Here is a 72089-nt window from a genome sequence, read left to right on the forward strand (position 1 = left end):
CCTCCAACCAGCTGTAAAGAATATATTTTAGTAATTCTCCTTTGGACATATAAGTCTTATGTTTCCTTTCCCTTGCCTGGTATGAACTTTGGATGTAAGGTTATCATATAATAATAGATTTGGAGAAGCATTTGCTGCAATGTAATTGCAATGAATGAGTAGAGAAATTGATCAATCTTATCCTTATTATCAAATCCTTTGAACCAGGAGCATACCCTCACTACTGAAGACCTCACTACACCTGCAGAAGCACAAAATATTATACTTGGAAGAGATCTCCAAATTGGATCACAGAATCCAATATCTGGATCTCCAGAGATTAGTGCCCACCCCTTAACCTCATGGAGTTCCAGATGTGAGTCTCCTAAGTCCTTCACAGAAAGATCCCCCAAGGGAAGGCAAAGAAAGCCTACTCTCAAATGCCACCTTGTCCATGAAGCATCCACTCACCAAGAGCTAAGAAATGCTTTTCAGCCTTGGATCTTCAGCTCACATTCTGTTTCCTCTTCCCTTGTGTCATACTGTGGCTGTTTGTAGATATGACCTTGTGGAATGAATGTTGGATGGAGAGCAAGGGGACCTGGGCTTGGATCATGGCTCAGCATTACAAGCACCATGACTTTGGACAAGTCACTCTACCTCTCATCCAATAAAAACTGTGCCAGTTCTTCCCCTCAGTGCCTTTCTCTGCTACAACTTTCTCTCCTCTCACAAGACCACCACCCTCGTGCTCACTGTCACTTCTTCTCCTCTAGACTATTTAATTAGCCTCCTCCTCAGACACCTAGCCTCCAGTCTCCCATCTCTGCAAGCCATTATATACAAAGCTTCAAAGGTGGTATTCCTAGAGGTCACTTCCCGGATCAAGAATCTTCAATGTTCACACCCCACATTCACTTACCTGGGTTTGTGTTGTATTTCCCCACAGATCATCAGCACCTTGAGAACAGTGACTGCTTCCCTATTGTCTTCATAATCTCAGTATCCAGTACACATGGTGTCTGGCCCCTCTTTGGTGTGTGACCAATGCTTGTTCAATTCAATTACCTTTCTGACCTTTACTGCACATACCCTATGGTCCAACCAATTTAGATAAACCCTGAATATACCCTGGGCTTTCCTCTATCAATCCTTTTGGTCACCCTCTTTTCCATGACTAGAACATATACAAACAAACTAATTACAATGAATCAATCAGCAGGCAAAAGTGCTGGGCATTATGGTAAATCTAAAGAAAGACAACAGTCCCTGCCCTCTAGGGCTCCACATCTTCAATGTTTTTAATAGAAAATATACAGATGTCACAACTTATTCAACTTTTCCCCAATTTAAGGATAAATAAAATTTAGTTCTATGTCTTGATTTAGTTTCATTTTTTGCACTTACAAATTACTACAAGAAATAGGAGAGATTTTGACTCATCATAAAGGAATTACTTGTGTTAACCAAAAGTGGAAGGAAATGCCTCAGCAGAGAATGAGCCTCCCCATGAGGCTGCATAACCACTTGTCATATGTGTTGTACAAGAGATTCCAGTTAGGGGAGAGCTCAAGAATACATGGCCTATGAGACCTTAGACAATGAGAAATGCTGCGACCCAGCTATGATTATTCTTTGGATGTGTCCTTCAGTTTAACTTAACGAGGAGCAGGGAAGCTAAGTACAGACCCACCTGGAACCAACTTAAACATAACTTTTTCTGAGACAAACTGGCATGGAGTAAGGATGAAAATTGAGGGTTGCAAGCCTGGTGACCAGCCCAGAAGGAGCCTGTTGGCCTAGCTCCTATAACCTAAGACTTGCTTATTGTAGATAGAAGAGAGGACTTCCTTCTGCTAAGGCTTCTTTAAGGAATTAGTCACAAAAAGGCAAGGAGACAACAGGGAAAGCAGTTTCCAATGCCTCCGAATATGAAGAGCTCCAAGGCAGAAGGAGGCAGGTACCAACTCCTGAAGGTGAGGTAAGTGGGATTTGGGGAGGGGGAAAGTTCAGCAATGCAGAAAGAGAAGAGATCTTTATCAAATTAAAGCCCTTCCTGGTTTGGAGGATTTACTTTGGGAAAGACCTCGTACTTTTCTCCCACAGTTAGATATTCTATTATACGCCTTTCCCTCTCTAGTCAGATAATAATATTTAACAATAATAGCCTCCATATAGCATTTGAGGCTTGCAAAGCACCTTACAAATATTATTTCATTTGGTCCTCACAACAACCCAAGGATGTAGATACTGTCATTTCCTCCATTTTATAGTTGAGAAAACTGAGGTAGACACTAGCACTCAGCGCAGAGCCTGGCAAATTGTGGATTGCTTAGTAAATGTTTATTGATTCAGAGTGGCTGGCAGAGTTTAAGTGACTTGACCATGTTCACACAGCTAGTTACTCTGCTCTTCCTGACTCGAGGACCAGCATTCCATCCACTGGGCCATTTGGCTGCCCCTATAATAAAGAGGGGGAGAAGGTCATCTCCACACCAAAGATAGAGGCTTATTTAAGTTTATTCTAAACAAGTCTAGTAATTCAACTTCAAGAGTTAAAAATTCATGAAGAGGCATTTGGGGATGATAAAATACAAGTAACAGCTTTACTTAGAAAATCAAAATAAACCACTCCCTTTCTTCTTCAAAAACAACAAAGCAAGATTAGGCAGGACTTCTGAGAAGGGCTACAACTGTCCTGACCTCAGTTCTCCTTTAGTTCCCAGACACAGGAAATCCAGTGATTCAAAGAAGAGGAAATTCAGACCCCTGGTCACTAGTCAGTTACTTAGGAAATAACAACAACCATAGAGAGGGCACTTGGAAGTTGCAGAGTGCTTTCTTTTAAGGTGAGTTGTACAGATGGCTGTTCCCATTTGAAGGGGTGGGAGTAAGAGTGCAGGAGCAGGTCTGAGAGTCTGGGTGACTTTATCCATGTCCACATAACTTATAAACATCTGAAGTAGGATGTGGACTTTGGTCTCCTGTCTGAGACAGCAGTACGTATGGGTCCTGGACAGTGCAGAAGTATGACAGAAGAGGAGTGGAAATGAGCATAGGTTGACCAGGACTTGACCTAAGGGCACCTACATGCAGAGGGTGACATGCTTCCTCCTCCTTAGGGGATGGTAGATAGATACACAGGCAATAAATAGAGCATGCCCTCAAGGAGCTAAAGGGATAGAACATATACCAAGTGATTTCAAAAGGTAGGCGTACTAACAACAGGGGGAATTAGGAAAACCTTCCTGTAGCAGGTGGCAGCTGAGCTGTGCTTTGCAGGGTTCTAAGAAATAGAAGTAGAGGAAATGCTTTCCAGACATGAGTGAATGTATACACATGGGAGATATAATGCTATTTACAGAAAGCCTCTAGTGGTAAGTTCAACAGGAATGAACAATGCATGAAAGGGAGTAATGAAAAATTAAGCCTGGAAAGATAGGTGGGTGCCAAATTGTAGAAGGCTGGAAATGGCAAATGGATTTTGTTATATTGTATCCTAGCGATTCTAGAGACCCACTGAAAATTTGGCAGCTATATAGAAGATGTATTACAAAGTCAGGATAAGGAGACGTGCAGCCAAGATGGTGACTGGAAAGCAGGGACTTGCTTAAGCTCTCCCCCAGGTCCCTCCAAACACCTGTAAAAAAAGGCTCTGAACAAATTATAGAGCTGCAGAACCCACAAAATAGCAGAGGGAAGCAGGGCTCCAGCCCAGGAAAGCCTGGAGGGTCACTGGGAAGGGTCTATTGAATGAAGCTGGGAGGGGAGCAGAGCACAGTCCAGTATGGGCCCCATCAAGACCAACCAGACTGAGAGTCAGGCGGAACAGGTGGTAGGGCCCTGAATCATTGAGCTCTGGCAGTTACCAGACTTCTCAACCCACAAATGCCAAAGACAACAGAGAAAGTTAGTGGAAAAATTCTGGATCAGAGTGAAAGGAGTGCGTGGTAGGCCCCAGCCCCAGTGGTGAGAAAGTGGTGCAGCTCTGCTCCCAGAGCTCCAGCTCCTGTTGTTTCCAGCCATAGGTGCACCTGGTGGGAGGAATTAAGCAGCGTATCAGATCAGGAGTGCAGAGCCTGCTTGGATCCGGGTCGCGGTCCGGGTCGGTGGTTCTTGGGGGAGGAGGAGAGCTGGTGTGGCTGAGCTTGCTATGTAGAAGTAGCTCTGAAAGCAGCAGCACACCCCTAAAGCTTGGGACAAAGTACTCTCTACCCTACAAGCAGTCATAGCCCAACGAAAAACTAAAGGGCCAAGTAGTTGGCTGGGAACATCAACAGGCAGCAAAAATGGTCTCAGATTCAGATTCAGACTTTGGAATCTTTTTTTGGTGACAAAGAATATCAAAATATACAGCCAGAAGAAGTCAACATGTCAAAGAGCCTGCATCAAAAGCCTCCAAGAAAAATATGAATTGGTCTCAGGCCATGGAAGAACTTAAAAAGGATTTGGAAAACCAAGTAAGAGAAGTAGAAGAAAAATTGGGAAGAGAAATGAGAGTGATGCAAGAAAATCATGAAAAACAAGACAATGACTTGCTAAAGGATACCCAGAAAAATACTGAAGAAAATAACACCTTAAAAAATAGGTTAACAGAAAAGGAAGTAAAATTTCTAAATAACCCCATCTCAGAAAAAGAAATTGAGCAAGCCATCAATGAACTCCCCAGGAAAAAATCTCCAGGGCCAGATGGTTTTACATGTGAATTCTATCAAACATTTAAAGAGCAATTAATTCTTATACTTTGTAGACTATTTGGGAAAATAGGTGAAGAAGGAGTTCTACCAAATTCGTTTTATGACACAAATATGGTACTAATACACAAACCAGGTAGAGTCAAAACAGAGAAAGAAAATTATAGACAATTTCCCTAATGAATATTGATGCAAAAATCTTAAATAAAATATTCCCAAAAAGATTGCAGCAACTTATCACCAGAATAATACACTATGACCAGGTAGGATTTATTCCAGGAATGCAAGGCTGGTTCAATATTAGGAAAATGATTAGCATAATTGACCATATCAACAACAAAACTAGCAGAAACCATATGATCATCTCAATAGATGCAGAAAAAGCCTTTGACAAAATACAACACCCATTCCTATTAAAAACACTAGAAAGCATAGGAATAAATGGAGCTTTCCTTAAAATTATAAATAGCATCTACCTAAAACCATCAACAAGCATTATTTGTAATGGGGATAAACTAGATGCATTCCCAATAAGATCAGGGGTGAAACAAGGATGTCCATTATCACCCCTACTATTCAATTTGGTACTAGAAACGTTAGCTGTAGCAATAAGAGAAGAAAAAGAAATTGAAGGAATTAGAATAGGCAAAGAAGAAGCTAAATTATCATTTTTTGCAGATGATATGATGATTTATTTAGGGAATCCTAGAGAATCAAGTAAAAAACTACTTGAAATAATAAACAACTTTAGCAAAGTTGCAGCATATAAAATGAACCCACATAAATCCTCAGCATTCCTATACATTACTAACAAAGCCCAACAGCAAGAGATAGAAAGAGAAATTCCATTCAAAGTTACTGTAGACACTATAAAATATTTGGGAGTCTATCTGCCAAGACAAACCCAGGGCCTATATGAACATAATTATGGAACACTTTTCACATGAATAAAGTCAGATCTAAATAAATGGAATAATATCATCATGCTGATCTAATATAATAAAATGACAATTTTACCTAAATTAATCTATCTATTCAGTGCCATACCAATTGAAGTAGCAAAAAATTATTTTACAGAGCTGGATAAAATAATAACAAAATTCATCTGGAAGAACAAGAGGTCTAGAATATCTAGGGTATTAATGAAAAGAAATGCTAGAGAAGGTGCACTAGCCATACCAGATATTAAACTGTACTATAGAGCAGCAGTCATCAAAACTATCTGGTACTGGCTAAGAAACAGAGTTGTGGATCAGTGGAATAGGATAGGTATACAAGATGGAGAAGTCAATGACTATAGCAATATGCTCTTTGATAAACCCAAAGAGGCCAGCTTCTGGGCTAAGAATTCACTATTTCACAAAAACTGCTGGGAAAATTAGAAAATGGTAGGGCAGAAACTGGGCATAGACCAATATCTTACACCATATAGCAAAATAAAGTCAAAATGGGTTCATGATTTAGAAATAAAGGTTGAAACTATAAGCAATTTGGGAGAGCAAGAAATAGTTTACCTATCAGATTTATGAAAAAGAAAAGAATTCATGACCCAACAAGAGATAGAGAGCATTACAAAATGCAAAATGGATAATTCTGATTATGTTAAATTGAAATGTTTTTGTACAAAAAAAGCCATTGCAACAAAGATTAGGAGGGAGGCAGAAAATTGGGAGAAAATCTTTACAAGTAGTGTCACTGATAAAGGCCTCATTTCCAAAATATACAGGGAACTGAACCAAATATATAGGCATACAAGTCATTCCCCAATTGAGAAGTGGTCGAAGGATATGAAGAGACAGTTTTCAGAGGAAGAAATTAAAGATATCTATAGGCATATGAAAAAAGGCTCGAAATCACTACTGATTAGAGAAATGCAAATCAAAACAACTCTTAGATACCATCTCTCTCCTGTCAGATTGACTAAAATAACAAAACAGGAAAATGATAAATGTTGGAGAGGATGTGGGAAAATTGGAACATTGTTACATTGATGGTGGAGTTGTGAACTGATCCGGCCATTTTGGAGAGCAATTTGGAACTATGCCCAAAGGGCTATAAAAAATGTGCATACCCTTTCACCCAGTAATACCACTTCTAGGGCTGTATCCCAAAGAGATTGCACAAGTGGGAAAAGGACCCATATGTACAAAAATATTTATAGCAGCTCTTTTTTAATAGCTAAGAATTGGAAATCAAAGGGATGCCCATCAATTGGGGAATGGCTGAACAAGCTGTGGTATATGAAGGCAATGGAATACTATTGTGCTATAAGGAATGGGGATGATACGGACTTCATAACAACCTGGAAAAACCTACATGACATAATGGTGAGTGAGTGGAGCAGAGCCAGAAGAACATTATACACAACCACAGATATATGGATTCTGTGATGACTAACCCTGACAGACTTTGCTCTTCTCAGCAACACAATATGCAGAGACAGCTCCAAAGGACTCATGATGGAGAGTGCTATCTACATCCAGAGAAAGAACTATGAAGTATGAATGCAGATCGAGGCACACTTCATGCTCACCTTTTTCTCCCCTGCTTTTTTTTCTCTTTTGTATTTGTTGTTTGGTTGTGTTTTTTTTTTTTTTGGTTCTGTTTCTTCTTTCTCATGATTCATTCAATTGGTCATAATTATTCTCCACAACTTGACTAGTGTGTAAATTAATTCAATGCAAAGTTATACATGGAAGTTATATGGGATTCCATGCCTTCTTGGGGAGGGAGGGGGGAGGGAAGGAAGAAAATCTGGAACTCAAAATTATGTAGAACCATGTGTTGCACACTAAAAAGAAAAAGAAAAAAATAAATGAAAAAAAAATAAAAAATAGACTAATCCAAAGGGCAAAAGATCTCCAAAAAGCCAATGAGGAGAAGAATGCCTTGAAAGGCAGAATTAGCCAAATGGAAAAGGAGGTCCAAAAGACCACTAAAGAAAATACCACCATAAAAATTAGACTGCAGCAAGTGGAAGCTGGTGACTGTATGAGAAATTAAGATATTATAAAACAGAACCAAAGGAATGAAAAAATGGAAAATGATGTGAAATATCTCATTGGAAAAACCACTGACTGGGAAAATAGATCCAGGAGAGATGACTTAAAAATTATTGGACTACCTGAAAGCCATGATCAAAAAAAGAGCCTAGACATCATCTTTCAAGAAATTATCAAGGAAAATTTCCCTGATATTCAAGATCCAGAGGATAAAATGGAAATTGAAAGAATCCACCAACTGCTTCCTGAAACAGATCCCAAAAAGAAAACTCCTAGGAATATTGTCACCAAATTCCAGAATTCCCAGGTCAAGGAGAAAATATTGCAAGCAGCCAGAAAGAAACAATTTGAGTATTGTGGAAACACAATTGGGATAACACAAGATCTAGCAGCTTCCACATTAAGGGATCAAAGGGCTTAGAATACAATATTCCAGAGGTCAATGGAGCTAGGATTAAAACCAAGAATCACCTACCCAGCAAAACTGAGTATAATGCTCCAAGGAAAAATATGGATTTTCAATAAAATAGAGGACTTTCAAGCTTTCTCAGGGAAAAGAGCAGAGATGAATAGAAAAGTTGACTTTCAAATACAAGAATCCAAACAAGCACAAAAAGGCAAACAAGAAAGAGAAATCATAAGGGACTTACTAAAGTTGAACTGTTTTGCTTGCATTCCTACATAGAAAGATGATGTGTGTAATACATGAGACCTTTCTCAGTATTAGGGTAGTTGAAGGAAATACACATATACATATAGACAGAGGGGACAGGTTGAGTTGAATATGAATGGACGATATCTAAAAAATAACAGAAAATTAAGGGATGAGAGAGGAATATGTTGAGAGAGGGAGAAAGGGAGAGATAGAATGGGGTAAATTATCTCACATAAAAGTGGCAAGAAAAAGCAGTTCATTGGAGGGGAAGGGGTGGGGGCAGATGAGGGGGAATGAGTGAATCTTGCTCTCATCAGATTTGACTTGAGGAGGGAATAACATACACACTCAATTGGATATCTTACCCCACATGAAAGTAGGGGGAAGGGCTTAAAAAGGGGGGATGATAGAAGGGAGGACAGATAGAGGGAAGAAGTAATCAAAAGTATACACATTTGAAAAGGGACAGGGTCTAGGGAGAAAATTGAATAAAGAGGGGCAGGATAAGATGGAGGGAAATATAGTTAGTCTTTCACAATATGACTATTTGTGGGAGTGTTTTGCATAATGATACATGTGTGGCCTATGTTAAATTGCATGTCTTCTTAGGGAGAGTGGGTCAGGAGTGAAGAGGGGAGAGGATATGGAACTCAAAGTGTTAAAAGCAGATGCTAAAAAAATGTTGTTTTTGCATGCAACTGGGAAATAAGATATACAGGCGATGGAACATGGAAATCTATCTTGCCGTACAAGAAAGTAAGGGGAAAAGGGATGGAAAGGGAGGGGAAGTGGGGTGACCAAAGGGAGGGCTGACTGGGGAATGGGGCAATCAGAATATATGCCATCTTGGAGTGGGGGGGAGGGTAGAAATGGGGAGAAAATTTGTAACTCAAAATCTGTGGAAATCAATACTGAAAACTAAAAAATATTAAATAATAAAAAAGAAAGTCAAAATAAGGAGATAGGGAGCACAGTTAGGAGCCACTGCAGCAATCTTTACTAGAGGTAACAATAATCTGAACTAGGGAAGAGGCTTTCTGAGGACAGAGAATCTCAAATATGGGAGAGAAGTAGATAGAATCAGAAGGACTTGGAAACTTATAAGATATGACATGGTAAAGGACAGAGAAAAGTCAAAGAGTACTCCCAGGTTGTGAATCTGGGTAACTAGAAAGAAGGCAGTACTCTCAAGAAAAATGAGGAAATCTGGAGGTGGGACGAGTTTTAGGAGGAATATGATGAGCTCCATTTCAGATAGATCAAATTTGAGATACCCTTGTGAAGATTTCCAGCAGATGGCTGGTAAATTGGGATAAGAGTCCAGAACATAAATTGAAGCTACATGTTAAGTTTAGATCCTAAACATGGATGTCATATTAATATATATGATCATTGAATCTGTGGGAGGTGAGGAGATCATGAAAGAGAGAGAAAGGGAAGAGAAGAAAACTTAGGACAGTACCTTAGAGGATGGCCACACTCAGAGGGTGGGAGGAGAATAACGATCCCCAAAGGAGACTGGGGAATGGTTAGAAAACTACAAAGAACACCCAGAGAAAGTAATATAATGTAAATAATGGCAAGTGAGAAAATCCTAAAGGAAGACTTGCTAGACAGTTTCTAAAGTGCAGAGAAGTCAAGAAGATGTTCTCAGAAGAGGCCAATGAACTTAGCCATTGAGCTCCCCTGGTAACCTTGAGAGCACAACTTCCATCAAGTGATAGAGTCAGAGATGAGATTGCAAGGACTTGAAAAGAAGAATTAGAAGAAAGGGGATATGGAATATATTTACCCCTTTCTAAGGTGCAGCCTATAAAAGGGAGAATAGTTAGATGAAATTTAAAGGTCAAATGAAGGTGCTTTAAAGATAAAGGAGAAATCTGGGCATATGCATAGAGGGTAGAGAAGGAATTAGTGAATGAGAAATTGAAGATTAGAGAAATAGAGGGAATGTTTGAATGGACCAAGGTCTTGGGGGAAGCAGGAATGAAAGAGATCAAAAGCACAAGGGAAAGTGTTAACCTTAGTAAGAAGGACAACCTCTTCATTAGATACAATGGAGGGAGAATGACAAGGAAATGTTTTGAGGTACAGAATGGGGTAGAAGAGGAACTTAAGATGGGTGGACTTCATTATCTACTTTTTGCTAAAGGGGAGATATAAGAACATTGAAACAGACAAAAAAAAGTTTGGCATTTTTAAAAAGGATTTCCTTAGAACTATGAGAACTTTATTGAAATGAAAGAAAATAAATGTGTAATATTGTGTGACTTCCCCCTGCAAGATGGCAAGATACGACTGGCAACAGGACAAGAGGCAGAAGGGTTAATCGTCACTGATTCATGGATTTCAACTTCGGTGATAAAGATGGACAAAGTAGATCTCAAAAGATCACCAGATCATAAGAGTTAAAGCTAAGAGGGAACTGGAGGCAGTGAAGTTCAACTCTCATTTTTAGACGAGGAAGCAGACACAAAGAAGTAAGGTGACTTGGTTAGGGTCACATGACTAGTTCAGTGTCTGAGATGGGATTTGAGCCACACCTTGATGCCAAGGCCAGTGCCCTAGCCATTATACCAAGTTGTGGTAAGAGGGCTAAAAACATGGCATTCAAAGTCTGGCTAAAGAGTTTGAGATGTTTAGCCAGGAGAAAAGAAAACATAGAGGGGCGATGGTAGCTGTGTGTGAGTCCTTGATGAGTGGTAGGTTACTGTTACAGTGACCTGGGATTTGAATCCAGGTCTTTCTGACTCCAGTTCTGGAATCCTGTCACCTCTAGATGCACTTGCTAAATGATGGTGGCAAAGAGACAGGCTGAGAGGAAGTTAGGAGCAAGCAATGTGCCTGCTCCTTCTGCAGATCCAGTGCTTCAGGACACATGAGAAAAGGGAGTATGCAGATCTATAGCGGAGAGAATTAAGTTAATGAAAGAACACAGAGAGAGCACAAAATGAAAAGTCCAGCATACAGAGAAGTTTGTTAACAACAGAGCAGAAGGTTCAGAGGGCACAAGGAAAGGAGAGTGCAGAGCGAGATGTGGATCATGGAGAGGTAGGATGAGGTGAATAGCAATGAGAGGACAGGGGAAACAGAGTTAGAAATATCGCCATTACTGAGACTTTGAGCAAATGAATGAATCAATCAATTAAAAACATTAATTAAATGTCTATTAAGTGCCAGGCACTGCTCTAAGTGCTGAGGAAACAAAAAAGGGAAAAAGACAATCCTTCTGTGCCCTCAAGGAGCTTAAAGCCAATGGAACAGAATGAACCGAGCATGACCACTTGATATGGGTCACCCATCCTCTAGCACACTTCACTGACTGAGCACAGAAACAGTGCAGGCCCTCACAACCTCAGTCTCCCAAAGACCAACAACCTCTTATAGATCTCTTACAGACCCTGGCAGCAAAAGAACAATGGAAAAAATGCTAGGTTTGGAGTTATAGAAGACCTCGTTTTGAGTTCCAGCTGTGCCACTTGATATTTGCATAACTCTAGGTAAGTTACTTAATCTTTATGAGATGTCAGTTTTCTCATCTGTAAAGCATGGGAGTGGTAGGGGGAAGGGGAGAAGGCGGTTGGAGTAGATGACCTCTAAGGTTTTTTCCAGTTTTAAATCTGTGACACTATGATTATGGAAGATTCCTTTAAGTGTTCTCTACTACAGCATTCTAATATACACATTGAACATTGTATTAAAGAAGGATGGATCTTTAAGGTTTCTAGAAGATTACAGGGAATCAAGCAGGCTTGCTGCCACCATCAATGAGACACTGCTTCTACTAAATTCAAGTCACTAACTCTATTTATTTAATTCTAATTTAACTAGGAAGGAGAAGGTCCATATTACAGAAATAAAAGCTGTAAGTTCTCTAGAAAGATCCTTCTCTAATGGCAAAAGCAGGATGGGAAGGGGTGCCAGGAATCTTCTGGATGATTCAGCTCCCCTCTGTTACTGCCAGTTATTAAGAATCAGCTTAATATTCTCACCCAAGCAATCCTCTTTCAGCATTGAAATCGAGCAATTCCTTTTATGGCTTCTCTGACTTACTGAATCACTGAGTTACGCAATAAAGAACTTTACTTTCAGTTTGCACTACTTCCTTTAAGAAGTTGTTTGGTTCCTATTGGTGGCTGGGGTTTTTTTTGGGGATCTTTTAAATCCTCAGATCTCTTATGGAAACCTGGAAATCCCCAAGCCTTAGGAGCAGAGTCAGGAATATCAAAGCTGACTGAGCAGTGAAAAGGGTAGAGTAATTAAGGAAGGATGATGAAAAACCAAGGGAAGACCAGATCATTGGGAACATGGGAGCATTCACTTGGAAGTGAGTAAGAGCCACTAAGAATTTTTCTGTATTTTCTCTTCTAAAATTGTTTTCTTTTCTTTAATTAAAATTTTTTATTTTTAGTGTACAACACTCAGTTCCGCATGATTTTGAGTTCCAGATTTTCTTCCTCCCTCCCCTCTCCCTCCTCCCCAAGACGGCATGGAAACTGATATATCTTCCACGTACAACTTTGCATTAAACTTATTTACACAATAGTCAAGTTGTAATGAACAATTATGACTAATGGAATGAATCATGAGAAAGAAGAAACAAAACCAAAAAAGCCACAAAACAAAAGAGAAAAAAAGAAAAAAAGGAGAACAATTAGTTTGCCTCAATCTGCATTCAGACTACATAGTTCTTTCTCTGGATGTAGATAGCTCTCTCCACCATGAGTCCTTTGGAGCTGTCTTTGAACTTTGTATTGCTGAGAAGTGTCAAGTTTATCAAGGTTAGTCATCACAGAATCAATACATCTGTGGTTGTGTACGATGTTCTCCTGGTTCTGCTCTTCTTACTCAGCATTATATCATGTAAGTCTTTCCAGGTTATTATAAAGTCCGTATCTTCCCCGTTTCTTGTAGCACAGTAGTATTCCATTACATTCATATACCACAACTTGTTCAGCCATTCCCCAATTGATGGGCATCCCCTTGATTTCCAATTCTTTGCTACCACAAAAAGAGCTACTATAAATACTTTCGTACATATAGGTCCCTTTCCCACTTGTGTGATCTCTTTGGGATACAGCCCCAGAAGTGGTATTACTGGGTCAAAGGGTATGCACATTTTTTATAGCCCTTTGGGCATAGTTCCAAATTGCTCTCCAGAATGGCTGGAAGTCAACGTGGCAGGGAGCTTTCATAGCTTTGTCTATGGAAAAAATGAAATAAATCATTTGATTGTCTGAAATTGAAATGCCTTTGCACTTTAAAAATCTATACTCAACAAGAGAAAATCCATTGGTGAAGAAACCCTTGCTTCAAGTACCTCTGATTTTCCTTGCAGTTTCTTGTTGTTCTGTTGTTTCAGTCCTGTCTTGCTCTTTGTGACTCAGGAGCTGGGAGACTTGTCCTGAGTCCCACAGTTAGTAAATGTCCCTGGCCAGATTTGAACTCATCAAGATGAGTCTTCCTGTCTCCAAGGCCGGGACTCTATCCGCTGTGCCACATAGCTGCCATTAAATTCCTTATATGGTATTAAAAGAAATGCCAGAGGATAAGAGGTTTTGATATTTTAATACTTGTTTAATGATAGCAGTCAGGGATGGAGGATATTTGCCTAAAGAATTTACATTGTGAGATCCCAGGATCTCTGTTTATTGAAGGATAGGCTATTTTTGAGGTTGGCATTAGAAAATGCTTTTGTTAGGCATTTGCTGCATTTCTCAAGCACTACACTCATACGTGCACTTTAGACTCTCATTTTAAGCTTAGGGAGTTAGAAACAGAAAGATTTGCTTTTGGTTTCAATTTCCTTTGTCAGTCCCACCCTTTCCTTCTTCCTATAAATAATAGAAGCGATGTGAGAAGCAAAAAAGAGAAGAGAGGGGAGGACAAGGAAGAGCACATAAGGGAAGAGCTGAGAGAAAAAGGAAACTTGCAAGAGCATCTGTGAACAATTTGGCCAGAAGCCTCCTGTAAAAGGTAAGGCTTATTTGCCAGTTTTCTCCTCTCTTCCTTGCATCTTTTCCCTGGAGCTTGAAAGTTAGTCTTAGGATTAAAACCCAGTGAGAAGGGCCAAGGAGGCAGCTTGAATAATACACGTTTGCTTGGCATTGATTTATCCAAACAGTTCCTTCTGGCCTCAGCTACTTAGTCAGAAGTCTGATACTGGCCCCTGGCTGTGTGCTCTGGAGACACTGCAACTCATCCCCTTTAAGGCAGTGGGAAGTGCTGAGGCTGACAGGGCCATTCTACAGGTGCCATTACTTAGAAGACAGAGCAAGACAAGTTAAAAGAGAAAGAGATGAAGTGATGATATAGGAGAGCTGGCTTCTGGTTCTAGCTCTGTCTCTTCTAAATTGTCAGATCCAGGCTAAATCCTTTAACTTCTGTGAGCCACAGTTTTGTCATCAGCAAAAGTGGAGATGAAATGATATGCGTGTATGGGGCAGGGGGTGGGATGGGACCACATGATTTCTTGGGGTCTCCTAGAGATGTGAAATCTATGATTCCCAGTCTAGTAGAATGGAAACCACATTAAAATTGGATTTTCAGCATGTAGGGCCTAGATTTCTGTCATCTAAGCAATCTCAGTGGCAGGGGCATTTGTACTTATTGGGAGAAGACAGAATGTATAAAGTTCGAAAAAGCCCCTGGATCTACATGAGCCCTACAATTGTTCTGCTCAGGAACAGGGCAACGTGAGTTCCCAGAGTGCTCTAGGGAGACTGTAGTTGTCAGCTAGGAGACAAGTGCAGAGGAAATGCAATACATCCTCTTTACCCCCAAAGCTGGATGGATCTCTCTGAGGATGGCCCTGATCCTTCCTAGGTGGAGCCTGGGGCACAGGCAGCAGGGATGACCCTCCCTCTAGGTCCCCTTGGGCTCTGTGGGCTCACTGCTCTTCAGCAGACTGCTAGGAGAATGCTGGGAGGACTGTCAGGACTTGGCTCCAACAAAAGGTTGGATTCTACATGGGGAAATTGCTGCTTGAGCAAGAGGTGTTGGTATTGTTCAGTCATTCATCCATGTCTAATTCTCCTTGACTCCACACACTAGTTGTCCATAGGATTTTCTTGACAAAAATAGTAGAGTCGTTTCTCACTTCCTTCTCTGGTGGATCATCTGTTGTCAGCCAGTGCTCACTACCACCACAGCAAGACTGTGATCCAGGAGGCAAAGAGGAGATGGAGCTACTTCATTAGGAGCAGTCCAAGCTGCACCTTAAGAGAATGAGTAGGGAAAGCACAAAGAGGAGTAACACTGGCTGGCATCTGAACTACCCTGTAAGGTTCACTAAGTGCTTACAGAAAGTATCTCATTTAAGCCACACAACGACCCAGTGAAGTAGGCACTTTGCTACTGTGCCCATTGCACAGATGAGGAAGCTGAGGTGCAGAGACATTAAGTCCATGGTCACCCAGCTGGGATGTATGGCTGACAGGATGGGGGCCCAGCTCCTCCTGACTCCAGGGCCAGTCCTATAGCCAACTTTCCACATGGCCTCAACAAGTCTCATGTTAGGGGATGGCCTAACTTGTCACTTTTCTTGTCTTCTCCTGACCTAGAATATCCAGATGCTGGCTTTTTCAAATCCATGAGAAATAGGGAAAGTCTTGCACTGCTCCCCATTGTCTAATAGGCTCTATATCTTATGAGATCAGGGTTCATACAGGGGGCTGCCTACCCTCCAGGTATGATACAGTGAAGGCTGCCTTGGTTCAGGTTTTGGGATGTTCCAGGAGCAAAGATCCACAGCCTATCTACATTGGATCAGAAACCCCAGGAAACCATCTACAAAAGATAATTCCACTATTTCTGTAAGGGTTGGGTTGATCTGGGGATCTGGGCCCTGGGGGCTGTATCACCCCAGAGCCCTCACCTGCAGGGACTGAGGCTGGCCAGAATCCCAGACATTGTCAGAGCAGCCACTGAGGCTGGTTCTAGATTCCTATAAGGCAGTCAGAATTTGGGGTCCTTGTTCTCTATCTAGAAAGGGGGTGATTTCCACCAATGATTTCTGTTTGTCTGGACCTAAGACTCCTTTGGTATAATAATCACCTAGGGATGAAATTCCCTCTACCAATGTAGGCCTACAACTGTACTGTGATTTAAACCTTAGAGAGATCCATGGACCTTGGGCAGGTTATTTGACTTTCCTAGGGTCACAAATTCAGGTTGCACCAGAGAGAATATTTAATCTATGTCTTCCTGACTCCCAAACCAACTTTTTAATCCTCTCTGCCATGCAGTGATTAAGGACAGTGCTCTGCCATAGTCAAACTAAAGAGCTCCTTGATGTCCTCAAATTCAGAGGAAAAGGTAAGAGTTAGGAAATAAAAATAGAAGAGTAATCAGAAACTTCAGGGTGGGGTGGGGGAAGGGAGGGATGGACAGAAACCATCTCAAAGTCACTCAGGCACCACTAAGAAGGGACTAGCACCAGGCACTAATAAATAAACTATTTATCTCAAAGTATTTCCCCGAGACACTGTCTCATATTATCCCTTCAGCAATCCAATATACGGCCATGGCCACTGTGGACCTGGGCCAACATAATGAAAAAGGACATAATTATTGTAGCAGGTAGAATCTTGCAGGGTGGGACTTTCAAAGTCTGGGAATATTTTTCCTATGTGACAGCCCTGAGGATCAAGAATGAACTGTCAGGACATCTATTCAAGGCAGCCCAGTGGTGCAGTGGATAGACAGCTGGGCCAGGAGTCAGGAAGACCTGTGTTTAAATCCTAGAAACTGCCTCAGTTTCCTGATCTGTAAGAATGTGGATGATAATTTTACATACCTCCCAGATTTGTCATGAGGGTCAGATTAATATTTATAAAGTGCTTTATAACACTTACGGCACTACATAAAGGTAAGTATTATTGCTATCAATATCGTCATCATCATTATGTGCTGTTGCCAGTTCTGTGTTGCTAAAAATAGAATTCCACAAGTGCACAGCATCCCCTCTTCTGCCGTCACTAATATCTGACTCACCTAGGCAGTCTCAATTGAGGATTATGTGAATTCTGCTTCTTAATTTCTGTCTAAGGGACTCCTCTGCATTTACATGGCATCAGCAGTGTCCATGGAGGCTCCCATATGTCTGGTTGAAAACAGAAATGGAGAGCTGACAGTAAACCTGCAAGCCCTACGGATTCTTACTTCCATTACCAAGCCAGTGGTGGTGGTAGCTATAGTTGGCATGTACCGTACTGGAAAATCCTACCTGATGAACAGGCTGGCAGGAAAGAACACAGGTAAGTGGAGTCCTGGCCTCCAGGAGTCTAAATGAGGAGCGTACTCTGCCACAGGCTTAGAGCTGCTACAAGAAATGTCTGAGAGCTAATGAAGGTTTAAAAGTTGGCCCCTGGTTTTCTGTTGCATTCCAGTAAGGCCACAAGCATTTATTAATGGCCTACTACGTGCTAGAAACTCTGCTAAGTGCTGAGGAGACAAAGAAAGGAAAATTCAATCCCTGCTCTCAAGGACTTCACAGTCTAAAGGGGGAGACGACATGCAAACAACTGCGTACAAATGAGATCTATACAAGATGCATTGGAGATAGTCATTACAGGAAAGGCACTAGCATTAAACGGATCCAGAAAAGTTTCTCACTTAAGTTTAGCTGAGGATTGAAGGAAAACAGGTAAGCCAAAAGGCAGAGATGAGGAGGGGGAGCATTCCAACAGGACAGACAGAGTCAGGTGCTCGAGTGTCCAGCAAAGGCTTAGATATTACACTGTAATACTTGTGAACTAAATTACTACACAACAAATGTCTTCATGACACAGAGACCCAAATGCTCTAGCATTAAAAGTGCATTTCTTTAAAAAATGAGGTGTCCTGTCACTGGCTGCTGTCCCCTGGCTGCCTGTCTCCTAGTGGCCATGTATCTTACGTACTCCTCGCCTTACATCTGCTCAGGATTATTGCCTCTACTCTACACTATGTTGGTCTGAGAATGTGGCTGTCAGTTATTCCTGTGATCAATCAGAGCAGCCAGATCCCAAGAGTGAAACATTTTCATCACAGTGATTGTTCTCACAGGATCATCAACTGTGATCTGGAAGGGACCACTGGGGACATCTAATTCAACCTCCCTCTTTTTATGATTGAGGAAACTGAGCCCCAGAGAGCACAGTGATCTGCCTGTGTCACACAGTTAGTAAGCAAAAGAGGCAGGATCTGAACCCAGGTCTTGTAACTCTGAAGACAAGGCTTTCTGCACTATACCACATTGTGGCTTGTGTTCTGAAATGTATTTAGAATTGATTTCTTTCTTGCTATATTCAAACAGAGCCCTGAAGAATATCAACAGGTTTACCTTTAGAATCTTCCCACCTCCCCTTCTCTCCCCCTCCCAGTAAAGGAATGAATTTATTAAGCACTACATGTGAACTACTGTGCAAAGTACTGACAATGCCAATACAAAATCAAGATAGGGGATTGTCCCACTGGACCACGGGTACCTAGGCTGGACCGGAGTCAGAATGAAAGGGATGCTGTTGTTTTCAGGGCTCTGGGACTTACCTGCTGCTAAAAGGTGGTGCCAATAAGTGGCTGTTGGTCAGCTGCTGGTGGTGGTGGGGACAGATTCCTGTCTCAGAGGGGCTACTCCCCAGGACAATGGCTGAAGTGGCCAGGCTGCAGGCAAGGCTGATGACTAAGGGTTAGGGGTTAAAGGCACTCCCCTCCCTAGGGATTTTGGGAGAAGGGACTGAGCAATCTCCACAAGGTCTGAAGGGAGGGGATGATGAAGATGATGGTGGTGATTTGACCCTCCTGCCTTAGGTTGATTTCAGCTCAGGATGCCTAACAGATCCATTGAGGCTGGATTTCCAGTTCTGTGAGGGCCAGTTGGTCAGCAGTTTTGTTCATAGTGGTAAGGATGGAGGGCCTCTTCTCCACAGGGTGAGAGTGGCATTCCTAGATTTTGGATTTGTGTGCCAGACTGCCAGGAGGTCTGATGGTCTGGGGCTTGTTGCTGTTCATAGGCCTCTTGGGCTTACCTGCTCAAATGTGGCAGTTGGTCAGCAATTGTGGTGGTGGTAGCTAGGACAAAAGCCCCCCTGGTTACATCTTTAAACACAACCAATTCCTTGAGTTCCGGGATCTGACATAAAAATTAAGACATATCCAGTGCCACTACTCCGCACATAAAGAGATTTGTTCTGAACTCTGCAAAACCTCATTAATCATTCTCATGGACTGGGGTTTTATTACTTTTCATTTTAATTTGTTTTTATATTTTGTCTCAGAATTTTCTATAAGAAATGGAACTTTTCTTCTGTCAACAGCTGTGAAAATATAACCTTCCATCCACTGTCAATTTTTTTTTATGATGCAAGTTTTAAAACTGTTTAAATCATTGATCTATTTGGAAACCTGTGGTGTATAATATGCTGCAATATGTCTTGATTTGTCGCCAAATTAGTATCCCTCTCTGGTGGGATTCTATTTCTACCGAGGGTGCCCCCAAAAAGACAAAGTACAAGACGTTTAAGCAGATCTCCAACTCAAGGGAGGTCCACAAAGGACTAAGAGCACTCATACCACATCAAGTTGGGGTTCATTTAGCACAGAACATTTGCAATGCCAAAATGGCCTCTACCTGTCACTTTATGAACATAGGTAACGAGATGATAATCATTATCAGGCTCCTCCTGGGCTAACCTCCTTCTGGGCTAGCCTCCACACTGACCCCCCAAACAGAAATGCATTGTCCTGGGAAATTATAGCAGGGTGTCATCAGTCACCCCAGCCTGCTTTTTCCTTTCTGGATTTCTCTCTGGGAATCTGATGGAGATCTTTACTGTCAGGAAGCTCTCATAGAGCCCAAGATGCATCGTTTTCTTTCCAGAAAACTCTCCCAGTACCTCACACCCCTCTAAAATGTCTCTTGCTGTGTGTAAAGGCCTTTCAGTGGTTCCTGTACACAGTGAGTAGGCATTCCCACAACAGCATCCTTCATAAGGGTTCAAATCTACAATAGCTGGATACCTCTGGTGCTCACACTCAAATCTAACAAATAATGGTACAAGGCTCCTCTAGGTTCACCTCTGCTTTGCTAATGGCAAAGGCCAGGGTAAAATTGGCCACCCAATGAGTACAGAAAATAGAGTCTCAAGGAGCACAACATTTTAAACAATACAAATGATAGTAATAAAATAAATACCAACAAACCCACACCAACGAAAAATTAAACAAGAGAAAACAGTAAGGAGAAAGTAAATTTTCCTCAAGAGGAAAGTATTTGGGATTATAAAGGACTCAAGGAGAAGTACCACCTTTCTGCAGACTTGCACTTCATGGCCATTCTGGGTAAGCCCTCAAAGTGGGTCGAATGCTAGACCTGGAGTCAGAACCTAAATTCAGTTGTGGATGTAGACACTGACTCACACAGAGATTTTGGGCAAGCCACTTGATCTTGGTTTGCCTCATTTTCCTCAACTGTAAAGTCGATATAACAAGAGTATCTATGCCATAGGGTTGTTGTCAGAATCAAAACAGATATCTGTGAATTGCTTAGCACTGTGCCTGGTACACTGTAGGCATTTAATAATAAGGGCCTGTTTCCCTTGCTTCCATCTGCCCTTTAGAGAAAGATATTGTGAATTCACGTAAGGACCGTTTTTAGGTAACAACTTAGTGAATCAGAATGAAACTGAAGCTGGCTGAATTCTAGGAAACCATCTTATTTCTCTCTCTCTCTCTCTCTCTCCTCTCTCTCTCTCTCTCTCTCTCTCTCTCTCTCTCCCTCCTTCTCCCTCCCTCCGTGTGTGTGTGTGTGTGTGTGTGTGTGTGTGTGTGTGTGTGTGTGTGTAGCTGGCTTGTGGTTCCTTCACAGTAGAGACTTTGGCTTTCCATGTAGATCAGCTCTTTCCCTGTCACTTCAGGTCTTAGAAAGTTTCCTTGGGGTTTGGTCAGGGAGAGGCACCCAGAGATTCAGTGACCTGCCCAGGGTCCCACAGCTGTCCTGTGTCCTTCCCTGCTCTCTACCAACACTGCCATGATGCTCTCCTCTGGGCTGCTCTTCCTTCTCTAAAGTCAGTCTAAACTTTTCCAACCTTGGGTGAGGCTGATACTGCTAAGAAAGGTGATGTCTCCAGGCACACCTGAAGCTCTCGCTGATCTTGTTTGCCACCTTTACCACAAATCTGACCCCATGAGTCTACGCTCACAGTGCTCTGGGTGAACTGAATGCATGCATTCATGTGTCCCCAGCTGCTGATGTTGGGACTGGGAATCAGGAAACGCTGAGTGTGAAAGCTGTCTCAGATGCTCACTGGCTTGTGATTCAGGTCTAGTAATTTACCTCTGTCAGTCTCAGTTTCCCCCTCTATGACATGGAGATAAAAGAAACACCTAGTCCACAGCATTCCTGTGAAGGCAGAAGGAGAGAACACACATAAAATGTGCTAGATAAATGTTAACTATGATCCTTGTTCTTATTTTTTCCCCACTGAGGAGCTTCCCATCTCCTCCCTTCAGGACCTAGCAGTTTGACTGTTGCAGCCTCTCGGCTTCCTGCCTCCATTGGACCCTCATGTCTCCCCCTTCCTTTGCAGGCTTCTCCCTTGGCTCCACCGTGCAGTCTCATACAAAGGGCATCTGGATGTGGTGCGTCCCTCACCCCAGAAAACTTGACCACACCTTGGTTCTGCTTGACACTGAAGGCCTCGGAGATGTGGAAAAGGTAAATTAATCAGTGACATTCTGCTGACTGAATTCCCCTCTCTAGCTCTGCCTGACCTAAGAAGGAATGACCTCTTACACCTGGCAGGCCTGTGTGTGGGTATGACAAACTATTGCCAAGAGATGCTTGTGCAATGTATCTATGGGGTGACCAAGCTGGATGGGTCCTGGCTGCATCCTGGGCTCTGGGATGCTGCCATCATGTTGAGGAAGAAGGCCATGCCATGTAAACATAAAGGACCCATCATAGGGTCCTACTACTCTCCTTGTATCAAGGACTTCCCAAAAGTTCCAGCTGCAGAAAAAGATGAGCCAAAAGAGGAAGCTGACCAAAACCCCAAGATGAGGCTAGCACTGGACCTCAGGTCAGACTGACTGTCTGGGAATACCAATCTTGCAGGCGGTTCCCGTTTCTTTAAAAGGCTTCTGAAGACCCGCTTCTGAACTTGATCCTCCAGGCTATAAATTCACCAGTGAATAAAAAAGACCAGTCTACCTATTAGCAAGCATTTGCTAAGAACCTACTCCCTGCTGGGCTCAGGGGACAAAAATACCAAAGTCACCCAGTCCCTGCCTTCAAGGAGCAGCCAGGGGACATAGTGGCTACAGTGCTGGTCTTGGGGTTGGACAGATCTGACTCTGGAATCTACCCCGGACAGTCATGTGCTGTGTGATCCTGGGAAAGTCACTTGAACCGTAACTCAGTTTCCCTATTTGTAAAATGGGGATAATAATAGCACCTACATCCTAGGATTGTTGTTGGGCTCAAATGAGATCATCTTTGTAAAATCCTTTGCAAAGCTTATAAACAAATGCAAGGTGATGCCCAGCTGTGAGCTATTGGCAGGGTGTACATGAGAGTCAGGGAAACTGATGATCCCATAATGCATCCTATAATGTCTGATTTGTGACTGCTTTATGTCATGTGGATATTCTTGTTCTTTAGGGTTTTTGCAAATGCAAGGGCCCCACACTTCCTCTGTCAGTGTAAAAGAGCTGAAATTGCTGGCTAGAGTACGGGCACCTGAAGAGAACCATCTCCGTGTGTGGTTATGCTGGCCTGCTGAGGCCCTATACACTTTAACATTACATTCCTTGCCAGATTTGCCTTCTCCCCATCAAGGTTCACATTCATGGGTACAGTCTCAAAGGGAAGTTGTGAAGTCTTAAGAGCAAAGGTCCTGTTGTCCTCCCCAAGAGGACCATGACCACGCCAAGTCCATTAAATATATATATGTATATATATATATATACATACATATATATACATATATGTGTGTGTGTGTGTATGTGTGTTATAAGCAACTGGTATGTGCCAGGCACCGTGCTAAGTGCTTACCATAAGAACAGGAGAAGGAAAGAAAGAAAAAGAAGCTTACGAACGAATGGAGAAAGACAAAAGGTAGCTGAAAATGGAGGAGGGGGAAAGAGGAAAGCCTGTGCAGGGGCATGATACTGCATGGAGCCAAAACTGAGCAGAGCTGCTGATAGAAAATGGAGTTACCTGGAAAGTTCTGATCTGAGCCCCCTCTAAAAGAAGGCTTTGGGAGGCATTTACTGCTGCACCCTCCAGCCCTGCAATCAGAGGGGAGAGGCAATTGAGGGAGCTGAGCAGGTGCTGTGAATCAAAAATTCAATCAGCCGGCATGGCGATGAGATTTCAGGTGATTAAGAGATTCTGGGGGAGGCATGATGGGCATGATGGTCCCTGGAGTCCAAAACACCGATTGAAAATGGAGAGATTAATTACCAAGGTCCTTTCCCTCGGCAATGAAAAAGCTTTTTAGACGATTTTTAAAAATCCCCTCAGCACCCCAGGCCTGCTCTCACGTCAGATGCTCTTGGCAATTTTTTCCCTATCACTATTTCTCCTTATGTCCCCTAACCTGCCAAGATTTCTCTATGTTTCCAAACTTCAACAATGACTGAATGAATTTGTACCACCCACAGTTCTTCATCTAATAGAATCCACACCCTAGTAATAGAAAGAAAAATGAACCTGTATATCTGTTACCTCATCTTCCCCATTATCACCCTAGAATACATGGAAATTAGCAAAAAAATGAACATTACACATATGCATCAACATGGGACCCTCTCCATACAAAAGAAAAGAAACCAGGTAGACCCCTTTTGGTGGTGGTACACATCTTGAGTGCTGCCAGGCAATGTTTGTTGCTATAATTCTCACTGCCCATCTTGGAGCTGCAAAACTCAAAACACACAAACAAACACACACACACACACACACACACACACACACACACACACACACAGTAATCTAGAACCCAGGTAACTGTTGGCGTTTCTCTCAGGTGCTTCATACCACCTTCACCTCTCACCAATAGATGATCTGGAATTTCAGGCTACAGTGCCACCCAGATAGCAGAGACCTAACATGTTCACAAACACATAGGTAGAGGAGAGTGAATTAAAGAAGCACAAAGTGATTTAGTTGCCGAACTTGAGAAAATATGAAAAGCCCTCTACAAGGAGCTGGCACATGGGCTGTTCCTTGAAGGAAGCTAAAGGTTTGGAGTGGTCCAAGTGGGAGAAAAAGACAGACAGAGAGAGAGAGAGAGAGAGAGAGAGAGAGAGAGAGAGAGAGAGCAAGGATTCGAGGCATGGTAAAAAGTCTGCAAAAAAGTATTAAATAGCATATAAATAGCCTGTGAACATAAAATAGAGCCACACTGGGAAAGAGGAATTTGCATTTTATCCTACAGACAGTGGGCAGCCACCGGAGTTTCTTGAGCAAAGGAGTGACATGGTCAACCTACACTTTAACATAAAGTTTGTCTCCTTTCACACACTATTGGGCAGAATTTAACACTGTAAGCAATGAGGACCCACCCTTCAATTGGCCATAGAATTCTTGATCTAGATCTGAAAGGACCACAAGGGGATATAAACTAATCACTTCTTTTACAGAAAAAGGAAGGGAAACCCCAGGAGATTCTGAAATGCATATAGTGTTTGAACTTGTACTGAACAAAAGCCTTTCACAGTCTCTGTTAATCACAGTTTCTACTAAGTCTTTTTGCTTACTTGTATCCTCTCTGGGGATGTCCTTTTCAGACATAGGCTTGATCCATCCAGAACCTATGAAGAAACAATGGTAGGGATTTTAATTTCATATTCTACTGTGGAGTGCCCAACCTCTCCTTCTTTCCTCTAGTTGCCTAGAGGAAAGTCACTACTCTGGATGTCTTCATTCTTTTGCTACATGAGGTTGAGCTCAATATATCTCTTCTGTGCTTTAAAAATTCTGTGTAATTGATCAAGCTAAGATGAATGAATGAATGAATAAGCATTTACTGAGCACTTAGTATGTAGAAAGTATTATACTGAATGCTAAAGAAAAAAAAAGCAAGCCAGTTCCTGCTCCCCAGGAGGTCCCATTCTAATGGGTGAGATAATATAGGGGAGATTTCAGTTCCAAGTCAGATAGAGAGGTCTCAGGGTCTCCATTTAGGGGGCAGAGGCAATGCAGTTGGTAATGCCTCTTCTTTAATGTCATTGCCACTAATAAGATCACATCAGTTTCTGCTATTGAGCTGCTTGAGAGTATCAAGGATTTGGGTTGCAAAAACATTCTTTCTTTAAAATTCTTTCCAAAACCTCATTATTAGACAAAAACTAGGTGGGGGTGGGTACTGCAAAGTAGTATGGTATAAAGTAGTTATAGACTAACAACTCATATTATATACCAAGATAGGGTCAAAATGGGTACATAATTTACATATAAAGGGTGATACCATGAGCTAATTGGGAGAGCCTGAAATACTTTACCAATCAGATCTATGGATAAGAGAATTTAGGACCAAACAAGATATAGAAATCCTCACAAAATATAAAATTATATAAAATTAAAAAGATTTTTGCGCAAACAAAACCAATGCAAGCAAAGCGAAAAGGAAAGCAGAAAACTGGGGACAAATTTTCTGTAGCAAGTATCTCTAATGAAGGCCTCATTTCTCAAATATATATAGGACTGAGTCAAATTTATAAAAATACAAATCATTCCCTAATTGATAAATGGTCAAAGGATATGAACGGGCAGTTTTCAGACAAAGAAATCAAAGCTATTAAAAATGCCCCAAATAACTATTGAGTAGAGAAATACAAATTAGAACAACTCTGAGGCACCACCTGACCCTGATCAGATTCACTAATATGACCAAAAAAAAAAGAAAAATGGTAAGTGTTGGAAAGAATGTGGAAAAATTGGGACCCTAAGGCACTGTTGGTAGAGTTGTGAACAGATCCAACCATTCAGGAAAGCAATTAGGAACAATTAGCAAAGAACAATCAAACTTTGCATAACCTTTGATCCAGTAATACCACTACCAAGTCTGTATTCCAAAGAGATCATAAAAAGGGGAAGGACCTACATGTACAAAAATATTTATAGCAGCTCATTTTGTGGTGGCAAAAAAGTAGAAATTAAGGGTATGCCCATAAACTGGGGAATAGCTGAACAAATTGTGTTATAAGATTGTGATGGAATATTATTGTGCTGGAAGAAATGATGTGTAGGTGGATTTCAGAAAAGGCATGGAGAGGCTTATGTGAACTGATAGGAAGTGAAGTGAACAGAACCAGGAGAACACTGTACACACTAACAGCAATATTGTACTAAGAAATACTGTGAATGACTTAGCTAGTCACAGCAATACAAAGACCCAAGAGAATCCTAAACAACTCATGAAGAAACTTACTATTTGCCTCCAGAGAAAGAACTGATATCTGAATACAGACTAAAGCAAACCATTTTTTCTATTCTTTTACTTCCTTCCTCCCTTCATCTTCCCTTCATTCTTTTTTTAAAATTTTCTTCAAGTTTTCTTGTACAAATGAAATAATATGGAAATACTGTACACGATGGCAAAATAAAAAAATAAAATAAATTAAAACATTATTTGTAAAAAGGAAACTGAATGCAAAAATGGGCTCCAGCTTTGCCAGCCTTGATCTTGCTCTGATTGGCTACATTAGAAAGTTGACCAGATAAAATATAGACTGAAATAGAGAAAAATAGAAAGATAGAGAGATAGACAGACAGATAGAGGATAGATGGATGGAGGGAGGGTGGAGGGAGCGTGGAAGGATGGATGGAGGGATGGATGGATGGATCAATGGATGGATGGAAAGATAGACAAAGAGACACAGAAAGACAGACAGACAGATAGATACATAGATAATCTTTTAGGCATAGATTCTAGGCAATGACTTAGACTATAATCTCAGGTCCCAAACGTAAGACATCAAATCTTTAGCAGTTGAGTATTTCCTGACTTCACTGGAACTGACCATGGACTCTAAAGGTTATAGAGTGTCATCGATGAAGGGTTGAATAATAGGCTCACTGACATAATCTGTTTTGTAGGGTGACTCCAAGAATGACTCCTGGATCTTTGCCCTGGCCATCCTGCTCAGCAGTACTTTTGTCTACAACAGTATGAACACCATCAACCACCAGGCCTTGGAACAGATGCAGTATCCTTTCAGAACTTCAGAACATTAAAAACATCTTCAATGCTAATATTCCCTCACCAGGACAGATGATAAATTATCCACACTTTAGGAGTTGTCATCATGAGTTATTTTGCCCAGAAATACCAATCAATAGGTGGCCAGCATTTTGGAGTCAATGTCCCCAAACCAAACTGGCTGATCCTCACATGACAGCCTGGCACCAGGCCCACAAATGAAGCTCTGGGTGGACCCTGGTTGAGCTTGCCATTAGACATCAGTATTGCTCTTCCATATTCAAGAATTCTGAAATGTCTCCATCATTCCAGCTTTCCCTCTGCCTTATCACTTCTAAGTCTCTTTTTCTCCCCTCTTCCTCATCTCACATCACTCATTTGTCCCTCTACCTCCCATCCTTCACCCCAGTCTCACATGAACAGGTGGCTCCTCTCCTTGCCAAAGCAAATGCCTTGTATGCTCCCTTGATTGCATCTCATTCTGTCTTTTCTAACAGGTTTTCCTTTCTATCATCCTTGCCCTTTAACTAATGTTCAATCTCTGCCTGATATTGGCTGCTTCTCTGTTGCCTAGAAAATCAATTATGTTGCCCCCATCCTTAAAAAACTGTCACTTGATGCTATCAACTATCTCAAAAAGCTACAATCCTATTTCTCTACTTTCCTTTCTGGCGAAACTCATTGAGTAGGTTGTCTATAATCAGTGTCTCTGCTTTCCTTCCTCTCACTCTCTTCTATCCCTAGTGCAATTTGCATTCTGACCTCATCCTTCAGCTGAACCTCCTCTATTGGAAGTTACCAATAATCTCTAAATTACCATATCTACTAGTCTCTTCTCAATCCTCATTCTTCTTGACTTCTCTGCAGCCTTTGCCAATTTGGGTCAAGTTCTTGAACTCCTTGGGAACAGATATCATATATTTGCCTTTATTTGCACACCTAGCACTTAGAACACTGTCTGACACATAGTAAACATTTAATAAATGCTTCTTGACTGGCTGGTTCAGTACAAAACCTTGTGTTCTACTACTATAGCAATCAGGAATCATAACGAGACCTGGGTTCTCACCAAGTTGATTGAATAAACATCAGGTTGATCAGGGACTTCCCTGAAAAGCCCTTCCTTTGCCCTTTTCCATCTATGATTGAAATTCCATAAGTACAAAAGGGAAGGTGGGGGAGGGAACTTATAAGACTCACTGCAGGGAAGGAAAGATCTCACAGGTAAAACTGGGAACTGATGATGCTGGTGGGTGTTTCCTTTTCCTTATCCGTGATCTTAGATATGTAACAGAGCTGACAAAGCTAATCAAGGTTAAATCCTCACCTAATGCTGTTGGAGAAGACTCAGCAGAGTTTGTGGGCTTCTTCCCAGACTTTGTGTGGACTGTGCGAGATTTCACCCTGGAGCTTAAGGTAGATGGACGAACCATCACCGCAGATGACTACCTGGAAAATGCCTTGAAACTCAGTAAAGGTAATTTATTAGGAATTAAGACAGGGCTATATGAGTGGCCCTTGGCAATAAAAGGGGAGCTAACACTAAATTCTTTCCTTTTTATGGAGCTTAGCTGTTTATTCCTGGGGCTTATTCTTTTGAATCTTATACAATAAAGAAATGGAGGCTGAAAGCTATCAAGGTTCTCACGCCTTTATTGAGGGTCAGTTAATCTCTTTTTTGAGGCTCCAGAATTTCCATAATCTAGTGACCTTTCTAAAGGGGGAGAAGTCCATGAGATAACCGACTTTTGCCAGCTTCTGTGACAGGTTTTTATCTTATGAATTTACAAAAGGAGAGATATGTTTTCTATGCCTGGCAGTTGGTTGGTGAGCATGGCATTTCAATGAAAGAGAATGACTTTATTTAAGGGTTATTTCATTCAGTCCAGGGCATAGCCTGAAGAAGTCTTCCTCTCTAGGAACAACATAGACCTTGTGCATAACAAGAGATAGACAGCCATGTCCTTGAGAAGGCATGTTGTCCATCAAAATGGGAATGACATTTGGAGTCAGGGGCCCTGGTGCTCAAATTAAGCCTCTGATGCTTACTGTGCATGTGACTTTGGGCAACTTAGGCATTTAATTTCTCTGAGCCTCAGTGTCCAAACCTGTAAAATGAAGAGTTTGGACCACAAGATCTCCAAAAACTCTAGCTATATATATATTAGGTAGTGAGGACAGAAGTTTTCTCCCTTTGAGAATTCTAGAAACACTGGCTATGTCTCTCAAATATGTCTTGCTAATCCTAAAGATTTCTGACTGACCTCAGATGCTCCCATTCAGCCCTGTCACTGCTCCAGCAGCCTTTCTTCTAACACTTCACAAGGGGCTATAAATCTAACTATACAGGTCATCAATCATGCACTATTTTCATTGTAGGCTGGTAACTCCTTGATGGCATACAGGCAGGGATGCTGATCTCACAGGAAATCTCTCTAAATCATGTATGGGAATGAGTTCCTTCAATTCCAGTCAAAAGGCATTCATTAAATATTCACTCTACCCAAGGGACTGAGCAAGGTGCTCAGTATACGGAAACAAAAAGGCCTACCCTCAAAAAGGTTACATGCGAGTGGAAGAAAACATGGGAAAGATAAGTGAGTAAAAATATACAAAATGTGGGAAGAAAGGAGATAGAAAGGACTAAAGAGCCACAGGGATCGTCAAAGGCATACTCTGTAGGAGGTACTGTCAAAGCAGAATGCTGCAGAGAGTTACAGGTTCCAGGAGGAAAAGGTAACAGGGAGAATGGACAGTCATAGGAACTCATAAGCCAGAAACACGAAAACATCATATTCAGAGAAGGAACATCATATTCAGAGAACCAGAAGGCCAGTGTGATTCAAATAGAGAATGGAACGAGAATACCATGAATCCAATCTAGAAGGATTAGAACCAGGTAGGGAAATGTTTAATATCAAAGGGTCAGGTTTGAATTTGATCCCAGAGGCATTAGGGAAGCACTGTACTAGCATCTTGAGCCAGACAATACCATAATCAGACTTCTTCATCAGGTATATCAGTTTGGTAACATGTGTGCAATAAGTAGGAGAGAGGAGGAAGTGGGGGCTGGAAGACCAGTTAGGAGGCTACTGTAAAAGTCCAGGTGAGAGGTAATGAGGACCTGAGCTCAGGGGAATGTGGGGGTAAGCAGATAGAAGGCAATGAATTCAAGAGATGTTATGGGGGTAGAATGCAACTAACTGATTATGAAGGACATGGGTGAGAAAGAAGTGCTGAAAATGGCTTCTGAGACAGTTTCCTCTCAATGGCTAATTCTTTTTGGAATGATGGAATTGTTATTAATTTCACACAAAGAGCATTTCCGTTTATTATAGCCCTCAGCTCTCAGGTCCTTTTCATTTTAGGGAGCCTCAATTCTCTTTCTACATTATTTATAATTACTCCAATAATTTGCCAAGTTCATCTAAGCATATCTCAAGTATGAATCTGTGAGATGTTCCATTCAGATTTGGGGAAAATTCATCTTCTCTACATGTTTTTAGATGTTTCCTATCACAATATCATAATACATTATCCTTACAAGAAAATGTTTGATTTCTAATAATCTCTCCCTCAATCAGTTCAATTTTTAAAATTCTGTGTCTATCATTCTAACTTAGGATTGGATAGTTACATGAAGACTTGAGTACAGCAATCACCAGTCTCCAGCATCTTCATCATCCTCATATTCCAGGCCTCTGCCTTACCATGATCTCTGTTTCCCTATCTCTCAGGCAACCATCCCAAAGTTGAAATTGTCAACCTTCCACGAGAGTGCATCAGAAAATTCTTTCCAAAGAGGAAGTGTTTCACATTTGACCGTCCAACAAATGATAAGTCACTTTTAGCCCATCTTGAAGATGTCCAAGAAAGCCAGCTGGAACCTGCATTCAAGGATCAAGCAGACAACTTCTGCTCTTACATCTTTTCCACTGCAAAACCCAAGACCCTTAGTGGGGGAATCGTGGTCAATGGGAATCGTGAGTTTTATTTGCTCTGATACATACTTGATTGGGATTGGAATGTGTTTTTTTTGTATGTGTACAGGTATTATAAGATTTTTGTTTTAATGCCCTTATGGACTTGGTGTACATTGTTCTTCCTTCCCTAGCTTTCAGTTCAAAAATGCCTAGGCGTATGCACTCAGAGACAATGTCAGTGATCTTTGATGGAGATTAAATTAGATTGAATTGAATTAGAGAGGAACTACAGGTGTAGAGAAAAGCAATCGCCTTAATTCTCCAGAGGCGGAGTGGATTTAGCAAAGTATAACCCAGTGACTTTGACTTCTACTCCTGATAATATTCTAGAGCACATTATTAAGGGGATGGTTGGTAAGCATTAGAAAAGTGGTCACTACAGTCCCGCAGATTAAGCAAATTTTCCTGTTCGATACTATAACTGGATTGTTATAAGTCAGAGGAATAGCAATGACTTAACAAAGATTTCAACAGAATATTTAACAGTGTGTCATGCTATGACTATGAACAAGATAGAGATATGAAAGGGATGGTAATACTGTTAGGTAGATTCAGAACATATTAAATTACCAACCCCCAAAATAGCCCATAATAACTTGAGGTCAAATTGAAGGGAAGTCTATAATGGCATGCATCAAATTTTTAGAACATTCTCAATAATGTTGACAAAATGAAATACGATACAATGGGAATGGTGATCCAATGTGCAGATGGTATAGAGCTCAGAAGATCAACTAATACATTGAATGAAAGAACTGAGATATAATGTTATCCTGAAAGAATAAAACAATAATTCCAAATGAATGGTGGAACCTAATAAGAATAAATGCAAAGTTTTCCATTTGGGTATAAAAATCAGCTTACCTAGAGGAGAAGGGAAATAGAAATAGAAAACAGTTATTGAGGAAAAGATCTGCAGTAGTCTCAAAAGCAAAGTTATTCAGTGCCTTCTTGCCAAGAATTAGCCAAGTATTTGGATCCAGTTAGGCCACATCTGGTATTCTGTGTTCAGTTCCAGGCACCTCAATTCAGGAAACACATAGACAAAGTCAAACATTTCCAGAAAATGACAACTAAAACCAGTGAAAGGACTTAAAATCACACAAGAGTAGGCCCATGGAAGAAGGTTTCCCCTTGACCCCAGGAATCAAAATTGCCAGAAATGGGTAGAAGGTATATTTAGGTACAATAAATAATTGTTCAATGGTGGTATAATCTAAGGTATATTTAGGGGTGATAAATAATCAAGACTTCCTAACCATTTGAACTGTTAAAACACAGAAGAGCCATCTTTGAGTCATCATGCTCTCCCCTTAAGTCAAAATTATTCAGCTGTGATCAGAAGCCACTTGCAAAGATTACTGTCAAAGAGATCCTTGGCCAGACACAGGTCCTACTAACTAGATAATTAACACTTGGACCAAATTGAATGAAGGTTGCTCTCTGCCTCAACTTCCATTTTGTCTATCAGGGTTGGGAAAGCTGCTGGAGACCTATGTGAAGACAATCTCTAGTGGAGATATTCCCTGCCTGGAGAATGCAGTGTTGGCCTTGGCTCAGACTGAGAACTCAGCTGCTGTACAAAAAGCTACTGAGCATTATGTAGAGCAGATGGTCCTACAGGTGGTGTTCCCCACAGAAACCCTCCAGGACCTGCTAAGCCTACATACAGACTGTGAGAAAGAAGCTATCTCAATTTTCATGAAGCATTCTTTCAAGGATGACACACACAAGTTCCAGGAGGAACTAGTGGTATGTCCTCTCAGTTATTTATACTTCTCTGCTTACTTCTCTTTTCTGAGTGAAGCCTAGAGACTGGGCAGGCTTTTTCCAATTGTTTTGACCTTGGGACCTGTAACCCCAGTTCATGAGAGAACAACCTGATTTCTCTAGAGAACAAGAGACATGGAGGCCTAAATCTCACTTGCCATGAAAAGATGCTCCCACTTTGTGACACACTGAAATCAGCTAATTCTTAGAAGACAAAATAGCAACCACTCACATGTTTGTTAAATAGATGGCATCATAGCTCTCTCAGAGACACTGCAGTTTTTCTCAAGCTCACAGACTCACCCACCTCTACACACCTTCCCACTCCCAGCACCCTTGGACTCTTTCTAGGAGCATCCCCTGCTAGTCAAAATGTCTGCTCAGTCTTAAAAAGCCTGGTAGCTCTCACTTGGCACACACCAAAGGGAGAATCATTATGGTAGACTTTCAGGACTGAGAGGGATAGGGAGGATTATTTTGAGAGTGAGGACTTTGGTCCCCAAAGAGGATAGGTGACTTGTCCATGGTCAGCTAGACAGTAGCAGATTTAAAACCAGAGCCCTCTCAGCTCTCAGGTCAGAATTTTAAGTTTTATTCTACCACACTATCCATCTTTCCAGAAAAACAAATGCAGGTAGACCTTCTGTCAACAGTTTCTTTAGAATCTCTCTCCCTCCACAAGGAAATAGGGTACTTTGACAGCCTTTGAGGCATCATGTCAATCATTATCTGTTATTATCATACTTTTGTGTTGCTTTCTTTTCCCTGACTTCTTTCTCTCCATCTCATTGGCAGAAAATCTTAGAATCCAAGAAGGATGATTTCATACATCAAAATGAGGAAGAATCAATCAAATATTGTCAAACTAAGCTTGAATACCTCTCAAAGAACCTGATGGAAGCCATTTCTCAAGGCACCTTCTCTGTGCCAGGGGGTTACAAGCTCTACAGGAAAGAAAGAGAAAAAATAATGAATGATTATCACCAAGTTCCCAGGAAAGGAGTAAAGGTGAGCAAAGACCTGGAGGCCCACAGGACTCCATTGATACCACTGGGTATTTGAGCATTGACTTTCTACTACCAATGACCACCCACGAGGAGAATGTCTAGACACTGTTGGCTTTTTAGTTCACATCTCACCTGGAAGTTCTTGATAGAAATCTCTACTTCCAGGCTAGAGAATATGCAGCGGAATTTAGGAAGCTATGCATATGAGGGCTATAAGAGGCCAGGCCTGATGTAGGCTAGCCTATTATTTCAGGTTCAAGCTTGGAATGAAATGTGATGATCATAGTTGAAGCTCCTTGTGCTTTGGTCTTTTGGGACTTTTGGTACTGACAAGTAGGTCACAGGAATGGCCTTTGTGTTTAGTCTTCTGAGTCAATGATGTCCCAAAAATGTTGTCAGTACCTTTTAAGGGAAAAAAATACTCTAGCCTATATAGCAGATATTGCTCCTAACACAGAGGGTTTGCCTTTCTCAGCATCTGACTTGGTCTGGGGGAAATTTTATTCATCTGTCTTGTGTGTTTGTCCAGGCAGACGAGGTCCTCCAAAGGTTTCTACAGTCACTGGCCATGACAGAAGAATCCATCCTGCAGACAGATCAAGCTCTCACTGAACAAGAGAAGGCTTTAGAAGGTACAGGGAGCTGGGGTGTGATGGTTTAGTCATGCAGGGGATTTGGTGGGTTTGGAACCAAATTCTCCCTAAGGGCCTCAGTGTGACATGAAGATTTTACTGAAATACTGGGATTCTTTCTTCTCTACTGTCCCAGTCCTTGCTGGATTTGTAAAGAGCAACTGTGACAACAACCAGCAGGTCAGAGAGGTTGCTCCCTCAGACTTCCTCAGCTCTGCTTCTCTGGGTCTAATGAAGAAAAAAGAGATTTAGGAATTTCCAGTCTCTTTCTCATAGTCGGTTTGGGTTCTGAGTTCAGAAGAAAATATTATGTGTCATCCTCCTGCTCAGTGACCTCCAATGATTCCCTAATACTTCCAGGATCATATATAAATTCCTCCATAATTCCTTCATAAATTACTTCATAGATTCACCCTTTCCTACCTTTACTGTTTCTTATACCTGACTGCCCCCCATGCATGGTATCTTTCAGCAACACTGACTACTTGCAGTTCCTCAGACACAACAAGCCATCTCTGATCTCCAGGTCTTTCTACTAGCTGTCCTGATTCCATTAATGCTCTGCCTCCTACCTAGCCCTTGGCTCCCTTATAGACTCAGCTAAAATCCCACCTTCTTAAAGGCCTTTCCTGGGGGTGATCATGGCGTCTATGCTGGTGGAGCAATACTGGGATGTGCCTGATAGCACAAAATGCCACCACAAAGCCTATGTCACCACCAAGATGCTATTTGCTATTTGCTGGGTGGCATCTGCCCACCACCTTGTGTTTGTCCTGTGTGAATCATCTGCTGAAGGAATATTAAGGGCTGGGAAATTTATGTTTTCCATGGCTGCCATAGGCACCATATTTGGGATCATTTCATGTACCAGTGCTGAAATGTGGGAAAAACCAGATGACTCCCTGAACTACTTCTTTGGAGGCTGTGCAGCAGGCCTGACCCTCAGAGCTCGAATGCCCAGCTATACCAGTGGGACAGCAGCATGTGTATACGTAGGTGTCACCATTACCCTTTTGAAGTGGGGCAAACTGGAAGGTTGGAAGCTGGCCAGTAGGCCCAAATCTAAGACAACAATGTCTTTATCAGGTGTTTTGTAAAAAAAAAAAAAAGATTGATGTATAGTAACTCTACTCAGCGTTTCCCCACACAATTTCCTTGCTCTCCTCTGATATTAAATAAAGGTTAGAACAACTTGAAAAAAAAGGCTTTTCCTGTTCCCCCAGCTTTTAACATGCCTTCCTACCTTCCACATTCATTTCCCTCCCATCCATTCTATTTCTGGAATCTGCATAATTACTATTTCTTCCCTTAGAATATCAGCTCCGTGAAGGCAGGAATTGTTTTTAGCCTCTTTTTCGTGGTCTCTCAAGTGCTTAGCACAGTGCCTGGCTCCTAGTAAACACTAATAAATGCTTGTTGACTAACTGACAAGAGATGAAACTAGCCTCACCTGATTTAATCTTCTTATATTTTCTATTCCGTCAAACAGCTGAACAAGTGAAAAGAGAAGCAGCTGAGAAGGAGCAGAGCTTGTTGAAACAGCAACAAATGGAAATGCAACAGAAGATGGAAGCTCAGCAGAGAACTTATGAAGAAAATGTCAAGCAATTGGAAAAGAAGATGGAGGAAGAGAGGATCCAGATCCTGAGAGAACAGGAAATGATTCTGGATCATAAGCTAAAGGTACACAGGATTAGGGATCAGTGGCTATGCTAAGGAAGCAAAATCACCACCATGGCAGTAAGGGATGGGCAGACAGACAGGGGAGGCAAATTTGCCTTCATGTGAGTTGGCATGGCAGAGAGCAAAGGACCCTGGACTTTCCATCAGAAGATCTAGGTTTGAGCCCTTTCCTTTTCTCCTCTTCTTCCTCCTCTTCCTCCTTGTCCTTTTCCTCCTCCTCCTCCTCCTCCTCAATTTTCTCACCTGTAATATGTGGTCAATCACATTGGCCTTACTGAGTGCACAGAATTCTTGAAGAGATCAAATGATTTTTGTGTCATTCATAGAACATAACCCAGCTCTCACAATGAGCTGCCCGGGTAAGTCTATTCCAAGTTCAAGTTATTCTACACATCCTCACCCTATGAGATTCAAAGTTCAGAAGCTCCTACCAAAGTCTGTGTTTCTCTAGTAAACAGCTGACACAATTCATTTAAGGCAAAGACCTAATGCCCAGAAGCTTTTCTGCTGTCTCTCTTTTATACAAGGCAGACAACTAAACACACAATCGTCAGTCTAGAGAACATCCTTCAGTGGTTTTTCTCCCATAGGAGATCCATTAATTTTTCTGAGCCTCAATTAGAATGGGCCTTTTCTCTGCAGAAGGAGATTCTAAAACCCAGGGACCAATCTCTTTGGAAGAAAGATCCAGGGCCACCCCAACTAACTTACACATTCAGGCTTAAGGCTATTTTTGGATTCTATTTCCTGGTCAGCAATCTCTGGCATTGTCTCTGCCAGGATCCTCTCTGTCTTGAGATCAGAAACTTCTGGCTTAACTTCTATTGCTAAATTTGTCATAGACAGCATATGATAATGGATATCCTTTCTGAAAACTGTAGAGGGCTGAGTTTAAGGCCCCCCCTCTATGTGTTGCTCCCCAATCCTTGACTCTTTCCTGCATATGTAAATGAGAGTGAGCTGGCCCTGTGCCCTCATTGATGGAAGTAACTACAGTGAGAATATTTTCCTGTACCAGGACAATCAGCATCACCCTGCAGGGATTGTCCTAGAGAATTCCTGGGGGCATCGAGGAGGTTAAATGACTGGTCCTGGGTCACACAGCCAGGATGTATCAGAGGTAGGACTTGAATTCAAGTCCTCCTTACTCTAAAGCTCTCAAGAAGAGCATGCTGGCTCATACAAATGAGAGAAAGACCAGGCCAAGAAAGACCCAGGAGCAAACATAAGCACAGGGGACAAGGCCATTATGTTCTGCACCCAGTCACATTCCTAGCCTTCTGCATATAATTGTGAGAGCAAAAATCTTTCATAACATCAGCTTAAAAAGAAGCTTGACAACCACAAAGTACCATGAACCTTTCAGGTCCTGTGATTAGTACTTCTAACACCATAGCACACAGAGGGAAACCTCAAAGGGAGCTGTTTTGGATTTGCCACCCCTCCACCTACTTCTTACTGAACCCCCCAAATTCACATGAAAGACTCTTTGTCCTCAACAAAGACCATAAAAAAAATTCAAGCTGTCTGTGGAGCCATCTTTAATCCTAAGAACCATGGACAGTGCAAGTTAATTACAGAGTCCCCTGGGGTTTGGGGCTGCTAGAATGATGCCAAGCATCCTAGACTGAGTCAATTGTACCCCCTACCTGAGCCCACAACTGCTGGGTCCTGGGGGCAACAGCCTATCCAGTGGCTGACCTGGTTTCCTTAGGACCATTATCAATAAACCCCTACCCAAAGGGCCATGGGATAGATTAGGTCCTGCCTAAACTCCAGGCCAGCCTAGTCTAGTAATAGAGATAGGAGATATTGATTCACATTTGTTTCAGTGTTGATCAGAGGGTCAAGGCACTTTGAAGTTGACTTGAGCCCATCCTGAGTCATTCTCTATATAATATTTTATGCCCTTTTTTAAACATGGTGTCATTTGGACCACTCAGTTATGAATTGAGAATATTGCTGAAGATGACAGCTAGCATTTTACATATCACTTCAAGGTCGACCAAGGAAACATTATCTCATTTTTATCCTTACGACAATCTGGGGAGTTAGGAACTATTATCAGTAAAGGAACATGACTCCAGTCATAGCCAGTAAGTGTCAGAGGCAGGATTCAAACTCAGGTCTTCCTGACTCCAAGTCCAGCACTGTACCACCTAGCTCTCCCTTTTAGGACCATGGTTCCAACCCAATTGGCCTTGTGTTCAGCTGTTACAGATTTCAGTGTTGGCCCTGAGGTCTAGCTTCTTGTCTCTAGCAGTAGGAAAGTAATGAATGAGTCACTGTAAAAAAGAGCCTAGCCTCTAGATGTTTTTTCTCACTGCCTGGGAATGTCCCTTGAGGAGAAATCCCCTGCACCTTGTTATGCTCTTCTGATATACTTATACAGGAGAAATGCATAGAGTTGCCTGGTTTTGGTGGAATGGGAACTAACCAGTGTGCAATGCTGTTGTGCTTTTGCCTTGTCTTAGGAACAAAAGAAGCTGTTGGAGGAAGGGTTTCATGCAAAAGCTGAAGAGATGAAAAGACAGGTGGAAGACCTACAAAATAAGATTAAAGATGCTGAGAGACAAAAGCCCTCCTTGTTCTCCTCAATTTTAGATGGTTTGGGCGATGCATTGATGATCGTGTTACCTGGTGTAGGAAAATTCTTTGGCTTGGGGGTAAAGGCATTGAGCAAAACGGTATCATAACCAGATGGGTTTCAGTTTCTCAAAAAAAGTTAAAGAATGTATTTGTTCCATCTAATAAAACATGGTTCTGAGACTTCCTTATACATGTGTGTATGCATGGACATGTTTGTGTTTTTCTTGCTTCTAATTCACCTAAGTATTAAAAAGTAAAGGAGATGTTCACGAGACAGGATAAAGAACACTAGAGGAAATTCACATGAAGAGCATCCATTTCCTCAGTGTTAGTGAGATGAGGCTTCATTCCACTAAGTGAAAGACTTCTTTTCTTTAAGGCAAATGGTCTGGAAGGCAGAAAGCTTGAGTTCTCCCCTTCTTTGGATGGCTCAGAGCATTCAGAGTTAGAAGGAGCCTGGACAGTCATGGAATCTGACTGCCTCAGCTTACACATGACTCCATGGTGGTGCAATGAGTGGGACAGGACTAGAGTTCAAATATGGTTTCAGATACTTACAGGCTGTAGGACTCTAAGAAAGTCACTGAACCTCTCTTTGTCTCAGTTTCCTCATCCTTAAATGGGGATGGTAACAGCACCTACTTCACAGCCTTGGTGAGAGGATCAAATGAGTAAAACTCTTTGGAAAGCTCAAAGTGCTATGTAAATGCTAGCTATTAATATCATGAACACTGAGGCACAAAGATACACAGTGATTTGCCCAAAGTCACACAGAAGATGGGACTTAAACTGGCAACTTAACTCTAAATGTGTTCTGATGACCATGGAAGACAGGTACCTTGGCCCCTCTTCAGACAGGATAAAGTGTGTCACTGTGCTTCTTAAGATTTTTGAAAGTTCAAGTGGAATAGTTCCTGATTTTAGACCCCCAATTATACTTTGAAGTAGAAATATTAATGTGGGATCACTGGAAAGTGTACTGGGTTTGTAGTTAGAAGACCTGAGCTCAAATGCCTTTACTGCCTATATGACCTTGGATAAATCACTTCACCTTCCCCAGCCTCAGTTTCCTCCTCTGTAAAAGAAGCAGGCTGAGCCAGATGGTCTCTTGGGTCCCTTCCAGCTCTCAATCCCATTTCTTTTGGGTGGGTCTTAGTCGGGCGTCCCAGAATCCCTCTCTACAGTTATCCAGGTGTCCAACATATTGTGTTTCCTAGTCCTATAAAGCGACATTGCAAGTTGTGCCCTTACAATCTCCAAGCAAAGACAGCTCTTGCTTAACTAATAAATGGAGAAGTGTGTGTAGTTAAATGCTTCACCACAAGCCTAAATGTGACTCTGTGACTTCTAACTCAGAGGTTCCCAGACTTGCTCAGTTCACAGAATCCTTGGCATCTCAGTGTTTTTTCATAGCAGCCCAGGGACAGAAGAAATACCTAAGAGTCCTCTAACTGTATTTACAGTGTAACAAGTATTTATGTGCTAACAACTTAGTAGCCACTTGAAAAACTAATACACATAAATATAAGGGAAAGAATTTTTTATTTCATTCTAAAATTGCCACAGTTACTAATGGGATGTGGATGTCTATTGGACACAGCTCAACTTCTCAAATGTGGAATCCAATTGAACACTGTACCCACCCACTACCATTTCCTGTTCCAAGGCCATTTTTGTTTGGGGCTTGCTTTTTAACTCCACAACTGCCAAAATCCCAGCTTCACCATGACGTGATCATGTAAACAAGAACTTACTATCCTGTCCAAAAGCGTGAGTGAAGAGACTCACCTCAAACACTCCAAAATGTCAATGAAAGGAATGTTGCGTGATCTAACACTGAATCTGTGAACTATCTCTAGGCAGTGGTTGACCTGGTGTCTGACAGCTGTTGAATAGCCCTGTGTTTCCCTTGGAAATTCAAACATTACATGATGCCCTTGTGAATTCTCTGGAGATTCCTGAGGGCCTCAACTTACAGTTTGAGAATCATATCCAATTCAGACTTCTGGGACCAATAAGAGAAAATCTAATTCTTTTTCAACATGATTCTCTTACAGATAAATCGATATCAGATATAATGTCCCCTTTATTCTTCTCCAGACTAAACCACCCTCATTTCCTTCACTGCATCTGTCAGACTAATGGTTGTGCATTTGAAGACATCTTTTATTTTTCTCCCTTTCAAAATAAAACTTCCTTCGGTAATATTGTGAATTGTGTCTTTATATAAATAGATACAAACCCTCCATATGTTTTACATACCAAACATATAAGAAACATAATATATGAGTATGAGTTCCCATGTGTATTTGAAGAGACAAATGTGTGGTCACTCATGACATGAATTATAGAGAATTTGCTTTGGAGCCAAGAAGACCTGAGTTCAACTCTTACTCATACCATTTTTGTGACCCTGAACAAGTCATTTCACTTCTTGGTGTCCTAGACAACCTCTCTATAACCATACATTACAGAGAAGATACTGACCCACATTTGTAAGAGGACCTTCCTCATAAAGATGATCAGTATAATAGTTAAAGCATAGTCACAGTCCCTATCCAATGGAGGGGAGAGAGAGAGAGAGAGAGAGAGAGAGACAGACAGACAGACAGACAGACAGACAGATAGACATGGATAGAAAGAAAGATAGAGGAGGAGAGAGACAGGGTGAGAGGGAGAGGGAGAAAGGAAGAGGGCAAGAGAGCAGACTCATTTCCAACATACCAAATGGCTTGGATGTCTTCCCCCTCTCATATGCCCACACATGTAAAAAGGTTGCTCATATAAAATAGCAATAACGGTCCTGGGTAAAGCCTGTCAATCCTGAAAGTTTGGTTAAAGGAGACAAACAAGCTAGGTGATAGAAAAATCCATATTGTTTGTTATTTTCCCTTAAAGCATAGGGGAGCTAGCTTACTTGTACGTACAAGGAGTCAGAGAATAAGTTCTGACTGTCTGAACAAAGAAATGAGAAAACTTATATACATTATTTTTAGCAGACTCAGCATGTCTGTATTACCTCACTTTTATGATCCCCATGTATGTTTAACCATGATACAAGAAGAGGATTTTCCTTAATGGAATAGAAGTCAGGATAGTTGACAAAGTGTCAATTGGAATTACAACCCAGGATCTCTGTCTTTAATTTGCCATAAATGTTCCATAACATAGTATATGCCCATAAAATATTAAGATAAGAAAAAGTCACATAATTCAAGATAGTTCCTCATGGCTAAAGGTCTCATCCTTAATGGCCGTGGGCAGAAGAAGGAATGAATGCTCTTAAATCAGCCCCATCTGGGCTTGTTGACGTAAGATAGAGGCATTCTGAGTTTACTCAGAGAACAAAGAGACTGTTAGGATCAAGCTTTTTTTCTGGTTAATCAGTTCAGACTCTTGAGTCTTATTGAAATTACAAAAATGATATAAAATGGTATTAAATGTTCCACAAGCCTCACTTCTCAAGTCTGACAGGGAAGAAGGTTTGATGATAGAAAGCCTTCGGGCACCAGGGGAAAGCTGAAAGTGCCCCCCACATTTAGGGATCCCAAAGTCCAGCAGCCCCAGTGCCCTGCAGTATCAGGACCTCACAGCAGACAGCTCCAAGCATTTCAATATTCAGCTCTTTAGACTTCACTTCACCTGGGCTTTCATCTCTGTGAATCCATTATGAATTTATTAGACCTAATGGATAAAAGTGATTCCCACATTTTTTCTCTGGTCTGAATGGAGTCAGGGGCCTCTCCTGCCAGACCTCACCTTCTGATGAATGGGGTCAGTGTTTCCTATCTCTCCAAAGGTAAAACCATTTTATTCTCTCACCATCAGTCTGAACAAGTAAATGAAATATTTTATCCCAGGTGGATTTCAAGGGACATTGTTTTATATCAGAAAAATGAAAAGATAAAATAATTCAAAGGGGAAACAGTAAGAGAACGAAGTGTAGGGATTGGCCAGTCTAGCAGCCCAAGAGAATTAAATAGCTTGTCTCTTTCCCTAGCCTTTCTTCTCCTCTCCCTTGGACAAAAGGAACCAGGAAATAATTGTCCCATGTTTCATCTGGAGATCTGGGATTTACAGTAAGTTCCCTCTAATAGGCATGGGGAAGAAGGAATGAGTCCTGCACTTTAGTCTCACTTGACAGACCAATCAGATTCCAACTGCCTCTGTCTCATTCCTGAAGCTCTAGTTATGTATCATCCTGAGTAGCAACCTGCATGTTGGCCCTGGTGGGAAAGTGCCAGAGAACAAAATATTTAAGAGGGGAAGACAGCATGTACATCACTCTAGCTCCTCCCATCCTTCTTATTAGCATTCTCATCAATGCTTTTTAGTTTTTGAAGAGGATCATGATGTCAGGGAAATGATGACATGACTCCCCCTCCTCAGTTTTCTCTCCTGTAATACAGGGTCAGTCACATCTGCGTCACTGAGTACACAGAATTCTTGTACAGATGGAATGATTTTTGTGTCACTCGTAGAGCATCCCCAGCTCTCACAATGAGCTGCCCAGGCAAGTCTATTCCAAGTTCAAGTTATTCTACAGGTCCTCACCCTTTGAGATTCAAAGTTCACAAGCCCCTACCAAAGTCTATGTTTCTCTAGTTAACCAGCAGACACAATTAGTTTAAAGCAAACACCTAATGCTCAGAGGCTTTTCTGCTGCATCCCTTTTATACAAGGCAGATAATTTAACATACAATCATCAGTCTAGAGAACATCCCTCAGTGGTTTTCCTCCCATAGGAGATCCATTAATTTCTCTGAGCCTCAATTAGAATAGGCCTTTTCTCTCCAGAAAGAGAATCCAGAACCCAGGGACCAAGCTCTTTGGAACAAAGATCCAGGGCCACCCCAACTAACTTACACATTCAGGCTTAAGGCTATTTTTGGATTCTATTTCCTGGTCAGCAATCTCTGGCACTATCTCTGCCTGGCTCCTCTGTGTCTTGAGGTCAGAACGTCCTGGCTTAACTTCCATTGCTAAACTTGTCAGAGATAGCATCTGATAAGGTGTGACAAATGGTGGAAGCAGGTTTGTTTCCACAGAGTGTAAAGTACCTCTGCCCTCCTCCCCCCTGCCCGCCCCCCCCCCCACCTGCAGCTTTAGAAGAATGTCAGTCAGATCACTGATTAGAACCAATCAGAGCTCTAAAGGTTAGAGGCTTGTATGCGTGCTTAAGTTGCTGTTTGAAGGAAGCATGACCTGAGCAGTTCAGGAGGTTGCATCTGGCCAATGGAGAGCCAGGAGGGAGATTGTGAATTAGAAGCCAATAAAAGGAGTGACATTTGTCTGAGTCCCTTGTACTTTCTCCTGTACTCTGTTTAGGGGATGTACCCATTTATTCAGGAGGAATAAATGTAAGATATAATTAAAAGCTTCTTGGCCTTCCAACAAGCATTGTTTATTCCTAGACAATGTAAGTATGTCTCTAACAATTGGGGGCTCTCATCCACAATTTGAAAACATCTCGAGCAATAAGTGCTGGAGGACTAGAAAGATACACCCCACTAATTTTAAATGGTTATCATGCTTCCACACTTTTGCTCGCAGACTGTTAATAATCTCAGGACCAGATTAATTAAAATGGCCAAGAAGGAAAAGGGTGAATTCCCCTGGGGGGTTAGGAGTGGATTCTCCCGGAAAGGGACTCTCCTGACACAAGTATTCCCCCAGATAGCCCTTTAGGAGGGTAGAATGGGGAATAAAGTAAGGCAACAGAAGGAGTGGATTCTCCTGGAGAGGGGTGGATTCCCCTGGGAAATATTCCAGCATGCTATAGGTTCTTGGGCTGAGTAAGAGATATTGAAGGGATCTCTGGGAAGGATATCCTTTTGAAATCAGCTAAAGAAAAAAAAAGGTCAGAGTAAATTATAACTGAGTTTTCTTTTGACCAGTCTGAATTCAAATTCTAAATTGGTTTCCAAATTTCTTTTTTATGTGTGCTGTCTTGTAAATGTCTTGTCTAGTATCTTGTCTGTATGTTTGAGAAAAGTTTCATGGTTTGGGGTAGAAAATTTATAAGGTCTGTAATTAGGGGAAAAGAACACTGGGAAATGAATGGGATGGATAATTGTGAAGACTTCACAGGGTAAAATACAGGGGTTATGCTCTTCTCATATTTCTGAAATAGGGAATGTCTAAGGGAGGAGAGGTTTGAGATTTGACCCTATGGTGACTCTAGAATGTCAGGGCCTGGAGCTGTGAGCACGCCCTTCCCCCTCTCTCAGGTGTTAGAAGATAATGGACTTCCTGTGAGCTATTTGTTCTCTGTTCCAGGAAGATCTCTCCCCCTTCCCTCCCTCCCCCATTTCTTCTCCTAGACTTTCAGACAGCCACCCCAGGCAGTTGAGTTCCAATAGGGAAAACCTGAATGGACTGGATCAACCTTGGTCCTCTGTCTAGTTTTCAGGCCTAGACTGTAAGCCTGCCTCCCAGCCAAAGGTAAGAAGGGATAGAGGTGGGTGGGAATCTTTTCATTAAGAGTATAAATTAAGGCAGGTTCCCTTTGACCTCGCCTCCTCCATTATGGAGGTGTGCCCAAATCTTGCAAGGTTTGTAAAATAAATTTACTTTGTTTCTCCTAAAGATGTCTCTCCTATTATTTGAAAATTCTGTCCCATACTGAAAGAACTCCCATTTTTAGGCTTTCAGTGGTAGATTGAGATTTTTTGGTTCCAACACTGGCCAAGTTGGAATACCAGACTAGGAATTGAATTGTGAAAAGCCAGCAGCTTTTAGAACTCATAAGGAATCCCAGCCAAAGCAGCCCAGGGGAAGTGAGGGCTGATAGGGAGAGGAAAGCTGAGGGTTTCTGAATTAAGGTTTCATTGGATCCTAAAGGGTGAAAATCTGTGTGTTTGATTTGACTCAGTGTATCTGACATCAAGCAAAGTGTTTTAAAACTGCAAAAGTGAAGAGCATCTTCTGTATGATGGTGCGATGATTACTTTGGGGGTTCAGTAGTCTGTTTAGAATATGATTAAATTGTTAGACATTGAAATTTTAAGGTAAAAAAGCTGGAGAAGAAGCTTGGTGAGTATGATATTTTTTTCTTTCATTTATTTGAAATGTTTGAGGTAGTTTGGGTCGAGATTAGGAAAGAAAGAGAGATAGAAATTGGAGGGAGAATAAGGAGGGTAAAATAGAAGGACTAGGGATTTGGGTGGGGGTGGCTCTCAAATCCATGAGGCTCTCAGATCTTTGTGCTCTTAGCTACCCCTCCCCCACCCTACCTTGGAAGACCTGGGTGTGTCAATCAGGGTCTTGAAAGTAAAGAATTTGTAGCCTGATTGGAAAATAAGGCTGATTAGCTAGTAATGAGAAGTTTTATTGAATCTGGGTATTGACTATAGTAAATATATTGATTTATATAATTATTAAACTTTGTCTGTATAAGGTATAATTGAATTTTGTTTCCACAGAGATTGTATATAATTATGATTTGAAGCCATGCACTGGTGACTGGGGGTAGGGAATAAAACTGGACTCCTTAAAATCAGCATATATACAAGATTAGGTCCTTTGTTCTAAGAAAGGCCTCTGGTATCTCAAAGTGCTGCCAGCCCAAAGGTAATTCACCTAGGGATGAGATCTTTGTTATTGATAATCCTGGGCTCCTAGCTCCTAGCAATTGAGGGAGATCCTTTCTCAAGTTATCTAAGGCAGACAAACAGAAGGGAAACTAAAAATATTTTAGCTTGGTCTTTCTGCTTAGAAGGGAAATGGCCCACCTCCTTCAAATTCCTTAGGCCTTTTGTTAATTCAAACCTTTTTGTAAAAACTCTGAAGAATTGGAGTCAGGAATTGGAATGACTAAGCGGAGGTTGGGTAAAAGCTGACCAGTGAGGGTCAGGGCAGGAACTTCAAATCTGGATGAATTATAAAAACAAGTAAAGATATGAAATAAAAATTCTTTTTTTTTCAAGTTCACTCATGGCCAGGTAAATATTCCTAATACCTGGGCCAGAGGCAGTAGTTGGCTCAGAAGAAGAGCTGTTCAGTGCTACATAAATAAATAAAATGTATTTAAGGGAATATATTGATAATCATTTAATATCAATTTAGTAACTTCAATAAGGGCCAGAGCCTGAACTAACAATCAGCCAGAAGAAGAGCCTGGACCTAAGCCTCTTTGTTTTCTGAGTTTACTCAGAGAATACCTCTTCTTATGTCAACAACTCAAATGAGACTGACTCAAGAGCATTCTTTCCTCTGGCCACTAAGGATTAGACCCTTAACCCAAGACACTCTGTTGAATAATGCAACATTTTCTTTTATGGTCATATGTTATGGCATGTTAAGGGTAAATTAAACAACGAAATGCTGGGTTGTAGTTTTGATTGACCCTCGTCAACTCTCTTATCTTATTGTATTTACAACCTATTCAATTTAGAAAAATCCTTTTTTGTATCATGGCTAAACATACATAGAGATCATAAATTCGAGTAACAAAGACATGCTGAATTGTGACTATTCTAAAAATGAATATAAACCTTCTCATTCTTCTGTTCAGGCAGTCAGATTTTATCTGGCTCCATACAAGTATGTATGCTGCTAGCTTTAAGGGAATAAACAATATGAATTTGCATATCACCTAGCCTGTTTGCCTCCTTTAACCAAACTTTCAGGTGGACAAGATAAATACCAAAAGTAATACGAATCTGGAAATGTAATTGAGGTCATCTTATTTCTAAATTGTATTTTTAGAGTTCTCGTAGGTTGTAAAATTTGAGAGACTGTTGTTAGGTAGAAATGTGTAAAAGCAATTTTAATCTGGTTTTCATTATATATGAATTGATCTTTTTAAAAAGGGTGTGATAAAAATGTGATAGTTCCAAACTGATATATTTGGTTATAAACAAGTAATATTACAGCAGATTTACCTTTTGAAATCTGGGTTATTTATGACAATGTACACAGTGGCTATGAGATGAATGACTCCCTGTGTAAGGAGACTTAGAAATGCACTCACCTAAATTGAAGATGGATAGTTTCAAGTTTTAAATACATAAAAAAATTTAAGGCATCATTAAACCAAGACTTTGTGAGATCTAAGGGTTTCGTGACAATTTGGCACTTTGTGATATCTAGGAATTTAGTTGTTATATTTTGGGAATTTATGAAAAGCAATTCCTCTTATGATCTAGATGTTAGATTAAGAATTGTACTTAATTAAGAATTGAGGCTGTTAACTAAAAGCAGGATTGTAGACTTGAATTTTATGAGTCTGGGTGGGACTAGGGACAGAAAATAAGGGAAGACAGGGAAACTTTATAACCCAGGATGGAATAGGGGAGAGACAGGAATTTTTTTTGGAAGCAGACTTGGGGACACCTTCAGGTTAAAAAGTTAGGACCGCTTTGAAACACCGCCCTTTCCCCTACTCCCCGTCTCCTCCTTTTTTCTAGATAAGAAGAGAGAGCTCTACCCTTTTCAACCAGGCAGAAGGCAAGGAGAAGGGAGGGGCAGCAGTTACTGGTGTTTAAGTATCACTGAAAGAGAGAGAACAGCAGGGGTCAGAAACCAGCCGACCTCCAAACCTGGCTTTTTAAAGTCAGGAGAACTGATTTCTACTGATTGGTTTTCAGGATAAGATTAGAATTTGAGATTTGGGTCCTGGTAAAGTTTTGATTAGTGAAATTTGTCATCTGATGTAAAAAAACCCACCCTCTGGGGGAGATGATATGATGCTGCCTGTTTTTTAATGGCAGGTCTCTCTAATCAAAATAAGTAGTTAGTGATAAAAGGAGAGGTATCTGTCAGAATCTGTTACTATTGTGAAGTGAAGTTGTGGTACCTAAAGACCTAGAAGGTTTTATGGAGGAAAAATGGAAAATTTGATTAATGCAAATATGTGAAATCTTGCTGTTTTCAATCAAATGATTGGGTAAATTGGTATTCTTGTATAGTCATGTGAAAGATAACATTCTTTCTAAATATTAATGGGAATAATTAGATAAAGGGAAAAAGAAGTGTGTGAAATAAAGATAAAAATGTAATGTTGAATAATCAGGAGCAAATGTAAGCACAGGGGACAAGGTGATTGTGTTCTGCACCAGCCACATTCCTGGCCTTCTGTACATAATTGACATAGCAAAAATTTCCCATAACATCTGTTTAAAAACCACAAAATTCCATGAACTTTTCAGGTCCTGTGATTAGTTCTTCTAATACCATAACACACAGAGGGAAATCGAAAAGGGGATTGTTTTGGATTTGTCACCCCTCCACTTCACTCAGACTGAACCTCCTGAATTCACATCAAAGCTCTTTGTCCTTAACAAAGAGCCTAAAAACATCCAAGCTGTCTGTGGAGTTGTCTATAATCCTAAGAACCTTGGACAGTGCAAGTTAATTTCAGAGTCCCCTGGGGTTTGGGGCTGCTAGGATGATGCCAAGTATCCCAGACTGAGTCAATTTTACCCTCCTACCTGAGCCCACAACTGCTGGGTCCTGGCACAAGAACATATCCAGTGGCTGACCTGGTTCCATTATCAATGACCCTACCCCTACCATTATCAATAAACTCCTACCCAAAGGGCCATGGGATAGAGTAGGTCCTGCTTAAACTGATAGAATTTGAGCAGAACCAGCCTAGTCTAGTAATAGAGACACCAGATATTGTTTCACATTTGTTTCAGTGTTGATCAAAGAGCCAAGCCGCTTTGAAGTTGACTGGAGCCCATCCTGGGTCACTCTATATATATAGTATTTTATGCCCTTTTCAAAACATGTGGACATCTGGGACACTCAATTATGAATTGAGAATATTGCTGAAGATGATAGCTAGCATTTTACATATCACTTCAAGGTTTACAAAGCAAACAGTATCTCATTTTTATCCTTACAACAATCTGGGGAATTAGGAGCTATTATTACTTAAGGAACATGATTCTAGTCACAGCCAGTGAGTGTCAGAGGCAGGATTCAAACTCAGGTCTTCCTGACTCCAAGTCCAGCACTGTACCACCTAGCTCCCCTCTTGTGTTCACCTGTTACAAATTTCAGCATTGGCCCTGAGGTCTACCTTCTTGTCTCTAGTAGTGGGTCATTGCTGAGAAGGCCTAACCTCTAGATGGTTTTTCTCGCTATCCAGAAATGTTCCTTGAGGAGAAATCCCCTGTGCCTTTTTCGTCTCTTCTAATCTACTTAGGGCTCACACCTTATGCAGAAGAAACACAGAGAGGTGCCTGATTCTTGGTGGAATGGGAACTAACCAATGTGCAATGCTGATGTGCTTTTGTCTTCTCTTAGGAACAAAAAAAGCTGATGGAGGAAGGGTTTTAGGAGAAAACTGAAGAGATGAAGAGACAGAGAACCTACAAAGATTGAGACTGCTGAGAATGAAGAGTTCTCCTGGTGGTCCCCAGTTTTAGATACTGTTGACACTACATTGATGGTAGTGTTACCTGGTGCAGGAAAACTCGTTGGCTTGGGGATAGTGGCATTGGGCCATTCTCTGAAATAATTAAATGGGTTTTAGTTTTTCAAAAGAAAGTTATAGAATATAGTTGTCCCACCTAAAAAGAAAATGGCACTGAGATCTCCCTGTATGAGAGTGTGAGTACATATGTGTGTGTTTCCTGCTTCTATTTACCCAAGCATTAAAGAGTAAAGTTACTTACTATATAATATAAAGGACATGGGAGAACATTCACACAAAGAACATTCAGTGTTAGTGAGATGACACTTCATTCCAATAAATGAAAGGTTTCTTTTCTTTAAAGCAAATAGACTATGGGCAGAAAGTGTGAGTTCTTCCCTTCTCTTTGATGGCTCAGAAGATTCAGAGCTGCAAGAACTCTGGACAGTCATGGAATCTAACTGCCTCATTTTACAAGTGGCTTCTTGGTGGTTCAATGGGTGAGGAAGGTCTTGAGGTCAGGAAGACCTGAGTTCAAATCTGGCATCAAACACTTACAAACTGTAGGACTCTGAGTAAGTCACTGAAACTCTCTATATCTCAGCTTCCCCATACATAAAATCGGGGTAATAATACCTTCTACTTCACAGACTTTTTGTGAGGATCAAATGAGTGAAGCTCTTTGGAAACCTTAAAGTGCTATATAAATGCTAGCTACTAATATCATGAAACATTGAGGCCCAGGGATTTGACCAAAGTCACACAGAAGATGAGACTTACTTAACCTGAGGCTTCTTGGCTCCAAATATGTTCTGACTACCATGGAAAGCAAGTCCCTTGACCTCACTTTAGAGACAACACAGAAATTTGTCCTTGCTTCTTAAGCTTTTAAAAAGCCCCAGTGGAATAGCTCCTGATTTCAGAATCCCCAATAATACTCCAATGTAGAAATATTCATGTATGATCAAACAGAAAGTGTATTGGGTTTGAGCTTAAACGCCAACTCTTACAGTTACTGCCTACGTGACCTTGGATAAATCACTTAATCTTCCCCAGCCTCAGTTTCCCCCTCTGTAAAAGAATCAGACTGAGCTAGATGATGTCTTGGGTCCCTTCCAGCTCTAAATCTGTTTTCTCTTGGGTGGATATTAGACAGGGTCCCAGAATCCTCTCTCTACTGTTATCCAGAAGGTTTTCAACATGTTGTGTTTCTTAGTCCTATAAATTGACCTTTCAAGCTGTGCCCTTACAATCTCCAAGCAAAGAGAGCTCTCACTCAACTAATACATTAAGAAGTGTGTGCAGGCACATGCTTCATGACAAGCCTGAATATGACTCTGCAACTTCTAACTCAGAGGTTCCCAAACTTTCTGGGCTCACAGAACTCTTAGGGTCTCAGTGTTGTTGTTTTTTTATAAAGCCCCTGGGACAAAAGAGATACTGTTTTATTAAATAATGTTGTCCTAACAACTTAGTAGCCATTTGAAAATTTTATATAAATAAATAGAAAGAGGTTTTTAAAATTGCATTCTTTCTTGTTGTTGTTCAGTCATGTCTGACTCTTCATGTCCCATTTAGAGTTTTCTTGGCAAAGATATCGAAGTGGTTTGCCCTTCTGTTCTCCACATTATCTGACAGATGAAGAAATTGAGGCAAAAAGGCTAAGTGACTTGCCCAGGGTCATGTAGCTCATAAGTGTCTGAGGCTGAATTTGAACTCAAGTCTTCCTGCCTATCGGCACTGTGCCCTATCTGCCGAGCCACATAGCTGCCCACATTTCATTCTTAAATAGCCACAATTATTAATGGGATGTGTGCGCCCATTGGGCACAGCTCAACTTCTCAAACCTTGGAATCCAATTGGACACTATAGCTACCCTCCCCCATTCCTATTCTCCAGTGAATTTTACTCAATGCTTGCTTTTTAACTCACCAACTGCCAAAATCCCAGCTTCACCAATACCTGATGATGTAAAGAACTTACTATCCTAGCCAAAAGCACAAGGGAACAGACTCATCTCTCACATTCCAAAACGTCTATGAAAGGAATGTCACATGAATCTCTGATCTATCTCTCAGCAGTAGTTAGCCTGGTATCAGACAGCTTTGAAAAGCCCCATGTTTCCCTTGAAAATTCAAATATCACATGATGTCCCAGTGAATTCTCTGGATCCCTGGAGAGCCTCACCATGCTGTCTAAGAACCACTTGAAGTTTAGCTTTCTGAGTCCAAGAAGAGACAATCTAGTCCCCTTTCCCCATGATACCCCTACAACTAATTGGAAATACCTATTATGTCTTCTTTAGGCTTCTCTCCTCCAAGCTAAACCATCCTCATTTCTTTCGCTACATCTTTCAGCCTAATGGTTGTGCATTCAAAGGTCTCTGTTTTATTTTCTCCTTTTCAAAATAAAACTTCTTTATGTACTACTGTGAACTGTGTCTTTATATAAATCAGATACCTCCACATATTTTACATACCAAACATGTAAGAAGCATAAAATGTGAGCACAAGTTCCCATGTGTATCTGAAGAGACAAAGGTGTGGTGACACATGACATCACGGATTATAGAGAGCTTGCTTTGGAGCCAAGAAAACCTGAGTTCAATTCCTACCCATACTCTCTGTGTGACCCTGTGTAACCAGAATGGCCTTTGTTTTCTTTGAATGACTCAGCTTACCTCATTGAGCCTCTGGACACTGTGGCTTGCTCTTCCGGGGCAGGAAGCCCAAAGAGCATTCCAGGAAGCAGACAACTTCCTGTGTGATGAGTCATGGGGCTGGCTGAGGGGAGGTGTTAATGGCTACCCTAGCGGGAGGGGCCAACTCAAGAACCAATCGGCCCTGGTCATTCAGGCGGCACTTGATGATGTCATAAGCCCTATAAGAGGGGAGAGGACAGCTTGAAAAGCTCTCTTTCCTCTTCCGGTTGGTGTGGAAAGCAGTGGGAAGCAAGCTTGACTCTGGGCCAGCCCTTGCTCTCGGGCGAGCCCAGATGTTGGTAACTATGAATTGTATTGGGTCTGTCTGTTGATATTTGTAATTTGTTTGTATTTTGGTTTTGAGGTTCGGGGTGCTGGTTTGTTTTTTTCCCCAAACTAAATGAATGTTTTGAACCTCAGGGTGCTGTTTTTTTCCCCTGAAGTAAGTCAATGAATCTGTATTTGGTATATCTCTTGATGCTTGTCTGTATGCTCCCCTGAACTAACTGAATGCTGGCATTTTCCCCTGAACTAAATGAATGTTGTCTGTATGCTAAGTCAATGCTGGATTAAAGTAAGCTGGTCAACCCCTTTACCGTGCTTTCCTTGTTTAAGCAGATAAAAAGAACCTGTGCTTTCCCGGCATCCCGGCAGCCCCCTAGGTGCCAGCTGTGGGGGAGGGATCTTAATGCCCCCACCGAAGCTGCTAGCTGGGTTGTTAAAACACCCTGGACAAGTCATTTCACTTCTCAGTGTCCTAGATAGCTCTCTATGACTATAAATTACAGGGAAGAGGCTGATCCACATTTCTACAGGGAACTTCCTCATAAAGATGATCTTTGTACTAATTAAATCTTAGTCCCAGTCTCTATTCAATGGGGAGGGAAGAAACGGAAAAAGAAAGAGAGAGAGAGAGAGAGAAACACTCCAGTTTCCAACATAATAAGTGGCATGGATAATGTCTTCCCCCTCTAATATGCCCACATATGTAAAGGGGTTGCTCATATAAAATAACACTCACAGTCCTGGGTAAAGCCTCACTTCTCAGGTCTGATGGGAAATAGTATTTGTTGTTAGAAATCTTTCAGGCACCAGGGAAAACCTGAAAGTGGCCCCCAGCTTTAGCCATCTCAAAGCCATAGTGCCTGTAGCCCCAGAACCTCAAAAATAAACCAGCAGAAAGGTCCAAACATTTCAATATTAAGTTCCTTAGGCTTCATTACACTTGGCCTTTCATCTCTAAGATTGCTTTATGGACGTATTAGACCTAAGGGATAAAGATGATCCCCAGACTTTTTCTCTGGTCAAAATAGATTCAAGGGCCTCTCCCCCCAGACCTCATCTTATAATGAATGAGTTCAGTGTTTCCTATATCTTCAAAGGGAAAATCTCCCTGTTCTCTCACCATCAACTTGAACCAGAAAGTAAAATATTTTAACTCAAGTGGATTTCAAGGGGCAGTGTTTTATATGAGAAGAACGAAAAAAACTGGAAAAAAATGTGTTATTCAACAAAATGTATTGCAAAAAGTGGACTTTGATTTTGTGATGAAGGCAGACAAATCATCATCCATTCTATGTATTACAATCATTTCCAAATGGGTCAGTGATTAAATATTTGTTTTAAAATTACACCATAAAAGATTTAATAGTAAACAGAAGGTTATAGTTTTCACAACTGAGGACAAGAAAACAATTCTCAACCAGCCAGGTCTTACAGGAAATTATGAGGTCAGAAGACCAACCACTTAGAGAAATACATCTGTCTCTCCCTGAGGGTGCTTTGCTGCTTCAGCTGAAAATCATCCTCTTTAACTTGATCCTCTGTTGTCTCTAGGTTTTTGTGACACTTCTCTTTCCTGGCTCAGTTTGATTGGCTGGCTCTTCCTCCAGGTTGATCCGGCTGACTGGGCCCTCTTTTCTTCTCTTCTCCCTCTATGTTTATTCTCTTGGTAATCTCATTAGCTCTGATGGATTCAATTATCATCTCTCTTCATATGATTCTCAGAACTATTTATCTGGCCTTAACCTCTCTCCTGACCTCCAGCCTCACAGCTCCAACTGCATGGTGGACTTCTTAAACTGAACGTCCTATAGACATCACAAGCTCAACATGTCCAAAATTAAACTCCTTCTCTTTTCTCCAAAGCCCTCCCCTCTTCCTAACCTTCCTATTACTATTGAGCATACCACCATCCTTCCAGTCACCAGGCATCATCCTCACCTCCTCACTATCTCTCCCTGCCCATCTCTAAACTATTGCCAAGTCCTATTGATTCTACTTTACAACATCTCCCATGTACATTCCCCATTACTACTGGCCTGGCGTACACCCTCTTCACCTCACACCTGGGCTATTGTAATATCCCTCTGGTTGTTCTCCATGCCTCATGTCTCTCCTCCCTGCAGCCTATCCTACACTCAGCTATCAAAGTGATCTTTCCAAATGCAGGTCTGACCATGTCCTATCTCTACTCTGTAATCTCCAGAGGTTACCTGTCATCTCTAGGGGCAAATACAGAATACTCTTTTTGGTGTTCAAAGCCCTTTGTAGAGACATGCATATACACATTCACAAACAACCCACTAATGGGCTGATTTCCTTGAATCAAACCAGTTTCAGTTTCCATTTACCTCAAAGTTTACAGGAAATCAAGTACAAATTGTTCTTACATGACTTCAAAACTCATTTTGCTAAAGGGGGATGGGGAACTGGGTGGTGGTGTTCTGTTCTGGAAGCAGGGGAGGCAGGAATGCAGAGGAGCTTGGGCTTGGTCTAGATGCAAAGGGACAATTCAGAGCTGAAACAAATTTCTGCATTTTTTCTGGTTTTCTAAGTAGAAAGCAATGTGTAATCCCTTTTTTTCAAATTTCATTTCTTTTCAATTAAAAATTGAGCATGATGATAGTACCTACTCCCCAGTGTTATTGTGAGGACCAAATGAGACAGCGCTTTACAAACCTTAAGGTGCCATAGAAAGGCTCATAATTAGAATTATTATTACTATCCTTATTATTTTCGCTCCCTTTTCCCTGCCACCATTTGGGAAAAGAAGAAACACTCAACCCATGTAACTAACAGGCAAAAGTAATTCCCACATTGCATAGATACAAAAATGTATTTCTAATTCTACACCTTGAGTTCATCACCTTTCTTTCAGAAGGCAATTGCATGTTTCATAATCAGTCCTCTGGAATCCTGGCTTATTACTGCATTGATCTGAGTTCTCAAAGCCCAATATAACAAAAATGACATTATTATTTAAATTAATTTTTTTATATTTTATTTTTTCAATTACAAGTAAAACAATTTTAACATTCATGTTTTAAAATTTTGAGTACCAAATTTTCACCCTCCCTCCCATCCATCTGCCCTCATTGAGTAGGTAAGCATTTTGATATAGTCTATACATACACAATCATGAAAAACATATTTACATACTATTCATGTTATAAAAGAAAACACATACCAAAAACAACAAGAAAAATAAAGTAAAACAGGATGCTTCCATCGGCATTCAGACTCTATCAATTCTTTCTCTGGAGGTGGGTAGCATTTTTCATCATAAGTCCTTTGGAATTCTCTTAGAGCATTGCATTGCTGAGAATAGCTAAGTCATTCACAATTTTTCATCATACAGTACTGCTGTTACTGTGTTCCATGTTCTGGTCCTGCTCACTCTACTTTTCATCATTTCATATAAGTCTTTCCAAGTTTTTCTGAAGTCATCCTGTTCACCATTTCTTATAGCACACCAGTATTCCATTAGAACCATATACCACAACTTGTTCAGCCATTCCCCAATTGATGGGCATTCCTTCAACTTCCAATTCTTTGCCACCAAAAGGAGATTCTATGAATATTTTTGTGCACATGGGTCCTTTACATTTTTAAAAAAAAAAACATCTCTTTGGGATACAGATCCAGCAGTAATATTGTTGGGTCAAAGGGTATACAGTTTTATTGCCCTTTGGGCAGAGGTCAAAATTGTTCACCAGTGTGGATGAGTGCAAGGCAGCCCAGAAGGGGCCTTTTGGCTTATTGTAGATGGAAGAGAGGACTTCTTTCAGCTAAGGCTTCTTTATGGAATTAGTCACAAAAAGGCAAGGAGACAACAGGGAAAGCAGTTTCCAATGCCTCTGAATATGAAGAGCTCCAAGGCAGAAGGAGGCAGGTACCAACTCCTGAAGGCGAGGTAAGTGGGATTTGGGGGAGGGAAAAAAGTTCAGCAATGTAGAGAGAAAAGAGATCTTTATCAAATTAAAGCCCTTCCTGATTTGGAGGATTTACTTTGGGAAAGACCTTGTACTTTTCTCCCACAGTCAGATATTCTATTATATGCCTTTCCCTCTCTACTCAGATAATAATATTTAACAATAATAGCCTCCATATAGCGTTTGAGGCTTGCAAAGCACCTTACAAATATTATTTCATTTGGTCCTCACAACAACCCAAGGATGTAGATACTGTCATTTCCCCCATTTTATAATTGAGAAAACTGAGGCAGACACTAGCACTTAGCACAGAGCCTGGCACATTGTGGATTGCTGAATAAATGTTTATTGATTCACTGACTAGTTAGCAGAGTTTAAGTGACTTGACCATGGTTACACAGCTAGTTACTCTGCTCTTCCTGACTCTAGGCCATCCACTGGGCCATTTGGCTCCCCCTCTAATATAGAGGGGGAGAAGGTCATCTTCACACCAAAGATAGTGGCTTATTGAAGTTTATTCTAAACCAGTCTAGTAATTCAACCTCAAGGGTTAAAAATTCATGAAGAGGCATTTGGGGATCACAAAATACAAGTAACAGCTTTACTTAGAAAATCAAAATAAACCACTCCCTTTCTCCTTCCAAATCAACAAAGCAAGATTAGGGCTATAACTGTCCTGACCTCAGTTCTCCTTTAGCTCACAGACACAGGAAATCCAGTTTTTGAAAGAAAGAAGTGGAAATTCAGACCCTCCTCCCCCCCCCCCCAGTTACTAGTTAGTTACTTAAGAAATAGCAACAAGCATAGAGAGGGCACTTGGAAGTTGCAGGGTGCTTTCCTGTGAGGTGAGTTGCACAGATGGCCATTCCCATTTGAAGGGGTGGGAGTAAGGGTGCAAGAGCGGGTCTGAGAGTCTGGGTGACTTTATCCATGTCCGCATAACTTACAAACATCTGAAGTAGGAAGTGGACTCAGATCTCTTGTCTGAGACAGCAGTATGTATGGGTCCTGGAAAGTGTGGGAGTATGACAGGAGAGGAGTGGAAGTGAGCATGGGTTAACCAGGACTTGACCTAAGGGCACCCACATCCAGAGGGTGACATGCTTCCCCCTCCTTAGGGGACGGTAGATAGATCCAAAAACAATAATTAAATAGAGCATGCCCTCAAGGAGCTTACACTCTACTAAAGGGATAGAATATATACAAAGTAATTTCAAAAGGTAGGAGTACTAACAACAGGGGAAATTAGGAAAAGCTGCCTGCAGCAGGTGGCAGCTGAGCTCTGCTTTGCAGGGCTCTAAGAAATGGAAGTAGAGGGAATGCTTTGCAGACGTGAGTGAATGTACACACATGGGAGATGTAATGCCCTTTACAGAGAGTATCTACTGGTGAGTTCAACTGGAATGAACAATGCATGAAAGGGAGTAACAAAAAATTAAGATTGGAAAGGTAGGTGGGTGCCATATTGTAGAAGGCTGGAAATGGCAAATGGAGTTTGTTATCTTTTATCCTAGTGGTTCTAGAGACCCACTGAAAATTTCACAGCTGTATAGAAGATGGATTAGAAAGTCAAGATAAGGAGACAAGGAGCACAACAAGGAGCCACTGCAGCAGTCTTTACTAGAGGTTACAACAATCTGAACTAGGGAAGAGGTTTTCTGAGGAGAGAGAAGATCAAATATGGGAGAGAAGTAGAGACAGAATTGAAAGATTTAGAAACTTGTAAGATATGACATGGCAAAGGACAGGGAACAGTGGAAGAGCACTCCCAGGTTGTTAACCTGGGTAACTAGAAAGCAGGCAGTACTCTCAAGAAAAATGAGGAAATCTGGAGGTGGGATGAGTTTAAGGAGGAATATGATGAGCTCCATTTCAGATGAATTGAATTTGAGATACCATATTTCCCCATGTATACAATGCACCCTTTTTCAAAAAATTTGGAGTCTAAAAACTGGGTGCATCTCATACAGTGGTTGTAGAATTTTTTTACTTGCATTTCCTGCTTTTTTGCACTTGTCTTTGCACTCATCGTTTTGCATTTCTTACTGGTATATTAGGTTACGTTTTGCCCCATTCTGTCCAGAAAAGGTTCAGAAAATATTTTCCTACAGTGCTGAATTCAAGTTAAAAGTGATCCAGTTTGCAAAAGTGAATGGAAATCGTGCTGCTGAACGTAAGTTTGGTCCTCCTCCAACTGAGAAAACAATTCAAGACTGGCTACAGGAAGAAGAATCCATACTGAAAACACCTTTACAGAAGAAGGCCATGAGAGGCAAGTCAGCAAAATGGCCTGATTTAGAGAGGGAATTAAAGATATGGATTGAAGAGGAAAGGGCAATTGGAATTCCTGTGTCCACAAAGATGGTTCAGCATGAGTCAGGAAGAATTGCTGATGAAAAAGAAGTTACCAATTTTAAAGGAGGACACAACTGGTGCTTCAGGTTCATGAAACAGAATGGACTAAGCATGCGTACATGCACCAGACTTGTCCAAAAGATGCCTGAAAGCTATGAGCAGATGAATGAAACTTGAGTTCAATAACGTTATGTAATACTTTTTTTTTTTCAAATTTCGGCCCAAAATTAAGGTGCGTCTTGCACATAGGGAAATACGATACCTTTGTGAAGATTTCCAGCAGGTAGCTGGTAAATTCGGATAAAAGTTCAGAACATAGATCGAAGCTACATGTTTAGTTTAGATACTAAACATGGATGTCATATTCATACATATGATCATTGGATCTATGGGAGGTGAGGAGATCATGAAAGAGAGAGAAAGGGAGGAGAAGAAAACTCAGGACAGTGCCTTAGAGGACAGCCACACTCAGAGGGTGGGAGAAGAATAATGATTCCTCAAAGGAGACCGGGGAATGATCAGACAACTACAAAGAAAACCCAGAGAATGTAATGTAATGTAAGCAATGGCAAGAGAGAACATCCACTGAGATCCCCTGGTAACCTTGAGAGCACAACTTCTATCACATGATGGAGTCAGAGATGAGATTGCAAGGACTTGAGAAGAAGAATTAGAAGAAAGGGGATATGGAATATATTTACCCCTTTCTAAGGTGCAGCCTGTAAAAGGGAGAATAGTTAGAGGAAATTTCAAGGTCAAATGAAGGTATTTTAAAGATAAAGGAGAAATCTGGGCATACGTGTAGGGGGTGCAGAAGGAATTGGTGAATGAGAAATTGAAGATGAAATAGAGGGAATGTTTGAATGGACCAAGGTCTTGGGGGAAGCAGGAATGAAAGAGATCAAAAGCACAAGGGGAAGGGTTAACCTTAGTAAGAAGGACAACCTCTTCATTAGATACAACGGAGGGAGAATGACAAGGAAATGTTTTGAGGTACAGAATGGGGTAGAAGAGGAACTTAAGATGGGTGGACTTCATTATCTCAGTACAGCAGTAGATTACTACTTTTTGCTAAAGGGTTGATAAGAGGTAGCATAAGAACTTTGAGAACAGACAAAAAAGTTTGGCATTTTAAAAAAGGACTTTCTTAGAACTGTGAGAACCTAATTGAAATGAAAGAAAATAAATGTGTAATATTGTGTGACTTCCCCCTGCAAGATGGCAAGATATGACTGGCAACAAGACAAGAGGCAGAAGGGTTAATGGTCACTGATTCATGGATTTCAACTTCGGTGATAAAGATGGACAAAGTAGATCTCAAAAGATCACCAGATCATAAGAGTTAAAGGTGAGAGGGAACTGGAGGCAGTCAAGTCCAACTCTCATTTTTAGATGAGGAAGCAGACACAAAGAAGTAAGGCAACTTGGTTAGGGTCACATGACTAGTTCAGTGTCTGAGATGGGATTTGAGTCAGGTCTTGATGCCAAGGCCAGTGCTCTAGCCATTACACCAAGTTGTGGTAAGAGGGCTAAAAACCATGGCTAAAGAGTTTGAGATGTTTAGCCTGGAGAAAAGAAAGCATAGAGGGGCCATGGTAGCTGTGTGTGAGTCCTTGATGGGTGGCAGGTTACTGTTACAGTGACCTGGGATTTGAATCCAGGTCTTCCTGACTCCAATTCTAGAACCCTGTCATCTCTAGATGCACTTGCTAAATGATGGTGGCAAAGAGACAGGCTGAGAGTAAGTTAGGAACAAGCAATGTGCCTGTTCCTTCTCCAGACCCAGTGCTTCAGGACATGAGAAAAGGGAGTATGCAAATCTATTGTGTCTTTGGAGACAATTAAGTTAATGAAAGAACACAAAAAGAGCACAAAAGGAAAGGTCCAATATACAGAGAAGTTTGTTAACAACAGAGCAGGAAGTTCAGAGGTTACAAGGAAAGGAGAAGGCAGAGGGAGATGTGGACCATGAAGAGGTAGGCTGAGGTGAATAAGGATGAGAGGACAGGGGAAACAGAGGTAGAAATAACACTATTGTGAGACTTTGAGTAAATGAATCAATCAATTAAAAACATTAATTAAGTGTCTATTAAGTGCCAGGCACTGCTCTAAGTTCTGAGGAAACAAAAAAGGGAAAGAGACAATCCTTCTTTCCCCTCAAGGAGCTTAAAGCCAATGGAACAGAATGAACCGAGCATGACCACTTGATATGGGTCACCCATCCTCTAGCACACTTCACTGACTGAGCACAGAAACAGTGAAGGCCCTCACAACCTCAGTCTCCCAAAGACCAACAACCTCTTATAGATCTCTTACAGACCCTGGCAGCAAAAGAACAATGGAAAGAATGCTAGATTTGGAGTTATAGAAGACCTTGTTTTGAGTTCCAGCTGTGCCACTTGATATTTGCATAACTCTAGGTAAGTCACTTAGTCTTTATGACATGTCAGTTTTCTCATCTGTAAAGCATGGGAGTGGTAGGGGGAAGGGGAGAAGGAGGTTGGAGTAGATGACCTCTAAGATCTTTTCCAGTTTTAAATCTGTGACATTATGATTGCGGAAGATACCTTTAAGTGTTCTCTACTATAGCATTCTAATATACGCATTAAACATTGTATTAAAGAAGGACAGATCTTTAAGGTTTCTCAAAGATTACAGGGAATCAAGCAGGCTCACTGCCACCGTCTACGAGACACTGCTTCCAGAAACTGCCAACAGGGGACATTATATATTTTCCCTACATTCAAGTCACTAACTCTATTTATTTAATTCTAATTTAACTAGGATGGAGAAGGTCCATATTACAGAAATAAAAGCTGCAAGTTCTCTAGAAAGATCCTTCTCTAATGGCAAAAGCAGGATGGGAAAGGGTCCCAGGAATCTTCTGCATGATTCAGCTCTCCTCTGTTACTGCCAGTTATTAAGAATCAGCTTAATGTTCTCACCAAAGCAATCCTCTCAGCATTGAAATCAAGCAATTCCTTTTGGCTTCTCTGACTTACTGAATCACTGAGTTATGCAATAAAGAATTTTACTTTCAGTTTGCCCTACTTCCTTGAAGAAGTTGTTTGGTTCCTATTGGATAGCTGGGGTTTTTCTTTGGAATTTCTTAAATCATCAGATCACTTATGGAAGCCTGAAAATCGCCAGGCCTTAGGATCAGAGACAGGAGTATCAGAGCTGACTGAGCAGTGAAAAGCATAAAGTAATTGAGGAAGGATAATGAAAAACCAAGGGAAGACCAGATCATTGGGAACACGGGAGCATTCACTTGGAAGTGAATAAGAGCCAGCAAGAATTTTTCTGTATTTTCTCTTCTAAAGCTGTTTTCTTATCTTCTGTATAGAGTCTCTCCTTCTCTGAGAGTCTTAGATCAGACGGAAGGAGAAGGTGGATGAGAGCCAAGCTTGGCCCTGGAGAAAGCTGGGGAGGAAGGGAGGAGAGAGATTGGATATGTGGGGAATGTTTCACATGCTGTCAATTTTTTGCAACTACTTTTTTCCTTCCTTTTAAAAAGTTCTCCAAAACGTGTAGCATCAATCACCCTTGCCGAACAAGGCCTGCTGCATCACCCCCTTAAGATTCTAGGGGTCCTCTGAGCCACTCTAATATGGTCTCTTCCATTGCTAGCCACCACACACTAGCACTCCACTTTCATCTAACCCATTTTTAAAAATTGGCTTTGACAAAGAGACATTCACATGAAAGATATGGAAGAAACTAAAATACAAACATTTCCCATCCACCCCCAACATTTCAGGGTCACAATCTCCACTTTACCACCTGATCTTTGAAGAGTGGGCTCAGACTTCATTCTGTTTCTACATAGCATTGGTCCTACTAAGTTCATGCCCAAATGTTTCAGGACCACAAGATGAGCCTTGGTCTCAGGTATTTCTGGGACTGAAGACCACTCCTCACTCCTGACTCTCTCAAAGCTGGACAAGCTGGCTTCAAACCCCAGGATGGACTATATATACCTGGATATCCTGGTGGCTCAATCTCCCACCCTTTTGAAGTTCATAACATCATAAGCTACAATCTCATACACCCAAGGCCTGTATTCATGGGCCACATGTTGGTCTGCTATGAGCAGGGCCTGAGGCTTTCTCCGGACAGCATTATCTCTCTCCTCTTAAGGGATCACCACCAAGTAGAAAGGAGCCCCACCCCCACTGCACCCACAAATAGATATGGTTCTAGTAGATTAGTTCCTTGCTTTGTGAAGGACTCCAGTTCCAGCTACCCTTCCTTCCCTCAGCAAACAGGGCATGGATGATATTATCTTGAATCCTGGGAAGGAGGAAACATGGAAGAGATAACCACACAGGAGGTGCCCTCCTGAAGTGTAGCCCATTTTGGATGGGGCCATTGTGGAGACTAGTCTTGTTTGACTATACATATTTGTTACAAGAGTTTTGTTTTTCTTTTTTTACTCATAGGGGAAAGAAAAGAAGAAAGGAAATAAGCATTTATTAAGTGTCTACTATGTATCAGGCACTGTGCTAAATATTTTACAAATATTATCTCATTTGGTCTTCACAACAATCCTGGGAGGGAAGTATTACTGTTAACCCTATTTTACAGATGAGAAAGCTGGGGCAAGCAGAGATTAAGTGACTTGCCCAGGCCCTCACAGCTACCAAGTGTCTGAGGCCAGATTTAAACTCAGGCCTACCTGACTCTAGGCCCAGTGCTTTAATCACTCTACTAACCTAGCTGCCTAAGGGGATAGGAAAGGAAGAAAATAGAATTTTGTTCACCAAATAAATAATAATTTTAAAACAAAGAGAAAAAGAGAACTGTAGCCCAGAGGATGTTATCTTATCCATCTATCTAGATTATTTTATCCATCTATCTATTCACCATCTCCCTCCAGCTCCTCAATTCAGTGTGTGGTACCCTGTATCCCATGTAAAGCAGAAGAGGGCCAGGTGCTTTATAGGGAAGGGCAGGACATTGCACCTGATTGGTGTGCTATGGAAAGAAGCTGGAAATTTCCATCAAGGAAGACTCTAGTACAGTGAGGTTCCAGAGAATGGACAGGGCATGGATATCATTCATTCATTCCATCTACTTTTATTAAACACCTACTATGTACCAGACACAATGCTGGACACTAGGGATACAGAGACAACAATAAGAGTTCCTGTCCTCAAAGAGATTACATCTTGTGGAAACCAGGCTGGAGGTGAGAGCGTGACTATAGCAGAGAAAACCTATCCAAGAAACATTAAGTCCAATAAACCCAAGGTTTCTTATACTTTCATGGAAACAGCAACAAAACCAAGAAGAAGATGATGAGACTATGGGGTCCCAGCCTAGGCCTTGTAAAGATCCAGTTCCTGGTCTTTGGGATACTAAAATCTCCAAATTTTCTTCTTTTTTTCTAGCAGATATACTCCTTCCTTCGTTACAACTCAATATAAAATGCTTTCTTGTCTAGGACAATGGAAGGAAAGAAGGCTGACGTCAAAATATCTTATGATTTTCTTTTATTTAATTTTTTTACATTTTATTTTATTTTATTTTTTATAATTAAGATTTTTTATTTTTAGTTTACAACACTCAGTTCCACATAATTTTGAGTTCCAGATTTTCTTCCCCGCCTCAGCCCCCTGCCTGCCTAAGATAGCATGGAATCCACTCTATCTTCTACATATAACTTCACGTTGAACTTATTTACACAATAGTCAAGTTGTAAAGAAGAATTATGAGCAATGGAATGAATCATAAGAAAGAAGAAACAAAACCAAAAATACCAAAAACCAAAAACAAAAGGGAAAAAAAGGAGAGCAAACAGTGTGCCTCGATCTGCATTCAGACTCCATACTTCTTTCTCTGAATGTAGATAGCACTCTCCATCGCGAGTCCCTTGAAGTTGTCTTTGCACCTTGTATTGCTGAGAAGAACGAAGTCTATCAAGGTGAGTCATCACAAAATCAATATGTCTGTGGTTGTGTATAATGTTCTCCTGGTTCTGCTCTGCTCAATCAGCATTATATTGTGTAAGTTTTTCCAGGTTATTCTGAAGTCTGTATCTTCCCCATTTCTTATAGCACAATAGTATTCCATTACTTTCACATACCATGACTTGTTCAGCCACTCCGCAATTGATGGGTATCCTCTTGATTTCCAATTCTTTGCTACTACGAAAAGAGCCGCTATAAATATTTTTGTACATATGAGTCCTTTTCCCACTTGTGTGATCTCTTTGGGATACAACCTTAGAAGTGGTATTGCTGGGTCAAAAGGTATGAACATATTTATAGCCCTTTGGGCATAGTTCCAAATTGCTCTCCAGAATGGCTGGATCAGTTCACAACTCCACCAGCAATGTAACAATGTTCCAATTTTCCCACAACCTCTCCAGCATTTATCATCTTCCTGTTTCATCATTTTAGCCAATCTGACCAGAGAGATGTGGTACCTAAGAGTTGTTTTGATTTGCATTTCTCTAATCAGTAGTGATTTTAAGCATTTTTTCATATGCCTATAGATATCTTTAATTGCTTCATCTAAATCTGCCTGTTCATATCCTTTGACCATTTCTCAATTGTGGAATGACTTGTATTCCTAAAAATTTGACTCAGTTCCCTGTATATTTTAAAGATGAGGCTTTTACCAGAGACACTAGTTGTAAAGATTTTCTCCCAGTTTTCTGCTTCCCTCCTAATCTTTGTTGCATTGGCTTTTTTATACAAAAACATTTCAATTTAACATAATCAAAATTATCCATTTTGTATTTCATAATGCGCTCATCTCTTATTGTGTCATGAATTCTTTTCTTTTCCATAAATCTGATAGGTAAACTATTCCTTGCTCTCCGAAATTGCTTATAGTATCAGCCTTTATTCCTAAATCACAAACCCATTTTGACTTTATTTTGGTATATGGTGTAAGATATTGGTCTATGCCCAGTTTCTGTCCTACCATTTTCCAATTTTCCCAGCAGTTTTTATGAAATAGTGAATTCTTAGCCCAGAAGCTGGATTCTTTGGGTTTATCAAAGAGTAGATCGCTACAGTCATTGACTACTGCATCTTGTGTACCTATCCTATTCCACTGATCTATGGCTCTGTTTCTTAGCCAGTACCAGGTAGTTTTGATGACTGCTGCTCTATAGTACAGTTTAATATCTGGTATGGCTAGGCCACCTTCCCTAGCATTTCTTTTCATTAATTCCCTAGATATTCTAGACCTCTTGTTCTTTCAGATGAATTTTTTTATTATTTTATCCAGCTCTGTAAAATAATTTTTTGGTAATTCGATTGGTATGGCACTGAATAAATAAATTAATTTAGGTAAAATTGTCTTTTTTATTATATTAGATCAGCATAACCATGAGCAACTGATATTTTTCCATTATTTAGATCTGACTTTATTAGCATGAAAAGTGTTTCACAGTTATGTTCATATAGGCCCTGGGTCTGTCTTGGCAGATAGACTCCCAAATATTTTATAGTGTCTACAGTAACTTTGAATGGAATTTATCTTTCTATCTCTTGCTGTTGGGCTTTGTTAGTAATGTAAAGGAACACCAAGGATTTATGTGGGTTTATTTTATATCCTGCAACTTTGCTAAAGTTGTCTATTATTTCAAGTAGTTTTTTACTTGATGCTCTAGGATTCTCTAAGTAAATCATCATATCATCTGCAAAAAGTGATAATTTAGTTTCTTCTTTGCCTATTCTAATTCCTTCATTTTCTTTTTCTTCTCTTATTGCTACAGCTAACATTTCTAGTACTAAATTGAATAGTAGTGGTGATGACGGACTTCCTTGTTTCACCCCTGATCTTATTGGGAATGCATCTAGCTTACCCCCATTACAAATAATGCTTGTTGATGGTTTTAGATAGATGCTATTTATAATTTTAAGGAAGACTCCATTTACTCCTAGGCTTTCTAGTGTTTTTAATAGGAATGGGTGTTGTATTTTGTCAAAGGCTTTTTCTGCATCTATCGAGACGATCATACGGTTTCTGCTAGTTTTGTTGTTGATGTGATCAATTATACTGATAGTTTTCCTAATATTAAACCAGCTTTGCATTCCTGGAATAAATCCTACCTGGTCATGGTGTATTATTCTTGTGATAAGTTGCTGCAATCATTTTGCTAATATTTTATTTAAAATTTTTGCATCCATATTCATTAGAGAAATTGTCTATAATTTTCTTTCTCTGTTTTGACTCTTCCTGGTTTGGGTATTAGTATCATATTTGTGTTGTAACAAGAATTTGGTAGGACTCTTTCTTCATCTATTTGACCAAATAGTCTATAAAGTTAGGAAATTAATTGTTCTTTAAATGCTTGATAGAATTCACATGTAAAACCATCTGGCTCTGGAGATATTTTTTTAGATAGTTCATTGATGCCTTGCTCAATTTCTTTTGCTGAGATGGGGTTATTTAGGAGTTTTACTTCCTCTTCTGTTAACCTGGGCAATTTATATTTTTGTACATATTCATCCATATCCTTAAGGTTGTCAAATTTATGGGCATAAAATTGGGCAAAATAATTCCTAATTATTGTTTTAATTTCCTCTTCATTGGAGGTGAATTCACCCTTTTCATTTTTGATACTGGTAATTTGATTTTCTTTTCTTTTTTTAATCAAATTAATCAAAGGTTTGTCAATCTTATTGGTTTTTTCATAAAACCAGCTCTTGGTTTTATTTATTAATTCTGTAGTTTTCTTGATGTCAATTTTATTAATCTCTTCTTTGATTTTCAGCATTTCTAATTTGGCATTTAACTGGGGATTTTCAATTTGTTCTTTTTCTAGCTTTTTCAGTTGCATGCCTAATTCATTGATCTCCTTTTCCTCTATTTTATTCATGTAAGCATTTAGAGATATAAAACTTCCCCTAAGAACTGCTTTTGCTGCATCCCATAAATTTTGGTATGTTGTCTCTTTATTGTCACTTACTTGAATGAAGTTATTAATTGTTTCTCTGATTTGTTCTTTGGCCCACTCATTCTTTAGAATTGGATTATTTAGTTTCCAATTAATTTTTAGCTTATTTTAACATGATTATTTATTACAAATAATTTTTATTGCATCATGATCTGAAAAGGATGCTTTGACTACTTCTGCCTTTCTTCACTGGATTTTGAGGTTTTTATGCCCTAGTACATGGTCAATTTTTGAGTATGTGCCATGTACCACTGAGAAAACAGTATATTCCTTTTTATCCCCATTCAGTTTTCTCCAGAGGTCTATCATATCTGCCTTTTCTAAAATTCTGTACACCTCCTTAACTTCTTTCTCATTTATTTTGAGGTTAGATTTATCAAGTTCAGAGAGGGGGAGGTTGAGGTCTCCCAATATTATAGTTTTGCTGTCTATTTCTTCCTGTAACTCCCTTAACTTCTCCTCTAAGAATCTGTATGCCATACCACTTGGGGCATATATGTTAAACAATGATATTGCTTTATTGTTTATGGTGCCTTTTAGCAGGATGTAGTGTCCTTCCTTATGTCTTTTAATTAGATCTATCTTTGCTTTTGCTTTATCTGAGATTAGGATTGCTACCCCCGCTTTTTTTACTTTAGCTGAGGCACAATCTATTCTACTCCAGCCTTTTACCTTTACCCTGTGTGTATCACCCTGTTTCAAATGTGTTTCTTGTCAACAACATATTGTAGGATTATGATTTTTAATCCATTCTGCTATCTGTTTCAGTTTTATGGGAGAGTTCATCCCATTCACATTCACAGTTATGATTACTATCTGTTTCTTTTTCTCCATCTTATTTCCCCCCCCCCGTTTATGCTTTTATTTCTCCCTTTCCCCTTCCACTCCTCAACAAAGTTTTGCTTTTGACTTCTGCCTTCCTCAGTTTACCCTCCCTCTTGATTCCCCTCCCTTATCCTACCATTTTCCACTTGCTACTTCTTCCCTCCCTTCTGACTACCCCACTCCCTTTTTCCCCCTTTCTCCTCCTACTGCCTGTAGGACAAGTTAGATTTCTATACTTATCAGTGTATGTTATTCCCTTCTTGAACCAAATCCTATGAGAGTAAAGCTCAGATACTGCTCTTCTCCCTCACTTCTTTCCCTCTACTATAATATGTTTTTGTGCCTCTTCATTTGGTGTAATTTACCCTTTTCTACTACCTCCTTACCTCTTCTCCCAGAACCATCCCTTTATATCTCTTAATTATATTTTTATCATTGTATCAGTTCTTTTATACTGACATCCACAGTCTATGAATATTCCTTTCAATTGTCATAATAAGTATACTATTCTCAAGATTGACATATATATATATATCAAACATATATAAAACAAAATAATCCTATATAAGAATGTAATTAATTAGCCTTATTTATTAACTAGGGTTCCCCCCCCACACACCATTTACCTTTTTATGTCTCTCTTGAGTTTTGTATTTGGAGACCAAATTTTCCATTGGACTCTGGACTTTTCATCAGGAAGGTCTGGAATTCCCTTATTTCATTGAATGTCCATCTCCTTGCCTGAAAAATTATGCTCAGTTTTGCTGGGTAGTTGATCCTTGGTTGTAGTCCAAGCTCCTTTGTCTTTCAGAATATTGTATTCCAATTTTTCCTGTCATTTAATGTAGAAGCTGAAAGATCCTGTGTGATCCTGACTGTAGTTCTGTGATATTTGAATTGTTTCTTTCTCACTACTTGCAGTAGTTTCTCCTTGACCTGGTCGTTCTGGAAATTGGCTATAATATTTCTTGGAGGTTACAATTTGGGATCTTTTCCAGAGGGTGATCGATGGATTCTTTCAATGACAATTTTAACCTCTGGTTCTAGGACCTCCAGGCAATTTTCCTTAAGGATTTCATGGATGTTACTGTCCAGGCTCTTTTTTTCATCATAGCTTTCAGGTAGACCAATAATTCTTAGACTGTCTCTCCTGGATCTATTTTCCAGGTAGGTTATTTTTCCAATCAGATAGTTCACATTTTCTTCTATTTTTTCATTTTTTAGATTTTGTTTGACTAATTCTTGATGTCTCAAACAGTCATTAGCTTCTACTTGCCCAATTATAATTTTTAATGTTTCGTTTTCTTCCTTTATCTTCTCTATCTCCTTTTCCATTTGGTTGATTTTACTTTTCAACAAGACATTTTTTTCCTTTTATATTCTGATTTTCTTTAACCATTTCACCGATTTTACCTTTTAAAGATTTGTTTTCCTCAATGATTTTTTTCCATTTTTTGCATTTTTTCTTTTACCTCCCTAATTTGATTTTTAAAGTCCTCCTTGAGTTCTTCCAGGAATGCTTTTTGGTCTGGAGACCAGTTCACTTTCCCTTTTGAGGTTTCAGATGTGGGTGTAGTGTTCATGCTGTCCTCTTCTGAATTGGTATTTTGATATTCCCTGTCTCTATAATATGAATCAATCGTGTTTGAAAGCTTTTTACTATTCTTTTTCATGGTGTTTTTTTCCTCCTGGTTTCTGAAGTGGATCTCTGCTTCTGGGGCTCAGGGGGCACTGTCCCCATTTTCTTGTGTTGGGATGTAGCTTTATGTCCTATGGCCTCTTGTTCTGTGAGGTGTGGGGGTGGGGTGGTCTGGCTGCTGGGAGTCTCCTCTTCCCCAGGACTGTCCTACCACATGGGTGGGCTCAGTTGTTGTCTGTGTTGGTGTCTGCCACTTCCCCTGGCTGTGCAAAGCCAAGTCTGGGGTCCTGGCGTTGAAGTTAGTCAGCTCCACCCCCTGGGGCTCAGTTACTCTCCTTGCTCTACTGAGGTGAGGGCTGTTGGGACACCTCTCTTCCTGTACTAGTCTCCTTCTGCCACCACAGGAAGGGCCCTTTCCCCTACTTCTCTCACTACTGAAGCCCCCCTTCTGGCTCCTCTGTTTCTCCTGAGTTTTTATTCTCTGGGTTTATTCCAGGGAGGGATATGAGCCATTTTACCTGTACATCATGGCTCCTGGAAGTTTAAGAAGGTGAGTTTCAAACCTTTAGACTGTGGGTTAGAGGCCTCTGGGCTAGCTGCTCCCGCAGCTGCAGGCTCTGGGCTCTGATGACTCCTGTCCTTGACTGAGAGGCCTGGGGCTCGATTGCAGCTGTAGCCAGTACTTCCATCCTGGCCCTGTTCCTGCTCTGGTGTTTTGCACACCCAGCACTCTCTCAGACCCGCAGGCTGGCTGGATTCCTCTGCTGTTCCTGGTTGGTTTGATCTGGTGCAGATCCACATGCCCGGCATACCTACCTCTATCAGTCTACTAGTTGCTTCTAACTCTCTAAATCTGCTCAGATTCACTTTTTTTCAGACATATCTGACAGAA

General features: G+C 40.8%; 1 protein-coding gene across 1 annotated transcript; it reads left to right on the plus strand.

Annotated features, from left to right (window-relative positions):
• Positions 1-17397: 17397 nt before the first annotated feature.
• Positions 17398-39371, plus strand: LOC118848800 (guanylate-binding protein 4-like). Its single transcript, XM_036757823.1, has 10 exons — positions 17398-17587; positions 21899-22026; positions 27415-27524; positions 28801-28994; positions 31255-31500; positions 32972-33252; positions 34066-34278; positions 34807-34909; positions 36399-36592; positions 39067-39371. The coding sequence occupies exons 1-10, from the start codon at positions 17398-17400 to the stop codon at positions 39286-39288; spliced, it is 1881 nt and encodes a 626-aa protein (XP_036613718.1). The 3' UTR covers positions 39289-39371.
• The last annotated feature ends 32718 nt before the right edge of the window (positions 39372-72089 follow it).

Source organism: Trichosurus vulpecula, chromosome 4 (genome assembly GCF_011100635.1).
Source record: "Trichosurus vulpecula isolate mTriVul1 chromosome 4, mTriVul1.pri, whole genome shotgun sequence".
NCBI classification, from domain to species: domain Eukaryota; kingdom Metazoa; phylum Chordata; class Mammalia; order Diprotodontia; family Phalangeridae; genus Trichosurus; species Trichosurus vulpecula.

Bases quoted from the DNA above. Each gene is read 5' to 3' on its own strand.
- LOC118848800 (XM_036757823.1), top strand. From the start codon at position 17,398: ATGGCATCAGCAGTGTCCATGGAGGCTCCCATATGTCTGGTTGAAAAC. The intron at 28,995-31,254 runs GTAATTTATTAG...CCTATCTCTCAG, and splicing joins TGCCTTGAAACTCAGTAAAG to GCAACCATCCCAAAGTTGAA. The intron at 33,253-34,065 runs GTATGTCCTCTC...TCTCATTGGCAG, and splicing joins AGTTCCAGGAGGAACTAGTG to AAAATCTTAGAATCCAAGAA.